This window comes from Papaver somniferum, chromosome 7 (assembly GCF_003573695.1).
Source record: "Papaver somniferum cultivar HN1 chromosome 7, ASM357369v1, whole genome shotgun sequence".
Lineage (NCBI taxonomy): Eukaryota > Viridiplantae > Streptophyta > Magnoliopsida > Ranunculales > Papaveraceae > Papaver > Papaver somniferum.
In genome coordinates, this window is record NC_039364.1 from 226,353,974 (window position 1) to 226,426,062 (window position 72,089).

General features: G+C 36.1%; 2 protein-coding genes and 1 pseudogene across 2 annotated transcripts; 2 read left to right on the top strand and 1 right to left on the bottom strand.

The window, feature by feature from the left end:
• Nucleotides 1-39,128: 39,128 nt before the first annotated feature.
• On the top strand, nucleotides 39,129-44,076 carry LOC113299705 (annotated as a pseudogene).
• Nucleotides 44,077-45,535: 1,459 nt separating this feature from the next.
• LOC113299704 (ubiquitin-like) lies at nucleotides 45,536-46,460 on the top strand. The gene is made up of 2 exons (XM_026548777.1): nucleotides 45,536-45,741; nucleotides 46,050-46,460. Exons 1-2 carry the CDS (start codon nucleotides 45,640-45,642, stop codon nucleotides 46,302-46,304), a joined length of 357 nt encoding a protein of 118 aa, XP_026404562.1. The 5' UTR covers nucleotides 45,536-45,639; the 3' UTR covers nucleotides 46,305-46,460.
• Nucleotides 46,461-46,761: 301 nt separating this feature from the next.
• On the bottom strand, nucleotides 46,762-48,210 carry LOC113299703 (probable 2-oxoglutarate-dependent dioxygenase AOP1). Its single transcript, XM_026548776.1, has 3 exons — nucleotides 47,785-48,210; nucleotides 47,362-47,683; nucleotides 46,762-47,186 (listed from the first exon to the last, which is right to left on the bottom strand). Exons 1-3 carry the CDS (start codon nucleotides 48,165-48,167, stop codon nucleotides 46,944-46,946), a joined length of 948 nt encoding a protein of 315 aa, XP_026404561.1. The 5' UTR covers nucleotides 48,168-48,210; the 3' UTR covers nucleotides 46,762-46,943.
• Nucleotides 48,211-72,089: the final 23,879 nt, after the last annotated feature.

Genomic DNA, 72,089 nt, shown 5'->3' on the forward strand with positions numbered 1-72,089 from the left:
ATTCATCAAGGAGTTCATAAAGATACAAGAAAACTCATACAATATTCCACAGCCGCACTCCCCACAAAGATTTGGCAATTAAGCACAAGTTCAAAAAGAACTCTCCCCCATAAAATGCCATTCCCGAAAGAACAACAAAAGCGACCTTATTTTTGCAAGAAAAGAAGGATTTCTTTGGACATTAGCAAATTACATGAATTTGTATCCAGAAAACTCAATTAAAATTAACCACAAGTGAACCTATGATTAATTTAATCGGAAATGCTCAACATAGGACAACTCACGGAGCCGCACAATACATTCACACAGAAGTGGATCAAGAAAGGATCAATACTGCGGAATATTCAAAGATTCATTCTATTTTTATCAATATTTGCATAATAATATCGTAGACTTAATCTTTGTAATCAAAAGTTCATCATATCTTCCATCAATATTTGCATAATGACTCAATAGGTTTAAGTTTTGACAAATATGGGACAATTATAGTTCACGGACGCAAACACCCATATCCCATAATAATTTTTGCAATATATGAAACCAATAAAGACTAATACTGCAAAATCATCTTCCAAATAAACTTTAGAATTTAAATAAATAAATCTAAAAACATTGCAAGATGAAAATCGTTGGTAATAGCTATGTGTACTTGTAGGATCAGAATCTCGCAACAATAATGCCTCAGAGAAATTATCAACAACACAACACAACAGTGTCGCAGAACAATTTCAAAAATGACATAATAAACGACGTCAGCTAAAATCATGAGAAAAATGTGATGGTCCTGCGAAAATAAGAGAGTTTGCGAGATTAGCATTTGTAAGGTTGCGAGAATGTCGCAAGCCACATCCGAAAATAAAGGACAGATTAGATGTCATCCACTATGTAATTCCCTATAAATAGTCGTTCAGTTGTAAAGGAAAGGGGAGAGATCTTTTCTGATTGAGAAGCAAGTAAATAGGAGAGAGAAAATCTAGAGCAGTGGTTATTCTTGATTCCTTTATCTTTTCTTATAAGATTGTTCAAAGATTCATCAATAAAATTAAGATTGTTAATCTAAAATGAGTTGAATATTAGTAAAATCTTGTGAGGGGTGTAGTGTAGGATTTCCTGCAACTACATAATGGCGCTAGAAACAGGGAAGATTGAAGATTATTCTAGAAAAAATTGAAGATTAATATTGAGATTTGTGAAGATTTGGAGTGATTGATTAAGAATTTTACATAATCTCTTGCAATTCGTTAACATTGAAGAAATGGCTAGAAGAAGAAATACATCAGAACAACCAACTACTGTTAGAAGAAGCAAGAGAATTGCTGGAAGGGAAAGAAGTGAAATGGGAGAATCTACTAGAATGAGAAATAATGGAGAAAATCAAATTCAACCACCAATTCAACAAACACTAGTACAAGGAAGGAATACAGATTATGATAGGGTGAGTATACACACTTGGCAATCAAATTCAGCAGAAGAAGTAGATGAAGAGCAGTAAACCAGAAACAATAGACAAGTAGAGAGAAATCAAGAAGCAGATGAAGGAATAATTCATGGAGATGAGGAAATTGGAGCGTTAGAAACATTGAGACGAAGAATACATGAAGAAAGAAGAGAACGTGCGAATCTAACAAGGCAAAATCATGAATTGAGGATGGAAAATATGAGACTACAGAGTAGAAGATTGAGAAGTACTACAAAATCATATTCAAGATCGACTAGAAGAGAGAGGAGGAGAAACTCACCCACAATTAATGCTGGAAATAATATTCAAGAAGAAATATCAAATCTTAATGAAGAACATCGCGAAAATAGAGAAAGGACTGATGATCATTACGTTCCACAAAATGAAACTTTTGATGATAAGCAAAATGATAGAAATCAAGAGAATGGACAACGTCAAGGACGAAATAATCAATATGGCGAAGGGAATCGAGAGGAAGGAAGGAGAATTTTACATGAGAGAGAAGTTCAAAGAAATCAACAAACGATTGAAGAAGAAATTGAAAGACATTATGCTGAACAAGCACGTTTAATTTGCGAACGCGAAAGATTGAGAGCGGAAATGGAAGAACAAGAGATTCAGGAGACAATTCGCCAGAACAATCACGACAATCGAGAAAGAAGGCGTACACAAAACCGGAATAACGGTAATATCAATGAAGAGTATGATAGATACAGGATGGCTGAAAGACAGCGAATGGAATTGATAAGAAATGAACAAAATCATGAGGGGAAAATGAGAGACATCATCATATGCGAATTCAAGATAGAGATGAGAAAGAATCGCAGAAGAAGACGAGATGAGGATGATGAAGAAGAAATGCAAAATTTCGCGAGAGAAGAAAGACATGAACGCAGAAGAAGGGAGGCGAAATTAAAAAGACCAATGGATCAAAATTCAGGTGTAAATAAACAAATCTTGAAAAATTAGAAGAAATGAGAGGAATGCTAAATAATAGAGGAGAAGTAGGCAGAAGACAATTGGATGAAGCTATAGAAGAAGCTGCGAAAACTCCATTTACAAGGGAAGTACAACTAGGAGGAATACCTCCGAAATGCAATTTGCCCGCATTAACCAGCATTTTTGATGGAACAACTTGTGCAATTCAACACATTAAAGCCTACGTGAGGTGCATGTTGCAATGGGAAATCATGATGCCGTATTATGCAAGTATTTTGCATCCAGCTTAACAGGGGAGGCGTTAAAATGGTTCGAAGGTCTACCGAATACAATAACATCCTTCAATCATTTGCAGACTACATTCCTGGGGCATATATAAGTAATAATTCTTCGCGACCTGGTATTGAAGACGTGTTTGGATTAAAACAAAGGATTGGCGAAAGTTTGAAGCACCTAACTAAAAGATGGAGGACTATGTGTAGCGAAATGGCTGGCCGTGTGGATGAGAGATATCTTATCTTATCATTTATCAATGCTATGTTTGCAACCAACCTATTGTATATCCAAATTTTCAGAGTCAAGAATACGATCACAATGACTGAATTGCGAGAACTTCAGGAAGAATATATTGCTCTAGAGGAAAGGCAAAATGAAATGGAATCATACCCAGTTGCGAACACCAGTTCACAAACAGCGAATGCAAGCTTATTACCCAAACTAATAAACACAGTGGCGAGCACTTCGCAAGTACAACAAGAGAAGGTGACGGGCAACAATCAACAGAAACTGGTGGCTATGGGAAGCCGAGATCAAGAGGAGTATGAAAGAGAAAGAAATTTCTACAATCGTGGTGGAAATAACAAGATTCAAAGATCAGCCAAGAAACTTATGGAGGTCAAAGACAAAACTATAATAGAGGACAAGGAGGTCACAAGGTAGTATGGGAAGAAATCAAGATGCCACCTCTAAATGCAAGTGTGGAGAAAATATGGGAAGCTATAATTTTGATGGAGAATATACCAACACCATGGAACATGGGAACGGAACCACCTCCAAACCACAGAAGTCATGAGTTTTGTTCTTATCATCATTTTCATGGACATACTACAAATGATTGCAGAAATGTAAAAAGAATTATTCTGAGAATGATAGATCAAGGAAAACTAAACCACTTTTTGGTAGGGCACCCACAATCTCAACCATTGCCACCACCACCAGAGCATCACAAAGTAAACACGATGAAAAAGAAGGAAACATTCTTCATAGAAGTTGGTGCAAAAGCAAAAATCTATTCTGTCACTCTATCGTACATTCATACAAGACAATTGAAGATTTTCATGACAATGTTTTGAGTAGAGTGTTCGCAAGAGATAATGATGGAAGAGAAATTATGAATATTGCGAAAATCTCGCCACTAGAGGAATGGCAGAAACAGATTTTTCTTTTACCGCAGAAGAAATCCCGAAGGTGAAGAGGTACATGATAATCCATTGGTAGTAAAATTAGAAATTAATCCAAAACCGAAAGAAGATGAGGATGATGAAGCTGAAGATTCATGGGCAATTAATAGGATTCTAATCGATACTGGAAGCTCTGTGAACATCTTATTTTATCATACTTATAAAACTATGGGAGGAAGAGATGATGATCTTATACCATCAACATATAAGATATATGGTTTTAATGGTACTGCCAACAAGCCTAAAGGGGAGGTTACTATGCGAATTCCATTGAAGGGAATATCTTCTGAAATCCTATTCTGTGTCGTTGATGTAGAATCACCCTACAATGCATTAATTGGTCGACCTTGGCTACATGGGATTCTAGGTGTAGCTTCAACTTTCCACCAGTGCATCAAATTCCCTCACCCCAGCGGTGTAGGAATCATAAAGGGAGATTGGGTTGAAGGAAAGAGGTGTTACGAAACTGAGGTAGAATCCTGCGAAGGAAGAGCAAACAAGAAGGAAAGTTGGCGACACAAAATCAAAGAGACACAAAGAAGTGAGAGATTGATGGTGGATGCAATCGAACGAAAAGAAGAAGAGATGTTGCGAAACTAATGCTAGCTCAGAATAAAAAATGGTGAACATACCACTACCAAGGAAGCAGTAGCAGAAAATAACAAAGAAGCAGAGATGGCAAAGGTAATAAAATAAAAATGTATGAATGATTATTTTTGCGACACTCTCGCAATAAATAAAATTCTCAAAAATACATTTTATTGAATGACAAAATTGAGATTGCGAAATGCAAATACGATATGATGATGTGCGAGAATCTCGCAGAGATAATGAATTCTACAGAAGACAATCAGAGAACAATGACAAAAGAGAAAGGGGCGAACCTTTATGGCGTACACCCTAGTTCGCGAATACAATTTCGCAAGAGGCAAATGTAAGACCTAAAGTACGTCATATAAGGGGGTACCTGTTGCATGGCTCAGGGAAAGGCTACACCGCCACCGGAACCTGAGTCATGGAGATTTGGGGTCAATAAAGCCCATCCGGGAGAGGCACCTTGGATTCTCAGCTTAAGCATATGACTTAGATTGGGCGACTAAGGTAATAAGGACTCTACCAAGGAGTGCAGAATCTAACCAAGGTGCCGAGGTACACGGTTGAGTCAAGATTGCCAGGGGCGTCTGGAGCGTACCTTGCCATTCTTGACAAGTCTTGGCTTATACTGCACTCGGCCCATAAACCCTATAGGGTGCAGTCTCGTAACCATAAACCCTATAGGTAAAAGGGATAAGAGGCTGCGAAAACAACTGGTTGTTGTTAAGACCGGATGGGAGGAACCAACCTTGTATGGTAGAGGTACGCCTCCTTGAAGGGGCAACCAGGGGGAAGATAAGGGTGGCACCCTCCATTAGGGAGCTGATAAGTGTCTTAAGACGCAAATGTCATGAGGCTTTTTACTCGCAAGGGTATTAAGGCTTGTCATATTTGTGTCCTGAAGAGGCAATAATACAAAAGAAAAAGATAAGACGAGATCAATGGGTTTTCGCATGAAAGTGCGAAGACGTACTGCGATTTCGTCGCAAGACGGCAATGTCATGGGGCTTTATTTTTGAAAGAATATTTAGGCCTGTCATATTGTCGCAACATTCCTGAAGAGGCCATAATACAAAACAAAAAGTTAAGGCAAGATCAAGGGGTTTTTGCATGAAAGTGCAAGAACGTCCTGCGATTTTGTCGCAATGATAAGAGGTGGCATAATAAGACCTTTAACTAGGAAGGAAAAATAAGACCACACAGGAATGAGATTTTGAAAAGAATCAAAATTCACTTCGCATATGATTGCGAAATTATACATAAACAACTGCGAAGTTGAGGCACAAAATAAGAAAAATCTGCAAAATCTCTCATTTGGATACAAATAACAGAGGCAAGTATGGGAATGAATGAAATTAGAAAATGTTATTTGTCTCCATATTATAGATTTACGCAAAAATTCAAAAATTAATGATTATGTTGATTAACCGTATTGCAAGGAAGAATTGTTTTAATGAATGCAGGTCAAAATGAAAGAAACTCACATATTAAGGAATATGGGGAACCAAAAGAATTCGCAAATATACAGAAAGAAGGAATAAATGAACAAGTATTACAGAAGATCAAAGAAAGAAACAAAGACTACTTCTTAGTTGATCCTTCATCATCTTCATCAGACTTGTTCCCTTCTTCGTCTGCATCAGAACTTTTATCTCCATCAGAACCTTCATCACCATCAGATTCTTCATCATCAGCTTCGCTATTAGAGATAGTCAGACTAGGAATGTTCTTTGGGATCTCCTCCAAGAGACAAGGATAATCAGAGTGAGGAATACTATGGTCATCACAAACCATTTGAATAGTTTGATTGCGAAAATGCATAGTGTCGTTCTTAAAGTTCGCAACAGTGATCTTGATTTGATTCTTTAATCTAGAATACTTGTCGTTGCGATAAGAAAGATTCTTTGCGAGTTCCTCTTTTTTAGCTTCAAGTTCCTCAATTCTTTAGCGATATCTACTTTCAGAATCTGCGAGCAAAAGGCAATCAATTAATAACTTGATGAAAATTCATAAGAAATAAAAGATTAGTGAAGAAGAACAGTTAATAACCTACTCTGTCAGAAATAATATCTCTAATCAAGGCTGTATGCTCAACTTGGAGACTAACATTTACAGCTAAATCTTTTCTGGCATCGTCTAAGATTTTCGCATCCCAAGCGAATTCATCCTCATTATTTATAAGGAGGCGAGAACGAATTTGGTTTTCTCTTTCACAGAGCTCGATGTTCTTGCGGTTAGTTTCATCTCGTTCAAGTTGAACTTCAAGAAGGGTCTCTTGGAATTTCGCCAAATCCTTAGCACCTTGATCAGAGATGCGATCCTTATCATCTATGAGACCGCTAATTTTGGTTCTTAGCTCATTGATTTTCTCTTTAGAATTAAGAAAGAAACACTTAAATCGGTTGGCTAAGCCTAAACTAGATCTATGGTCAATCTCTAAGAGGTGAAATTTGGATCTCAGTTCATTCAGAGAAAGAGATAAAATTTTATCATTTGAGAAACTATTTAAAGATTTATTAAGACGCTCAAGATGGGTATCATTATCCAAGGAATTAGGAAATGAACGAAGAATGGTAGCTTTATCAGAAAGACCATAAATGTCTTCAAAAAGGATCAATTAAATAAGATAAAACAACAGGATGAATGAATGAAGGGAAAGGACAAAAGTAACATACCATAGAGTTGATTATTAGCTTGCTGAATACTAGAGATTTTTTTCTTGTACGAAGACGAATCAATTTCTAGTTGTTTGTTCTTCTCGCGAAGACCTTTGATTTCAGTTTCTAGTTCCTCATTCTTTACACGAAATTGAAGATTCTTCTTTTCAAGAATTTCGCGTCCCCTCTTCAGATCTGAGGCAACAGCGAAAGAAGCTTTTCCAGCCTGCGAGAAAATGTAAAAAGTATTAAAATAGAAAGATATTTTGAGTTACAATAATGAATAAGTAAAAGGACGAAAGCATACCGGACTATTAAGAGAATGCAGGAAATTGGGAGTCACCGATCTAGAAACTCCACGAAGAGAATTATCACCATCCAATAAAGGAACATACCAAATCGTAGCGAGAGCTTTGCAGGTATTAGCGAATTGACTATCTCCCATTCCTTGCAAAGAATCAGAAAAGAGGTCAGAGAGCTTAGCCATAGAAGATTCAGATGGAGAATCTTCATTTGCAGCAAGGTCATCACTATCCTCATCATCCTCATCACTCTCAGAGTTTTCATGAGAAGGAATATTTGAAGGAGAGGAAGAACGTATTTTTCTCTTCTTTGAAGGAGGAGCAGTTGGTTTTTCCCTGCGAAGAGCACCTTTGCCTTTATCACCAGTCTTCGCAACATTGGCAGGCTCTTCTATTTCAGCAATAATCTTCAGACACAGATAGAAATAAGAAATAGAGGCAACATTATACTGTTTAAAATCATAAGAGAATATTTCTTACCTCATCTGTGTGTGAGCGAAGAGCTAACAAGGTACTAGCCTTCCCAGTCCTTTGATAGCTATCTTTCAGTTTCTGGATCTGTAAAATGTCGCAAGAATCAGCGAACAAAAGAATAAAGATATATAAAGAAATTTAAAGTGGGCGAAACTGGAAGAAACATACCTCTTTCTCCTTCTCGGGCCAAGAGAATACCCAAGGTTGATAAGTATCGAGATTCTCAGGAAGAACATTTGACCCAGCAATGTAAGGTCCTTTCAGCATCAAGGGAAAAACACACCATTTATCATCTTTGGATTGGCGAGGAGTTGTGTTCTTACCAGAATGCCAATCAATGTCTTGCATGAGTATTTTACCTTCATCAATATTATCTTTCCTTTTCAAGCGAATACCCCAGCGAGTATTTTATTTCTTCATGGAGATCAATTCATAATTCTCAAAGAAACTCGCTACTGTGTATTTTCAGCGATTATCCCTAAATCTGCGAATTTAGGATCCCTAAGTTCTTTAGAGTAAAGATATCCTTTACCAGCACCACGGTTAGCGAAATCCGGCATCAGACGGATGCAATCCCCACTCAATTGGAAGATAGCTCGCGAAAATCCCGAGTGAGCGAGAATTTCATAGAACAGAGGAATATCTGGGTCATAAAGAGGAATGGGAGGACCTGCGAGAATTTGACCCAGCGAAACTATGATTTATTGATCATCACAATGTTGATCAGAGAAAAGTTTGATAGAAAGAATTGATTTGGCACTTTCACCAGGAATGGTAGAAAGTGTGAAACCTTTCTCGGCAAGATCTTTTTGGGTTCTCTTAAAAGTTTTCTCATGTTTTTAACCGCTTGGAGGCATATATGAATATAAAGTATGGGAATGGATGAAAAATAAAAATCTTGAAGAATGAAGAATTATAGTAGCAGAACTTACGGAAGAACAATAGAGTTGCAGAGATGAGAGAGTAAAAAGAGAAGAGAAAGTAAAAAGAAAATAAAAACAAGAGTAAGAAGAATATATAAAGAAGATTTTTTTTACTCGAAGAAATAAACACCATTAATGCGAAAAGACGTGAGCGGTTGAAAAGCAGCGGTTACAGAAGACGTGTCAAGAAATGGATGGAAGAAAGGATACGTGTGATAAATGCAGAATATGAAGAGATGGACAGCTGCGGCATTTTTCACATTGTTCTCTACTTCGCAGAGAAGATATGAGAAGAGGCAAGATGTAGGATCAGAATCTCGCAGCAATAATGCCTCAGCGAAATTATCAACAACACAACACAACAGTGTCACAAAACAATTTCAGAAATGACATAATAAACGACGTCAGCTAAAATCATGAGAAAAATGTGATGGTCCTGCGAAAATAAGAGAGTTTGCAAGATTAACATTTGTAAGGTTGCGAGAATGTCGCAAGCCACATCCAAAAATAAAGGACGCATTAGCTGTCATCCACTATGTAATTCCCTATAAATAGTCGTTCAGTTGTAAAGGAAAGGGGAGAGATCTTTCCTGATTGAGAAGCAAGTAAATAGGAGAGAGAAAATCTAGAGCAGTGCTTATTCTTGATTCCTTTATCTTTTCTTGTAAGATTTTTCAAAGATTCACCAATAAAATTAAGATTGTTAATCTAAAATGAGTTGAATGTTAATGAAATCTTGTGAGGGGTGTAGTGTAGGATTTCCTGCAACTACAGTACTCACAATAATTTCTATTCCAAACCCTAGTTATCCTTCTTAAAATACAAGAATAAATTCTCATAGGAAGTTTCCTAGACAAAATAAAAATCAACAAGCAAAAAACAAAAACTTAAGCCCGCAAAACCAATCAAGAATTGAAATCAAAGAGCTTTTCCGGAACCCTCACGAGTCTTGAGTCCTTTGAGCTTGTGATTGACAGCATCCACTGCTTTTTCAGAGAAGATATCCTCATTAAGAAAATCTTTAACATGTGTTTTCATGAAAACAAGGTCAGAGTTAACCTTTTTCAACTGAGTTCTTAACACATCGAGACCCTTCATAGTATCAACGAGCTGCAGTTTTGCTTCTTCAAAGTATTTAGGAAAATCATGAACCACTTCGGCCGAAACCATCTCCTCATTATCAACATCTTGATGAGAATAGGCATAGTAGCTAGGCATCATGATTTTGACCATCAACATCTACTAGGGTTCTTTTGTTCCTCCTTTTGGACTCGAAACCAATACCTTTATGAAGAAAAACTCTTGCAAAATCACAGGAGCGAGAAGGTGAAGATATTCTTGACAAGAAGAAAGTAACCTAGAGTACGCGTACGTGACTCGATAGGTTGGGTATTTAAATGGTTTCTTAGGGATGGTAACATTCAGGGTTTCTAAAAACAGTTTGTGACAAGTAAGTCAAGGGTACTTGTACGAACACAAGCCGAACCCAAAATAAAAACAAAACTAAGCCCGTAACATACCTTTTACAAGGTAACATATAATTTTGCTACGTGAAGATTTCTTTCACAATTTTTTGGCTCAATAAATTTTATATTTCCACAGAGAGAAAAATTTAGAGCGCAAAGTAGCAGGCAACTTAGTTGCAACTAAAACTTTTTCAAAAACAAAAAAAAAAACAATCGAAGATATTTTTGAGATCCAACCAATACTTGGGCAAAGCTGTCTGTGGACTATAGTTTAGCTATGGACGATAAGAAAATAGCTCAACTAATCAAAAATCATTTTGCCAAAAGTATACCTGATTATTAGTAAATCTTACTCAACAGGTTTTTTATGAGTAAGCATTCAACCCTTGTGATTAATTAGCACAAGTATGAGCCCTAAGCTCATTAAATGAATGGTTTTCACGATTGAGTCTTTTCTTTCTTCCAATTCTAGGAGAGAATCCTTCTTGGTGTGAAAAATTATCGTAAAACTTGTTGCCATCAAAATATGAGACTAAGTTAGAGTCCTTACCAGAAGAAGTTTGTATGGAAGATTTTGAAAACATGTTGATAAGATCCTTGTATCCTTCAATTATTAGATTAAGGTTGCCCTTCATATCTCCAATGTTGCTTCCATCTACAGGAGCCTTTTTCTCATCTTGAACATCATTCTTCACATTAAGTTGATAGGAACCTTTCTGAAATATCCTTGAACGATTTGTATTGATGCTACAATTGTTTGAACATTCGATGAGAAAATTGAACTGACATTACTGGAAGAATTCACAGGGTGATTACTAACACCAACAGGTTTAGACATCCGAATCTCAGTTACACCTTTGAGTATTAAATCAAAGGTGTGCTGAAGTCGACAAAAGTAATTGTCATTTGGCTTCAGTTTGATCTTCTGTTGAACATGTCCTTTTGAATCATAAAAAATACATACTTTTTGATCACCAGAGTGATTAGAGTGTGTAGCATTAGAAAAATCGTTAGAAGATTTGTTCCTCCCGTAAGGCGTGGTAAATCCATGATTAGTGGAAGAACCAAATACTTCTTGATCAACAGGAAGTGTTTGTAGTTTATCTTATGAAGATGTATTCACAGCAGAGTCATAAGTATTTGGTGTGACAGACTCCCCAGAATGACTTTTATCTTGAATAGAGAGATTACTCAATAGTCGTCCAATTTTACATGCATCTTCTTTGAGTTTAGCCTCGAGTAAGGTTCGTGATGAACAACTTACAACATTTTCCTCTCGAAAACCCTTTAGTTGGGAATCAGGATCTTTTATCATACCAACCATTGTATTAACCTTGTGTTTCAGCCTATTGATTTCAACTGCCTAGATTCCAACAAGATTTAGAATCGCTGCACTCTCTCGGGTTGCTTCCCTTTTTACTTCAGAATCAGATTCGTCAGTAAGAATATCAGGGTAACACATATCAATACTTGTTTGTTTCGTAGGAACAAAATGTTCATCTATATATGAGATCGAAAAGTTTTTCTCTTTAATAGATTTCACTGAAACAAAACTTTTGTCTCTGATGATGCATTTATCAGAGATAACACTACTGTCCAGAAAGTCGGATTGCTACAAACACAGAATTATAAGGTCTTAAACGTGTTTGCCTGCTCTGATACCAATTGAAAAAACGGGGGTCTAACAACCTCACCCAATATTTCGTTTAGGCAAGTTGTATGGACTAACTCCAATATAATTATGAGAGCACCAACTAATAAAACGAGCTCAATCAGGAAATATATCTAAGAGTTATATCTTTGTTTCTTAATGTAATCAACAAATCAAACAGATAGAAATCCATGAGCTTGATTATTATAAGAAACAACTTGGACGGTATCAAAAACCAATATCCAAGTGTCAATCAATTCAATCAACAACCAAAGGTTGGATTCACAATTGATTGAACTTACGCATAACCTGTGATATTTCAATTATATAGAAAATATAATGTGAAAAATAAATAACACAGTTACCAGAAGTTTTGTTAACGAGAAAACCGCAAATGCATAAAAACCCCGGGACCTAGTCCAGATTTGAACACCACACTGTATTAAGCCGCTATAGACACTAGCTTACTCCAAGTTAACTTCGGACTGGAATGTAGTTGATCCCTAACCAATCTCACACTGATCAAGGTACAGTCATGTTCCTTACGCCTCTGAATCCCAGCAGGACTCTACACCTTGATTCCCTTAGCTGATCTCACCCACAACTAAGAGTTGTTACGACCCAAAGTCGAAGACTTGATAAACCAATCTGTCTCACACAAAAAAGTCTATAGAATAGATAAATCTGTCTCCCACAGAAATACCTAAGAGTTTTGTTCCGTCTTTAGATAGATCAAGGTGAATAGGAACCAATTGATACACTGGTCTTATATTCCCGAAGAACAGCCTAGTAATATCAATCACCTCACAATAGTCTTAATCGTATGGTAGCGAAACAAGATATTGTGGAATCACAAACGATGAGACGAAGATGTTTGTGACTACTTTTTATCTTGCCAATCAGAGATTAAATCTCGAGCAAATCTTAAAGAAGTTAGTCCTCAATACAATAGAAAACAACAAGATCAGAACACGGAACTACATAGAAAATAGTTGGGTCTGGCTTCACAATCCCAATGAATGCTTCAAGTCGTTAACCTACAGGGTTTTGAAAAAACCTAAGATTAAAGAAGAATCGACTCTAGTCGCAACTAGTATCACACAGGAGGTGTGGGGATTAGGTTTCCCAGTTTCTAGAGTTATCCTTTATATAGTCTTCAAATCAGGTTGAGCAATCAATGCTACCTTGGCAACAAAGCATTCAATATTCACCGTTAGATGAAAACATGATTAGACTCAAGTTAATATCTTTCAACCGTTATATCGAACTTAGCTTGTTACACATAAATGAAAAGTGACTTCATTTAGATATGAGTAACCGCACCTAAACATGTGCACCTTGTTGGTTCAACAATAGTTAACAGAAGTTAGCCATATGAACACTTTCATATCAACCTTATTCATCTTAACTATAACTAGTTCAAATGACTCAAATGAAACTAGTTATAGAGTTTTTCAATTGTTTATATTCTCATAGAAGTATACAAGACATAATTGAAGCAAAATCGATTTTGATTCACTTGAATCAATTCATGAACATTATAGCCACAGTTTGCAAAAGATTGCATTCCTTAATATATAAATGTATTAATTCATGAACAAACATATTTTATAACATAACCTACTCAAGTATGAAAACGGGTACGCATACCTAAGTGGCCGGACTAAGTTTGGCTACGCCTGTATGCGAACGGGTGCGCATACCTCCAAACTCAGTTGAATTTCCGGACATGAACTTTACGCCAGTACGCATACGGGTATGCATAGTAAGTTCCCAGACTTTCACTAACCAACCAATGCTTATACGGGTATGCATACTATGGTTCATGTACTTGGAATAACATGCAATGGTTTAGCATACAAGTACGCATACTGTGTTATATCCAATCTTGGTTAATTGTCCTAAACTCCCATTTCAATCATTGAAACATTCTTTGAAGACGACAATAGGTTTCTCACAGAAGCTATTAGCTTCAAAGAAATTTTCAAGTGATCTAATGATCAATAGAAACATTCTGAGTCTACATGACCGTCTCACACAAATCATGTAAGATGTTACCAGGAGATTTTCACATGATCATCTTTTGACTTTCCTCAAGAATAAAAGATGAACTTGGTTAAAACGAAATCTTACCAACACATATTTTGAGAAATATGTAAGTGAGTTAAACTCCGCTCGAAATATCAAATGTGTATAATCGAAGTCTATATATCTATACGACTTCTGTCTCAAATAGGAGATAGAGTAGATAGACTTTTGAGTGAGAGTTGAGTCCAAGTCTTCACATACCTTTTGTTGATGAAGTTCCACAAGCTCCCGTTAGTAGTTCTTCGTTTTCAATCGACGAACACCATGAAGTCTAATGCTCGGATCAGGATAGTAATAGTTGAGCATTAGATATCACGACGTTCATCAATTGAAGAAGAAAAACTACTAAGGAGAGCTTGTAGAACTTCATCAACAAAAAGGTATGTGGAGACTAAAACCCATCTATCACTTGGAAAGTCTATTTCTACTCTATCTCCTTTATTGAGACAAAAGTCGTATTACTATATAGTTGTCGATTATACACATTTGAGATTTCGAGCATAGTTTAACTCGCTTACATATTTCTCAGAATATGTGTTGGTAAGCTTTCGCTTCAATCAAGTTCATGTTGATCATGTGAAAATCGCCGAGTAACATATTACATGGTTTATGTGATATAATCATTTGGTGTAGACTTGGAATGTTTCGTTATGATTATTTCAATAACTTGAAAATTGTTTTGATGCTAATAGTGTGTGAAAACGGATATTGTCATCCTCTAAGAAAGTTTCAATGATTGAAATAAGATTTTAGAATACTTAACCATCATTGGATTATAAACATAGTGTGCATTCTTGCATGTATGTGATCCATGACCGGAACTATGCATACCCATATGCGCACTTGAAGTTGTGAAATTTCGTGTACTAAGTACACATACCGTACGCAAACTTGCGTAAGGTGTAGGTCCGGGAATTTCTGCTGGGATTTGGAAGTGTACTAAGTATGCGCACCCGTTTGCATACTGGTGAACCCAAACTCAGACCGGCTACTTAAGTATGCGTACCCGTTTGCATATTTGAGTGGTTAAAGTTCTAAAATGGGTTGGCTCATGAACTAATACATTTACATATTAAGGAATGCATTCTTTGCAAATCGTGGTTATAATGTTCATGAATTGATTCGAGTGAATCAAACCGATTTTTCTTCAATTGTGTTCTTGTATACTTCTATGAGAATATAACAATTGAATAACTCTTTAACTAGTTTCATTTGAGTCATTTGAACTAGTTATGGTTAAGATTAATAAGGTTTATATGAGAGTTTTCATATAGCTAACCTTGGTTAACTACTGTTGAGCCAACATGGTGTACAAGTTTAGGTACGGTTACTTAAACCTAGGTAACATTGATTGCAAGCCCTGATTTTAAAACTATATAAAGAAGAACTCTAGCAACTGGGAAACCTAATCCCCACATCTTTTGTGTGATACTAGTTGTATAATCTAGAGTCGATTCTCTTTTAACCTTAGGGTTTTAACGAATCCCTGTAGGTTAACGACTTAAAGACTTCATTGGGATTGTGAAGCCAGACCCAACTATTTTCTTTATAGTTGCATGATCTGATCTTGCTGTTTCTATCGTATTTGAGTTCTATCTTCTCTAAGATTTGCTCGAGATTTAATCTCCGATAGGCAAGATAAAAAGTAGTCACAAACATCTTCGTCTCATCGTTTATGATTCCACAATATTTTGTTTCGCTACCATACGATTAAGATTATTGTCTGGTGATTGATATTTCTAGGTTGTTCTTCGGGAATATAAGTACGGTATCTCAGTTGGTTCCTATTCACCTTGATTTATCAAAAGGCGGAACAAAACTCGTAGGTATTTATGTGGGAGACAAATTTATCTATTCATACAGACTTTTCTGTGTGAGACAGATTTGTTTATCTAGTCTTCGACTTTGGGTCGCAGCAACTCTTGGTTGTTGGTGAGATCAGCTAAGGGAATCAAGTGCGTAGTATCCTGCTGGGATCTGAGACATAAGGAGCGCAACTGTACCTTGAATCAATGTGAGATTGATTAAGGTTCAACTACAGTCCAGTCCGAAGTTCATTGGTAGTAGGCTAGTATCTGTAGCGGCTTAATATAGTGTGGTGTTCAAATCTGGACTAGGTCCCGGGGTTTTTCTTTATTTGCGGTTTTCCTCGTTAACAAAATTCTGGTGTCTATGTTATTTCTTTTCCTCATTATATTTTGTTATATAATTGAAATATCACAGGTTGTGCGCTGAATCATTCAATTGGTAAATCCAACCTTTGGTTGTTGATTGAAATTGATTGATCCTTGAACATTGGTTTTTTGTACCGTTCAAGTTATTTCTCTTATATTCAATCGGGGTCGCAAATTCCTATTTGTTGATTGCAGATTGAATTGAGAGATAGAGAAATAAAACTCTTTGGTATACTTTTATCTAGATTGAGTCTAACTGTCTAGTTGATTCTCTTGAAAGTATATTGGAGTTTGTATATTCAGATTGCCAAATGAAATATTGGGTGTGGTTGTTAGACCCCCGCTTTTTCAATTGGTATCAGAGCAGGCAAACACTATAAACCTAATAAGTTTGTGTTTGACCGATCCTTAAAGTTTGTCCTGATGGGAAATTTTTTTCGGAAACTTGCTCTTAGCATCTGTAACGCACGTCAGAATTCCTTAAAGATTGTTCAGAGATTATTATGGACCAGGCCTTTGGTTTCTCATGATAATCTCGTTCCATCTAAGACTTTGGAAAACGCAGATGATGAGAAACAATCTAGAGGAAAAATTAAAGTTCTTCTAAGAAAGGAAGATTGAGAAAATGTTGTCTATGCTCAAAGATATGGAATCTCACTAGATTAAATCTTAATCTTTTTGAGGAATACTATTGTGATGAATCAATTGACAAAGATCTATTTAGAGAATTTGAAAACGTTTTTAAATTCTTAGAAAAACTTAATTCGATTAAAAATAAGAATTGTTCTGATAAAAGTTCTGTGCCTGTCAAATCATGTATTCATGATGTACGAACTAGGTTTACTACCAACTCATGTAAGATCGATAAAAAGATATCTGATGAGTTCGTTGTAGGTTCTAATTGTCAGAAAAAATCTTTTCTTGGTCGTAAGAAAAGAAATTCAAAAATTTTTACTAACCCTGAGTATCATCATTACTGTGATTATACTACTGGTACAGTTCACAAATATCAACCGAAAAAATTGCATGAAAATCTCTCTGCACAGGTCGCCTCTTGGTAACAATCTTGGCTCTACCCCATTTGTATATAACTTGGGGCAAGTAACAGTTGAGTTATTTTTGTGTTTGGGTTAAATTATTTTTTTTTCTTTTCTTTCCAAGGGAAATTAAGGTGTTGAAGTTCTTCCTACTTTCCTTTACTGCACGGTACTGATCCTCTCAGTGTGCGAACCTTGGATTAAGAAACCATGCTTTTCTTTTGTAGGTCACGGTTCAGGAACGGATCCAGGCCCATCAGTTGGTATATAAAGGTAGTGGTACGCGTACCCTTCTTCTACCTCCCTTCTTGTCCGCATACGTGAACTTTTTAGGGTTCATGTTTTCTCCATTAATCATCTTTGGAGATCAAAAGGTGAAAATGGGTTTTTCAAGGGACATATCAAGTAAGTCTTCTCTTCCTCTAATCTCTCTCAATTTCTAAAACTCATGAGGAATTTCAAGGTTTCAAAAGAAGGTTCAGAAAACTTGGGTTTTGCATCTTCTTCTAGCATGAACTTACCTATAGAACAAATTTCTATTAGGATTAGATTTGTCAATGATTCATGTGGCAAGGTTTTTGAAAGGATTTCATCTAATGAGTTTATTCTATAAAAGAAATTGGATTTTGTTAGTGGACATAAAGAATATTTGGTATGTTTTGAAAAGTTTAATCTTGGAAACATCTTTGATGCTCTTGGTGAAGGTTTTGACACTCATACAAGGATCTTATATGCTAACATCTATGATGTTAATCATGATGACATGGAATTCAAGACCATGATAAATAGACAAAGGATTCTTATTAATAGAGAGTTGATTTCAAGGATTACTAAAATCCCCCTAGGGAGTTTTCGCCTTCCAAGACCTAGTTGTGAAAGACCATCTTATGAAACCATTTCTAATGGTCTTTGTGGTAAGAGTGTTGATTGGAATGAAGTGAAATTTACTACTACTCATCTTAGTCTTGCCTTGATGTCTTTTGGAAAACTTGGTATCTCTAATTTTTATCCCTCCACGATTGAGAATTCTCGTTGGATCGTGAGTTTGCGGAGTTGGTCTATTTCCTTGAGTTGGGAACTCAAACTCTCGACATTTGTGGGTTTATCATTTATCAAATGTTGTCGATGACTTCTTCCAAAAAGAAGTTAGGCTATCCTTGCTTGATTGAGCGAATTTGTCGCACCTTGTCCATTGCTCCCATTGGCAACTCCATTGGAACTCCCTAGCTTGTCCGCCCTTGTACTTTTAAACGTATGAAGGAAAATGCTTGCAAGAGACAAAGATGTGACACTCCTGTTGGCTCGTATGATTCTTCCTTCATGAAGCTTCTTCATCAAATTCACAAGGGTGTTTGTAAAATTGATGCCAAGGTAAGGAGTGTGCAAGAACAATTACATGTGATTGCTACTAAGTCCCCTGAAATCAAGGAAGACATGGATAAGATTCATGCCACATTTATGGTCTCCGATAATGAAGATGATGATTAGATTTTCATTCTTTATCGGTTTTGTTTGGTTTTTTAGAGTTTGTTTTGATTTATGTCTAGGAAACTTCTTATGAGAATTTATTATTATATTTTTAAGAAGGATAACTAGGGTTTAGAATAGACATTATTGTGAGTACACATAGCTATTGCCAACGTTTTCATCTTGCAATTTGTTTAGATTTATTTGTTTAAATTCTAAAGTTTATTTAGAAGATGATTTTTGCAGTATTAATCTTTATGGTTTTATATATTGAAAATTGTTATGGGATATGTTGTTTACGTCCGTGAACCTTGACTGTCCCATACTTGTTCAAAAGTTAACTCTATTATATGTCGGTATGAAAGTATTAATAAAAGATAGAATGAACTATTGACTACAAAAGTTAAGCCTTTTATGTCATTATGCAAATATTGATGGAAGAAAGGATGAAGTTTTGTTTACAAAGATTAAGTCTATTATATGTCATTGTGCAAATAGTGATGAAAAATAAAATGAATCTTTGATTATTCCACAGTATTTATCTTTCCCTGATCCACATCTTTGTGCATATACTGTGTTAATCCGTAAGTTCTCTTATGTTGAGCATGACCAATTGAATTGATCATTTCCTTTGTGGTTAATTAAATTGATATTTTTGGATACAAATTCATATTCTTATGTGATTTTTAATGTCCAAAGAAATCCTTGTTTTCGTGTAAAAGCAAGATCGCTCTTGTTGTTCTTTCGGGAATGACATTTTATGGGGGAGAGTTCTTAATTAAACTTGTGCTTAATTGCCAAATCTTTGTGGAGAGTGCGGCTGTGGAATATTGTAGGGGTTATCTTGTATCTTTATAAACTCCTTGATGAATACACTAAGTTTCGAATATGTGAAATCATTGAAACAAGTTGGTATGTTGTTCTCTTTTTGTCATGAAGTATCTCTATGAAAATTTCATGAGGATCCCACTAGTTTTCATACCTTTGCCAATTTATATTGACAAAAAGGGGGAAAATTAATGTGTAGTTCACACTACAAATACATATGGTTTATAGATCATTATGTAAGGGGGAGTGATTTTCATTGTGAGATGAAGTATTGACTAAGGGGGAGTGATACATATCAACATAGTATTGTTGTCAAAGTTGTGATACAATTGACCTTTGATACTATGTAATGATACTATGACATTGTATACCAATGATTGAGAGCAACTGTTTTCTCATTGTTATAGCGACAGATCATCAACAACTATGATGCTGAGTTGAACACATTTGGAATCATTGGAGTACTTGAAAGTAACGAAGATTTAGAGTAATGTTGAAATACCAAGGAGATCAACCATTTGGATGAGAAGTTACAAAGTTTATTTATTTTGTAATCCATATGTATTGATAGTTTTGTCACAAAAATTGACAAAGGGGGAGATTGTTAGAGCACTGCTCGGTCAATCCCGCAAGCGTTGCTATCTCAAGCTTGTTTTTCAATGTTAGTGATCTAAACTATAATTCTTGATTTCTAGTCTACTTATAGTAATGTCTCGGACTAGGATAGATTGTGTAGTTGAGCATTAGACTTCACGACGTTCATCAATTGAAGACGAAGAACTACTAAGGAGAGCTTGTGGAACTTCATCAACAAAAGGTAGGTGGAGACTAAAACTCATCTATCACTTGGAAAGTCCATTTCTACTATATCTCCTATATTCAGACAAAAGTCGTATTACTATATAGTTTCCGATTATACACATTTGAGATTTCGAACTGAGTTTAACTTTCTTACATATTTCTCGGAATATGTGTTGGTAAGCTTTCGCTTCAATTAAGTTCATCTTGATCATGTGAAAATCGCCGAGTAACATCATACATGGTTTGTGTGATACAATCATTTGGTGTAGACTTGGAATTTTTCGTTATGATTATTTCAATAACTTGAAAATTGCTTTGATGCTAATACTGTGTGAAAACGGCTATTGTCGTACTCTAAGAAAGTTTTAATGATTGAAATAAGAGTTTAGAATACTTAACCATCATTGGTAGTGTGCATTATTGCATGTATGTGATCCATGACCGGAACTAAATTATGTATAACCGTATACGTACTTGAAGTTGTGAAATTCCGTGTACCAAGTACACATAACGGTACACATACTTGCGTAAGGTATAGGTCCGGGAATTTCTGCTGGGATTTGGAAGTGTACTAAGTATGCGTACCCGTTTGCATACTCGCGAACCCAAACTCAGACCGGCCACTTAAGTATGCATACCCGTTTGCATACTTGAGTGGTTAAAGTTCTAAAATCGGTTGGCTCATGAACTAACACATTTATATATTAAGGAATGCATTCTTTGCAAACCGTGGTTATAATGTTCATGAATTGATTCGAGTGAATCAAACCGACTTTTCTTCAATTGTGTTCTTGTATACTTCTATGAGAATATAACAATTGAATAACTCTTTAACTAGTTTCATTTGAGTCATTTGAACTAGTTATGGTTAAGATGAATAAGGTTGATATGAGAGTGTTCATATAGCTAACCTTGGTTAACTACTGTTGAGCCAACATGGTGTACACGTTTATGTATGGTTACTTAAACCTAGGTAACATTGATTTCAAGCCCTGATTTGAAAACTATATAAATGAGAACTCTAGCAACTGGGAAATCTAATCCCCACACCTCCTGTGTGATACTAGTTGTATAAGCTAGAGTCGATTCTCCTTTAACCTTACGTTTTTGACGAAACCCTGTAGGTTAACAACTTCAAGACTTCATTGGGATTGTGAAGCCAGACCCGACTATTTTCTATGTAATTGCATGATCTGAACTTGTTGTTTCTATCGTATTTGAGTACTATCTTCTCTAAGATTGGCTCGAGATTTAATCTCCGATAGGCAAGATAAAAAGTAGTCACAAATATCTTCGTATCATGGTTTGTTATTCCACAATATCTTGTTTCGCTACCATACAATTAAGATTATTATGAGGTTTCTAGGATGTTCTTCGGGAATATAAGTCCGTTATATCAATTGGTTCCTGTTCACCTTGGTTTATCAAAAGACGCAACAAAACTCGTAGGTATTTCTATGGGAGAAAAATTTATCTATTCCTATAGACTTTTCTGTGTGAGACAGATTTGTTTATCAAGTCTTCCACTTTGGGTCGTAGTAACTCTTGGTTGTGGGTGAGATCAGCTAAGGGAATAAAGTACGTAGTATCCTGCTGGGATCAGAGATGTAAGGAATGCAACTGTACCTTGAATCAGTGTGAGATTGATTAGGGTTCAACTACAGTCCAGTCCGAAGTTCATTGGTAGTAGGATAGTTAGGAATAGTTGAGCTCCAGACTCCATGTCGATTATCTTGCAAAGACGAAGAACTACTCAAGGAACCGGTGGAACTTCATCCGACTTAAAGGTATGTGGAGACTTGAACTCATCTTGTCACTCAAAAGTCTATCTACTCTATTTCCTACTCTTGAGACAACAGTCGTATAAGTATGATAGTTTCCATACATACACACTTGCTATTTCGAACCGAGTTTACTCGCCTATCTTTTTCTCGAAATACGTGTTGGTAAGCTTTTGCATTAACCATCTTCATCTTTACCCGTGACGAAAGTCATGATGACGTTTCAATCTTGAAAATAGCTTTGATGACGATAGTCGATTCTTTATGTCTAACGACTGTTGTAACATTATAGAAGAATGTTTCAATGATTGAAATGTAGAGTTTAGAATATGTAACCATCTATGGATGTAAGCATTTAGTGTGTTCGCACATTTGTGTATAAATCCATGTGCCGGAAACCAAGTGCGTGCATATGTGTGCGTGCATATGTGTGCATGCGGTGTTGGTTAAGGACACGGGTCGGGTATGCGTACCCGTATGCATACTGGCGGAAGTTCACGTCCGTGAAATTCTACTGGGTTTGAATTTTACGAACTCAAAAAAACCAGTCACCTTAGGTGCGTGTAACCGTACGCGTATTGGCGGAACTTTTTCACCCGGAAAAGTCTACTGAGTTTGGAAATAAAAACCAACTCAAAATCTGGTAGCTAAGGTACTCATACCCGTACGCGTACCCAAGATGGTTATTTCTCAAATCGGTAGTTCATGGACTTAAAACAATAAATTATAAGGAATGCAATCTTTGGAAGCCGTGGGTATATTGTTCATGAATTGATTCAAATGCATCAAACCGATTTTGTTTCAATTGTGTCTATGTATAAAGACCTAAGCAATTGAAAAACTCTTGAACTAGTTCTTATGAGTCATTTGAACTAGTTATGATAAAGATGAATACGGTTAATATGAAAGCACTCATATGGCTAACCATTGGTCAACCATTTGTGAACCAACCAATGTACACGTTTAGGTATGGTTACTCAAACCTAAATGAATACATTTAATTTCTGTGTGTGACAAGCTAAGATTCGATCTAACGGTTGAAAAATATTAGCTTGGATAAATCAGGTTTTTCATCTAACGGTGAATATTGAATGCTTTGTTACCAAGGTAACTTGGATTGCAAACCCTGATTTGAAAACTATATAAGGAGACGTATAGCAACTGTGCAAAACTAGTCCCCACACCTCCTGTGTGATACTAGTTGGTTTGCTAGAGTCGATTCTCCTTTAATCGTAGGTTTCTTCTCGAGACCCTGTCGATTAACGACTGAAAGACTTCATTTGGATTGTGAAGCCAGACGAAACTACTTCTCTTGTAGTTAAGCGATCTGATCTTGCCATTTTCTATTGTACGAGTTCAGTTGGAATAATTGACTTGAGATTATATCTCCGATAGGTCAAGATAAAAAGAAATCACAAACATCTTCGTCTCATCGTTTGTGATTCCGCAATATCTAGTTTCGCTACCATACGATATAGATTATTGTGAGGTGATTGATAATACTAGGCTGTTCTTCGGGAATATAAGTCCGATTTATCAATTGGTTCTTTTTCACCTTGATTTTTATCAAAAGACAGAACCAAACTTTTAGGTTTATCTGTGGGAGACAGATTTATCTATCTTTGTAGACTTTTCTGTGTGATATAGATTTGTTTATTAAAGTCTTCGACTTTGGGTCGTAGCAACTCTTGGTTGTGGGTGAGATCAGCTAAGGGAATCAAGTGCGTAGTATCCTGCTGGGATCAGAGATGTAAGGAGCGCAACTGTACCTTGAATCAGTGTGAGATTGATTAGGGTTCAACTACAATCCAGACCGAAGTTAGTTTGTAGTAAGTTATTGTCTGTAGCGGCTTAATACAGTGTGATGTTCAAAGATGGAATAGGTCCCGGGGTTTTTCCACATTTGCGGTTTTCCTCATTAACAAAATTCTGGTGTATGTGTTAGTTCTTTTCCGTGTTATATTTTGTTATATAATTGAAGTATCACAGGTTGTGCGTTGAATCATTCATTTGGTAAATCCAACCTTTGGTTGTTGATTGAAATTGATTGATCCTTGAACATTGGTCTTTGGTACCGTTCAAGTTATTTCTCTTATATTCAATCGGGCTCGCAAATTCCCATTTGCTGATTGCAGATTGAATTGAGAGATAGAGCTATAAAACACTTTGATATACTTTTCTCTAGATTGAGTCTAACTGTCTAGTTGATTCTCTTGAAAGTATAGTGGATTTTTTCTATTCAGATTTCCAAATGAAATATTGGGTGTGGTTGTTAGACCTCCGCTTTTTAACATATGTATGAGAGTATCCATAAGGTTCCGGAGGGAATGGTTGGTAGTTGTTATATTAATGAGATTGAAAACCATATTGATTACCACTATTATGTGATCAATCTTGTGCTCCGTACATGTTATTTCCGTAAGGAAACATGACGACTCACATGAAAGCGAAAATCAAAATAAAAATCTAAAAAACAAAAATAAAACAAGCTAAACAAATAACAAATCAATTAGCAACTGCTCCCCGGCATCGACGCCAAAATTTGATGCGTGTCGTAACCATAAAAAATTTAGTCGAGATATTTCTCACTAATTATAGGTAATATAGTGATAGTAAGGATCGTACCCACAGAGATCTGTGTAATTGATAGGTTATTTGATCAGCAAAATAAAATAAATAACAAAGGGGGGTTGGTTTTAAAGTAAATAAAAAGAAATAAATAAGAAAATAAAGAGATGATCAAGGAATCCTTCGCCGTTACCAAGCGATAACTGGATTAGTATACTTATCTATCTTTCGTCAGAACCATTCATCACCAACCGTAGGAAAGCAACTAGAGCAGTGTTATCCCAAAGTTCCTATTGTAACCGAATACCGAAGCGCTCGCATATCAAATTTTATCCAACCGGACCACCAAGTAGTAGCGCACTCAAGGTGTAACCCAATCAGAAGCTTTAAGTTATGTGAACTTAGGTTGATCCCAGCAGTTAGACTCTTAGCGCAAGGTCCACTTACTAGTGTTGTCTTCACACACGATTGCTCCACAGAATCCCTCTGTGAGGTCTCACGTTCTCTACTTGTGTAAGGATTATTCAACAATTACGGATATCCTAACCCTTTACTAGCAATATAATGATCAATATATTAATCCAGCGTGCACTCCAAACAATCTAATTAATCAATCATAAACCCGATAAATGGTGAAAACAAACGATGATGTGATTAAAACTCCGAATAAATTTATATAATTAATAAAGCTTCACTCTAGCACATTGAATTCATCCTCAATCAAAAAAGGTTTAGCTTCTCATTATTACACAATTACCCGGATTCTCCCTAAAGGGGTTAACTCTAGAATATTTTATTAAAAACAAAAGTATAATATGAGATGATATCGTGTAAAAGATATGGAAGATCCTCTTCTTAAGGATCTGGATGTCTTCTTATATAGAACTCTCAAAATTAGGCTTTAGAACCATTCCGGGACCGTGCTTCCTTGAGATAGAAGTCAATTTCGCGTCCAAATATGTCCCAGAAAGTTTTCAGGTTCGGCTCATAACTTGCCGACCTTTCCCGGACGAACCTGACAAGTGAAATTTACTCCAGGCGAGTGTTAGGTTTGGCTCACTTGATTAGATTACTTTTGAGCCGAACATCCTCCTGTATGCTCTTCGAAAATCTTGATTTTTAAGCTCCAGGTTCGGCTGACTCGAGCAGATGAAGTTATCAACCGAACCTCTCTGTGTATCTTCAAGTCTTTCAATCTTGTTTCTCCTATAACTTTTTCGTCTGAATTCGGAATGACCTCATTATTTTTGCGTTCACTTAGTAATCTCGTTCTCTTCAATATTGTATTAAGAACTTTTAGATTTGAATGAGTTGAATTTTATCTTTGGCCTTCCTTCATTGATACACTCCACTTCTTTGCTCATTTAAGCACTTTGTAGCTCCTTTTCGGATGATTCACATGATATGACACATAAACTAGAAAATAATCATAATAACAAGTAATATGCAAGAATTATAGCTAAAAAAAGTATGGATTTGACATCCTAAACAAGTAAATTAAGCACTTATATATAGACTTTTACATTATCCACTATTCAAATCTCGAGCCGAGTTTCTCTCATTTATATACTTCTCGAAATGCGTGTTGGAAGCTTTTAGCTTTAGATAAACTTCATCATCTAGTTGACAAGTTTATTTATAGAAAAATTTATTTGTTGGAAACTAAATATCAATTTAAAATGTGAAAATTACCTTGAACATCTTACATGATTTGTGTGAGACAATCATTTGATGTTAACTTCGGAAGTTTCGTATTGATTAATCACTTGAAAATTACTTGAAGCTAGTGGTATGTGTAAGATTACCATTGTTGTCTTCTAAGGATGTTTCAATGATTAAATGAGAGTTTGGAACTACTACCAATGTCTGGATATAACACAGGTTGTATACTTTATATGCTAACTGTGCATCTCTAGTTCAGGTCCGGAACTTTTGTTTGCGAACTATGTTTGCTAACAGATTTACCCATGAAAAGGTCCGGAACTGTAGTTCGCGTAATATGTTTGCGAACGGATAGACAAGGCTAAGTCAGGAACTATAGCTCGCGTACTCTATTTGTGAACGTCACGACAAGGCCAAAGTCCGGAACTGTGGTTTGCGTAATCTGTTTGCGAACACAGTGGTTAGGTTCTAAAATCGGTAAGTATGGATTTTCATTCTCATGAACTCAGGTTCGTTTGCGAACTCAGTTTGCGAACTAAAGTCCCTCGAACTTTAATGAAGTAAGATATGCGAACTTGTTTTGCAAATCGTGACATTATGTTCATGGATTGGTTCTTGTATAAGTACTTTGTAAAATTACAAACCAAACCGATTATGTTTCAAATGGTTCATATGTATTTCTATGAGATGATGAACATTTGAACAACTCTCTTGAAACACATTTAGATTCATTTGATTATCCATCATGATTGATTGATCATCATATTTGATCTAGAAGTGTTAGATGAATATGGCTAGACTATAAGTGTTCATATGACTAACTTCGGTTAACTGTTATTGAGCCAACATGTTATACATGTTTAGGTACGTTTCATCCATATCCAAATATAGGTATATTTCATTTGTGTGTATCAAGCTAATACCATCTAACGGTGGAGATTGATTTCTTAATTTCTAAGCATACTTAGCTTGAATCTTAAATCGGGAGTTCATCTAACGGTGAATATCAATTGCTTTGTTACTAAGCTATCTTAGCTTTGATTGTAAGAAACCCTAATTTGAAATACTATATAAGGGAGAACTCTAACATCTGGGAAACCTAATCCCGACACTCCCCTAGTTATAAACTAGAGTCGATTATCCTTTAACCTAGGTTTTCCAAAACTATTATTAGGTTAACGACTTGAAGACTTCATTTGGGATTCGTGAATCCAGATCCAACTATTTTCTTTGTAGTTGCGTATTTTGATCTTACTTTTTCTATCTTATAGAGTTTTATCTTCTCTAAGATTTACTCGAGATTTATCTCCGATAGGTAAGATATAAAAAGTAATCACAACAATTCTTCGTCTCAGACAATTGTAATTCCGCAATAACTTCTTATGTTAATCAGTTAGGTTATTGTAAGGTGACTAATATTTCTAGGATGCTCTTCGGGAGTATAAGACCGGATTATTAGTGAGTTTCTTGTTCACCTTGATTTATCTAAATATGGAAAAAAAAAACCAGAATAGACATATCTTTGGGAGACATATTTGTTTATAAGTCTCCGACTTTGGGTCGTAGCAACTCTTAGTTGTGGGTGAGATCAACTAAGGGAATCAAGTTCGCAGAGTCTTGCTGGGATTCAAGAGGCGTAAGGAACGCGAGCGTACCTTAATCGGTATGAGACTTGGTTAGGGCTCAACTACATTCCAGTCCGAAGTTAACTTGTAGTAGGCTAGAGTCTGTAGCGGCTTAATACATTGTGGTGTTCAAATCTGGACTAGGTCCGAGGTTTTGCTGGATTTGTGGTTTCCTCGTTAACAAAATTTATGGTGTATGTGTTATTTATTTCCCACATTATATTTGTTTATATAAAATGAAATATCACAGGTTGTACGTAGTTCAATCACAGTTGATAAATCCGACCTTGTTTGTTGGATGGAACTTGATTTACACTTGGACACTGGTCTTTGGTACCATCCGAGTTATTCTCATATCAATCAGTCTCACGGATTTTTATATAGTTGGTTTACTGATGTATTGAGAAAGAGATAAAGCTCTTTGATATATTTCTTGATTGAGTCTCGCTTTTAAGTTGGTGCTCTCAGAATTATATTGGAGTTGAGTCCATACAGATTTCCGAACGAAATATTGGGTGTGGTTGTTATACCCCCACGTTTTCACAATATAAATCACATAGTTTATATCCTTACAATTTCGGTTCTCGGATTGTGTTCTTTTCCGCCATGAGCATACTGGATTGTGTTCTTTTCGCCATGAAAGCTCTAGAGTAACTTAACCTTATAGTTATCTAGAAGCGACCCTACTTCTCACTCATATACGTGATCTCTTATTTGAAAGTATCCTGCCATAGTTTTCTTAGTTAGAGTGAATCGTGAAGAGAAATTCTCAGTCAATTACTTGACAGGTAACACTGTTTCATCATAGAAACAGGAAAGAGAGTAATCTCTCACAGTATTTCCGGTAATTATAAATTTACAACTTGCGTGTCCCTTTTGAACCTAGATAACCATAGGATCTCCAATCTCTGGGTTGGGTCTCCGATGTAAATACTACTCTATATTAGGCAATAAAAACATTTCCTTCCATGATGCAATTATAAGCACTCTAGAATTCATATGCATTGTCCACTTGATACAATTTAAATACACTATTTCTTTTAGATGCGCGCATTTGAGAAAACTACTTTTTGGTGCCATGTCATCGATGTATTTAGCGACACACGTACCATATTATTTTCTAGGCACCCTCACATATTGGAGAACATATTTGAAATTACTCTTTCCCTTCAAATTCGCTAGGGTCCTCTCTAATCTGTTTTTGGGTTTAACAGACACTTCATATCTTTGTAGTACTCCCACCAGAACTATAACAACTACCCCTACAATTATGTGGAGCACTGTTTTCTGAGAAATTAATGATATATATATTTCTAAGCAATACTACTTTGCTTTCCTCTTAGAAAAATCAACGCCAACATAAAATTCCAATTTATCACATCCGGTTTATTTTAAACTTCTCAAAAAAAAATATTCGGAATTCATTTGAGTAGTTCAAATCAGATGTGTATTCCCGGTCATATACATTGAAGCCCACTAGTGTTAGTGGAGCCACGCTCAATAATAATAAGTTAATAAAAGAGGAATTTCCTGTTTAGTCCATAAAACCCGACCCGGGTTAGTCTGTAGTCCATCCAGAAAAAACATTTAATAGGAGGTCCAAAAAAGTTCTGGTCTTTGCAAAAAGACCCGAGTACCCTTTTTATTATACGTGTGAATACTAAAGAACCAACCTCTCTCTGCAATTCTTCCATTAAACAACTTTTCCCTGTTACTTCCTCTCATTTTTTTTCTACCTCATCGTATTCAAGTGATCTTATTAATCGGTCATCAACAAACAAAAGAAAAATCAACGGCAAAACCCTAGATTTGATGAAATCATTACAAAAATCCGTTGAAACCATCACAAAATCAACTGAAAAAAATCAGATCTAAACGAAAAATCGTATAAGATTGACATAGTTGTTCTGATGGAGATTCATTTTGGATCTGATTTTATGATTCGTTTTCCTGTTACTCATAACTGTTTAATACTGGATTATTGTGTTTTGGCTCATATATGTCTAATACTTGTTGTAGTTAATGAGGATTATTTGATGATGCAGTTGAAGTCTCTACCAGATTCAATTGGATGTTGCTTCTCTTTGGAAGAATTACAAGTAAATGGTTCAAAACAAATCCTTCTCCGCTTCTTCAGTTTTAAGTCATTCATTTTTCATTTATATTTTTCTATTTGAGGACATATCAATATGTACTGCATACAAATCCCTAGAAGAAAAACTGTTGATTACAGAAGTAATTACAGAAAAATAACAATTACAGGAGTAATTACATAAAAATATGTAGTGGTCAATAAGTAGCATATTAACATATTGAAACTACATATTGACATGTGAAAAACCTGTCAATATAGGTATGTAGTATGTGAAAACCTCCATCTCAATATGTAGTGTTACTTACTATTTTGTGGTATTTTGTGTGTAAAACTTATCAGTATGTAGTGATCCATAAGTAGTCTATTAACACATTGAAACTACATATTGGCATGTGAAAACCTATCAATATGGATATGTAGTATGTGAAAACCTTATTTACCCTGTCAATATGTAGTGTTACTTACTATCAATATGTAGTGGATACTTACATAGTAATTGTGTCAATATGTATAAAAACAAAAACCAAAGGAAAAACAACAACAACTACTTCACCAAAAGCAAAAGGAAGAAAACTGTAGTTTCTCAAACCTACAATATGTAGTTAGAAAATTTGAGGGCATCAAGCATGAAAGACAGGAGGATCATCTTATCAATTTGAAGCGTCTGATACCCAATACATATTGAATATGTACTGAAGTTTCGCTGAGCAAATATTGATATGTAATGGGTTATCACCGTCACATATCAATACGTACTAAATACTGCTAAATTATATTTTTGGCAGAGTTTTCTTTTGCGTGCCAGGATTTTACACTACAGAAAGATATGTACTGCCAGTAGATAAGGATTTATACTTTTTCATTATTTTTATATTAGGTTAATGCATATGATTAGTATGTAGCAGTATTATAAGTATTAAAGCAAATTGGTATTTTTTACATACCTTTTTGTAATAAAAAAGTTCTGAGTAAAAGTTGCGGTTTTCTATGAAGTTGATTTCTTCCATAATTCTGGTATTCGTTCTAATATATGTAATGTGTTTATTTTTATTATTGTTGATTCTTCATACAAATTTTCTTATATGATCTACCCTACATATCAGTACAAATCACTTCTGATTTCATTTTATAAAGAAAAAATACATATCAATATGTATATTTGGATAGTTTGATTAGTGTAGTGTGTATGATCTAACAGTACATATTAACATGTATTATGTGGAGAAAAAAACGATATGAATCGGTACATATTGATATGTAGTATTATGAAACAGTACATATTTTGGTTAAACCCCTTCTACTGCATCTTTGTGTGATCCTATAATACATATTGATATGTATTGAATGTATGATGTGTGTGATACTACAGTACATATGAAAATGTACTGCTAAAAACCTAGTTTTATGGTTGATATGTACTGTTAAGAGTACTTCTGAGGATATGTAGTATTTTTTAAATAGTACATATTGATATGTACTGATGGACATATCTTGCAGTTTATGTTGTATCTGATGGATACAGTTTACTTTGTTCCTAGAGTCATCAGTACATATTAATATGAATAAGCATACTTATCAAAAGCCTAGTTTATGGTTGATATGTACTGTTGAAAGTATTTTGTTCTTGACTAGTTCATGTTATATCTAATAGATACGGCTACTTTGTTCTTGGAGTTGAAATCTTTAATACATATTGATATGAATACATATCATTATGTAGAGTGTTGTCGAAGAGGTTACATATGTACTATTGAAAAGTACATATTCATCGGTATATATCGTCGTGCACCTGTTAAATGTGTTCTTGTTATTTTGTTTTCTTTGCATATTTTCCTGAATATGAAAAGAGATATGTACTGAGTTCCGAAAGGACATTGAGTATTCTGAATATGATGTAATGTGCACTACATATTTTTCAGTAGATATTTTTGTTTTTGAAACTAATCCCAAGTACATATCAATACGTACATCTTGATACCATTTTTGATGATGGTTGTTATGCTTGAATGCCAACAGTGTGGTTGAATGTTAATTTTGTGATACTTGAAAATGTATCAAAACAAGAGTGCATATTGATATGTACTAGGTTGAAACAAATAGTACATATTTATAAAAGCAACAATAGATATTGTTTCAAAACAACAGTGCATGTCAATATGTGTTGTGTGAAAACCTAGTTTATATCTTACATACTTTTCAATACATATTTTGTTGTTCGGATACAGTTCCTTGATATCTACTCTGAAAGGAAATAATGCAACATATCAATATGTACTACCTTGCAAAAGAAAAAAAATAAAAGTGTTCTTGTGCTTCGTTACTTAGGTTTCTAACGCTTGAATACCAACAATATATTACATTATGTAAAAAACTGATTTCTGATGATTGAATGCAAGCAAAATGTTTTTGACATTATATATCCAATAGTACATATCTATATGTACTGATGGAAAGGTCCTTTTTTGTGATGCTTGAATACCAACAATATGTTTTTAACAGTTGATATCTACTCTTATATTATAATATACATCCATTTATACTAAAATAAATGACTTGTTTGTGCAGGTAATGTGAAGAATACGAAAAAGAATAAGAAAGCACCTGCAAAAGACCCTAGGAGAACATACATATCTAGTTTTAAGGGGTTGTATATTCTTGTGAATACGATTAAGAATGAAGAAAAAAATTGACTAACGCGCAATTGCAAATGATAAGTGAGGCGTCTTATGAGAACTTATTCATAATTTTTTGGTATCAACACTACAAGACAAGAGTAGATATCTCCCTATACTGGAAAATTAGTTAACAATGGCCATTAGTATGTATAAATTTTGTTGTGAATACCTTATAGATATTGATATGTACTACCAGTATTTGGTTGTGTAATAAGAACAACTTGGTGCTTGAATTCTCATCATTTTGTTGTGTAATAAGAACAGCTTGGTGCTTGAATGCCCATCACAAATAAAGTGCAGTATGTCTTCATTCCATTTTTTTATTTGCAGTGTTATATCGTTGTCTAATATTGTTAGTTTATATTTATAGTTTTTCAACAAACTAATCAGTATGAATACTTGGAAAAATGAAAGTATGAAGCCTTAAGTACATGCAGTACATATATGCATGTACTGTAAAACTTAACAGGATAAGAAAACCAGGACTGAAACTCAGAATTATATTAGTACATGAAGAGTTCGAAAAACGAAAAATTGAATGTGTTTCAATACTTCTTATAGTACAACATACTAGTCGTATGAACTTAATATAAGAGACTAAGAAAAAAGCATGAAGCCTTAAATAATGGCAGTACATATCTTCCTGTAGTAACCTAGAGCCAAAAGAAATTTCTGCCAAAAACTATATAATTTAGCCAACTTTAGTAAATATCAACATGTAGTGAGTTAAAACCCAGTACATATCCACATGTACTAGGTTAAACCATATTATACATATCGATATATACCGAGTATCAGATCCTTTTAATTTGATGAGATAATTCCTCCAGTCTGTCTCTCAACCTTAATGCTTGCAAGTCTGCTAATCTCAACTGCTAGTCTGCCACCATAGACAAAGGTATGGTTTGGGAGGATGGGAGGTAGTCATCTAGCTATGATGGATGTATGGTTAATTTGTTATTCTTCCAACTACAACTAATTAGGCATTTCTGGGGATAAATGACGATTCTCATAGAAAAAGTTCTTGTGCTTCTCCGTCCATTCGAGGTGACTCCAAAATCTTGAGGGGAGGGGTTCCATTGCTCTATTTGATTCTCATCCACGTCAATAAATTCAGGGAAGTAAGACTACAAAAGAAGCCACAAATGGTTAGAAAATAAACGGTTCACCCAAATGTAACCTAAATCAAACTAAAACCATGTGACACATCTAATAATACCTTTCCAGAAAATTTTTGACTGTCCTCCCAAATATGATCATATGCTTATCTTTTTTTTATATTGCCTATGTAATATTAAAAAAAGACTCAGAAAGATGGCCTCTCACATGTACATGAGTATACATTGAGTTTTTCACTATCAATTGAGACAATGAAAATAAGGAGATTTGGTTTAAACTCAAGAGCCAACAATCCATATCGATACGTAGTGAGAAAAAAGCTAGCAAATATCACAGTACATATACACATGTACTGAAGAAAACTAGTTTACTTTTATTTTTGTTATACAACCAATACCAGTAAATGAGTAACCAGTAGGATCTTGAAAGATACTATTGAGTTAACTAAATTTCTTGCTTACGAGGGGGCGCTGCCCCCTCGACCCCCGTTAACAGGTCTTAATTATTTACTGGGTAAAAGCCTAGTTTATGCTTGTATATGCACAACAATACGACATAGTTATAGCTATGTCCATAGAATGGTGTGAGGCTTAATTGCCGAAAATGAATCCCGCATTTTCTTCAATGAAAGCACATTCATCTGTAACTGGTTTAGTAATAGCCTGCAAGTAATAATACATTAATCAGTTATAGAAAAAAGAAAACAACATCCTTTAAGAACTCAACCAATAATTTTGGACATAATTTGTATAAGATATTCTTTCATATGTATACTCAGAACGCTACTGAACTATCATGCTTCCTATGGATGCTTTCTCAGAAACAGTGATAACTAACTAGTTCTCAAAACCCCAAATTTCCAATTAAAAAAAAACACACATTTACTCAAACTGCACAAATCTCAATCACATACCATTAGTCTCAATTTTCTTACAAATTTCTCTCTAAATTTAATAATTTCAAAAAACAAACAAATTCCTAAATTTCCCATCCACCAAACACAAATCCCATATTTTTTCAAATTTCACAAAAAACCATACTAAAGAAAGTACATATCTATATGTACGGATCATAAAATCTAGAAAAATATTTGAAATTGTGATTTTCTGTAAATCTAGAAAGAACGAAAATCATACATATGATCAAAATGATATGTTAACAAAAGAATAACAGATCTAATCAACAGAGTAGCACGAGTTCAAAATCATATTCAAAAATCAACATAAAAATATTAAATACGAATAAAAATGGGATTAAATCATGCAATTGAACAGTGTACATCATAGAAAAATGATAACAATTACTAGATCTAGAAAGAAAACAATGAAAAAAAACAACCAAATCATGAAATCGAGCTGCTCATCATGATTTCATTTGAAAAAACAAACATATATTTTTTTTATAACAAATATTAAAGAATGGAGAAGAGGTTTATAGAAATTACCCGGGGATTTAAGATCGAAAATCTTAAATTGAAGAAAACCAACTGAAGCAGAGAGAAAACTGGATCCGATCTGTTGAAAAAAAAAGGAAAAGAAGAACGAAAATACTTTCTTATCCTCTATTCTTGTATGTTCATTGCAGAAAAGGTTATTTTCGGAATATAAAAACTAGGCATCATTTTACTCACACGTGGGATGGACTAGGAGATAAAATTTCTGGTCCAAAAACATGTTTTTGGACCAGCGATTAAAAACATTTTATGACTGGACTAGTCATTAGACGGGTCTCTCATTCTAGGACTAACCAGTAATTCCTAGTTAATAAAATGATCAATAATATGTCCATATTTTAGTACTTAAATCAACTTAACTATTCAGATTGGGTGTCATATTTGATCTTATTGTAGCCAAAAACAAGATGTGCAACAATAATAAATAAATAACGGTTCGAATAACATATGAAAACCGTGATAAATCATGTTTTATAACTGACTTCATTCGTTATTTATAGCCCTTTTTGGAGTAGTGACAATTTCTACTAGGAACGGATTGTTGACTTTGATTCAGAGGTTGATTATGAAAAACATGAGAACGTCTCTCTTTCCAAATCCACCAAGCAGTGGTCATGAGTCTTAAAGTATAAGCTTGTTTATGATCTTCATCTTCATATGTTCCTGCATTGTTAGAGTTAAGAAACCAAGAGCATATCCAATCCTTAATATTCACATTATCATTTTGAATTGCACTAATGTTTATATTCATTTATAACCAGACTCTTTTAGAGTAGATACAATCAATCAGCATGTGTTGGAGGGTTCCATTAATCACGAAGAGGTTATGTGGTGTCACTGTTCTTATATTGGCCTATTTTCATTCTTATAGAGATGATATCTCTAATACATTTCCAAAAAAATAATTTTACCCTATAAGGAGCATAAAAAACCATAAAGATTTCCACACATCTTGTATGTTACTAACATTTCTAGCAACAATAGCTTGATTGCTGATAACTGGAGCCCATGTTTAGGATCTTGATGACAGTATCATGATCAAACAATTGGTAAAAAAGGTTAGTGTTCCAATCAAGAGTATTAGGCAAGAATAATTAACTCAAGCGGGAAGAGTATTGTTGCTTGTCAGTATGTTCTTAGCAGTCTTAATAATTGCGTAGTGTAGTTTAGGAGAAGATCTTATAATCAAACAGCAGATAGACTAGAGAAAATTGCTTGTAAAAACTAGTGTTATATTTTAAATTTAGCGGGATAACCATCGATCCATATCTTCTGAAAGTCGGACCCTAGTTATAATTTGAATGTGTGTTTCTTCCTTTCACTATGTACTGTTTTATTTTAATGAGATCTTCCCTCTATTAAAAACAAAAAACATACAAACGGACTCAAACTATCAGGGGTTAGACCAGTTGGCCAGGAGCCTGGCTCTCAAGTAGGAGGTCAACGGATCGAGTCTCCGTTTAAGAGTTTGGAGATCTCATTACATACTCCTCTTATGTAAATTAAAGTTTTAGTATTTTGAGGTTGTCCGAAAGAGATGCCTGAGAAGTTTTCCATGTCTGCTCGTGATTGTGCCCTTTGGCAATGTAATACGTCCAATCATGCTTCGGATTTTCTCAAAGCTTTACCTATCTAGGGGCTCAACCAGAGGCTTGGTGCACGCCAATTCAGTGAAGTTCATTGTTATCGTCTGGGTATCCCTCTACTCACTGCAGATAGCCACGTGCCTTTAGTGATCGAGATATGGACTGTTTTGGGATCATGCTTTACATTGTGCTCATGAGGTGGGACTCAAATTTCGGCACGATCTTGTCAAAGACACCATTGCCGACATGTTATTTCGTGCGGGCGGCTTCCTGTCCAATGATGGTGGGGCCCTAAAGACCTGCTGATATTTTGGTTTACAACTGGATAACAGACGCGACGTCTTCTTAGATGTGACTGGTGTGTCACATTTTACTAGAGGAGGAGTTCGTGTTTTTCGGCCAGGCTTAGCCTTAAGCAATGCCATTTCGTGTAAACATAAAAGATACTTTGATAAGTATTTGGCTTAAGGTTTTAGGTTTGGCACTTTACCTTTCACGACATTTGGGGAACTTGGGGAGGATTTGGTGGATCTCTTGAAGATGCTGCACAATTACTTGTCTAGGTTTGATGTTAGCGCAAAGAAATGTAATTTGTTTTTCACTGATTAGGCATTGTCATTCAGAAAGGTGTTGCTGCCCAGCTGGTGACACGGATCCCAACCAGTTATTCGTAATATTTTAATATTGTAATATTATTTTAATAAAGAAATATTTTAAATGATTAAAAAAACACAACACAACAACAACAGAGTCAACAAGCAGCGGATGGCTTGGCCAACGAAGCGGCAGATAAATAGGAAACTTTTCAACCAAAATTGGAGACCAGACAATCCCGGTTTGTATCAGTGAAGTTATCTTCCATTACTCTGTGGGTATCACATACCCACGTCAAATTATAACCTAATATTCTATGGTCCTAAAAATAATATATTGGAGTGAGTTTGGTCTAGTTGACCTAGTCAACTGTCTGTTTGGTCCTTTTTAAAAAAATATATATTATTGTTTGGTCCTAGGGTGACGTTGTGGATGATGTAATAATCATCTTGTAGTGGCAGAAATACCCTTTTGGGACCGTTACATCATCCATGACGTCACTCTAGGCATATATACTCAATTATCAAGAGAGAAGAAATCATTTTCAGATTTACTTTCTCTCATCTTTATATTTTCAGATCTAGTTTGTCTCTCTATTTTTTTCCTTCTTCTGCTGCTACATAAAAGATGAAGATTTGTGTGAGTTCTAGGGTTATGATTTTGCAGAGATGATGAAGACGATTTGCAAAGATGATAAAGACGATGAGTATATAAAGATGATGAACAAGATTTTTTGCGACGAAGATTTTTTTGTTTTTCTTCTCTGTTTGATGTTGCTGCGGTTGAAGATGATGATGAACACGATGAAGATAATGAAGACGATGATAGATTTATGTGTTAAAGATGACGATGATTTTGATGTTGAAGATCTTGATTTTGATGTTGAAGATCTTGTTTTTGATGTTTGCTGCTCGTGTTAAAGATGAAGTTTTGCTGCTGTTGAAGACGGTGATGTTTTGCTGCTACTGTTGAAAACGACGAAGAAGATGAAGATGATGCTGCTGCAGTTCATTTTCATGAATGAACTCTATTTTTTACGAATTTTTGTTGTGTGTTCTTTTGAAAAATGAACTCTATTTTCTTCTATAGGTTCTTTTAGGTGTTCATTTGAAAGAATGAACTTGGTTTTCATATAGGGTTTTATTAGGAGTTCATTTGAAAGAATGAACTCGGTTTTCATATAGGTATTATTAGGAGTTCATTTGAAAGAATGAACTCGGTTTTCATATAAGTTTTATTAGGAGTTCATTTGAAAGAACGAACTCTGATTTTTTGTAACAACGAAATTTTTGTAGAATTTAATGAAATGTAATGAAATGTAATGAAGTTCATAGAATATAATGAAGTGTACAGTTTTCATGAAACATAATGAACTCAAATCTACAAAAAAACCCTGATAGTTCATTAAACAGAATGAACTGCTACAAAAAAATAAGTAGGAACTAGCGCAGAAGGGTATTTGTGTTCATTTAAATATTTTCAAATAATTATGGACCAAATAGGAAACATTTTTTTCCCGCTCGACCAAACCGTTATGATCCCAGTCTCCCAGATAAAAAAGGACCAAATGATATTTTTCCCTCTTCAAAAACAAAAAAGAACGGAAGCAACAAAGAAACTGGGCGCGAACATCAAAAAGGGTGCCGGCCTTGCGGCGCAAAACTTCAAGGGTTTCTTATCAGTTGACACCCCCCTCTACTACTGCAAATGTCTTATTTCATATCGGCATAATTATATGGGCACGGACTCTTTCTCCGAGTCCAAATGATTTCCAAGTATTCAGTACTCAGAAGGTGGAATCATCTAAGATGGAAAATCACCAAATTTTACTCAACCTTTCAGCAGAATCGTCTCTCGTCCCCAGACATAGTTTCAATCAATATTTCAATCACAAAGCATGCAAGAGAAGGAAATTTAGAGATTGCTCGCATGTTATTCGACGAAATGCCAGTGAGAACTGTGGTAACTTTCAATACTATGATATCTGGTTATTCGAAGTGGGGTAAGCTTAAAGATAGCCTTGATATTGTTATGATAATGCATAGAAGTAGTGTTAAGTTAAATGATTCTACTTTTTGTTCAGCTTTTAGCGTTTGTTCCCGTTTACGATCTTTACATGACGGGAAGCAGATACATTATTTAGTTTTAAAATCTGGGTTTGAACACTTTGATTTTGTTGGTAGTTCTTTGTTGAACTTTTACGCGACTAGTTATGAAATTGATGAAGCCAAAAAGGTTTTTGATGTGTTGCATGATAGAAATGAGTTGTTATGGACTTCCATGATTGTGGGTTTTGTTCACTGTGATTTAATCAAGGATGCCGTGGAGCTATTTAAGGAAATGCCTATTCGTGATGTTGTTTCGTGGACGATGATGATTTCTTGTTGTTAAATAGTACCACATCGTCTAGGGCAATCTAGGATCCATGCTCAATAAGTCACGGGCAACCCTAACCTTGCAAGCCGGTTTTCGAGGTTAGTTAGGCCCGGGGATTTCTAACATGGTATCAGAGGCAGGTCCCTCTCAACCCACCCATGTCCATCCGTGTGTCCGTGGTTTCCGTATCACCCATCAGTGTAGCCCAGTCAGCGGCTGTGATACCCATCAGTTCAGTGTAGCCCTAGTCATTGAGGGGGGTGTTAAATAGTACCACATCGTCTAGGGCAACCTAGGATCCATGCTCAATAGGCCATGGGCAACCCTAACCTTGCAAGCCGGTTTTCGAGGTTACTTAGGCCCGGGGATTTCTAACACTTGTTACTCAAGGAGTGAAGATGAGTATAAAGAAGCATTGAAGTTGTTTAAGTTGATGATAGTTGATGGGGAAGTAAGGCCTAATGAATTTACGTTCGATAGTGTTGTAAGGGCTTGTACTAGATTGGGAGGTCTTGATGAAGGGAGAATGGTTCATGGGTTTTTGATTAAGTGTGGGTTTGAAGTTGATCAGTCTGTTTGTGGTGCATTGATTGAGTTCTATTGTGGTTGCAACATCATTGATGACGCAGAACGGGTTTATTGGCAATTTTCTCATCCAATTTTGAATACTTCAAATTCACTAATTGGAGGACTTGTTTCAATGGGTAGGATTGATGAGGCAGAAATAATCTTCCACCTAATCGAACCAAATCCTGTTTCCTGTAATTTAATGATTAAAGGGTACTCACTGAGTGGTAGAATTGATGATTCGAAAAGATTGTTTGAGGAGATGCCTGAAAAAACTATAGTTACTTCAAATACTATGATCTCTGTGTATTCTAGAAATGGAGAGCTCAGCAAAGCTGTTGGGCTTTTTGAACAAACAAAAGAGGAGAGAAATACTGCTACATGGAACTCAATGATTTCAGCATATATTGAAAATGATCAACCGAAAGAGTCATTGAAGTTATATGTTGCTATGCATAGGTTACCAGTGCAGAAAAACAGATCAACATTCTCTACCCTTTTTTATGCCTGTTCGTGTTTGGGATCACTTGAACAAGGAAAGCTACTTCATGCCCATTTGAGCAAAACCCCATTTGAATGGAATGTATATGTTGGTACATCGCTTGCAGATATGTATGCAAAATGCGGAAATATAACTGATGCTCGAGCTTCATTTACTCATATATCTTCGCCTAACGTTGCTGCATGGACTTCTTTAATACATGGCTATGCTTACCATGGACTAGGAAGAGAAGCAATAATGTTATTCCATCAAATGTTAGATCGAGGGGTGTATCCTAATGGGGTAACATTTGTTGGACTTCTATTAGCCTGTGTTCATTCAGGATTGGTAGATGAGGGAATGAGACTATTTAGTTTGATGACGAGAGATTATAATATAGAACCCATGTTAGAGCACTATTGTTGTGTGGTGGATCTTCTTGGTCGAGCAGGACGTCTAAAAGAAGCAGAGAATTTCATTGATGGGATGATGTTGGAACCAGATTGGATTATCTGGGGATCTTTGCTTAGATCTTGCTGGTCCTGGATGGACATGGAAATCGGTGAAAGGGTGGCTGAAAAGTTGCTTAGTCTGGACCCTGATCAAATAACGCCTTATGTGATTATGTCAAATATCTATGCAGCAGTTCGAAAATGGGGGAAGGTGGAGGAAGTGAGAAAGAAATTGAGATCCATGAAAGTGAATAAGGATCCTGGGTGTAGTTGGATTGAAGTGAAGAACACTCCTCGGTTTTCAGCATCGAATGTTGAACTCGTCCATAATGCATTGAGATCTACACAACTCTAGAGGATTTAAAAAGTAATGTCCTATAATACAAATTTGAATATAATTGTTCTAAAGCAGGTTTACTTTCTTCAACAAGAATAACACCAAATATATTATTTGTTCCTGTTATACAGTGATGTATGTTTCAAAGGAAGGTGGAGCTTTCAACTTAACGTAGCAGTTCAGTAGATGAATGGTAAGCATTACCTTTCCATTCTTAATTTTTTTATAACATCTGATAGGAGGAATAACAGTACGCAATTCCTTGATTTACATAAGATGCATTTTATTGTGACATGAAAAGTGCCCCGTAATGAAAATCTTTCAATGCGAGCTTCTAAATAATGAGCTTGATGTTTGATTTGTTATTTGATATGCTGTCGTCTAGTGATTCTGAATAGACTTTTTCTTAGTAAATTTGCAGATCCGTCGTCATAGAAATGAAGAGTTGGCTGTGAATTCTTACATAGAGAACTAGGGCACATAACTATTATGTCAAATCGAACTAAACACCTACACATTAAGAAAGCAAATAATCTAGTGGGGTTATGATTGTAAACCAGGTAGCAGTATGTTCATAGGATGACAATCAAAGTTAGGATGTTGGTTTTAATGTGGAAATAACTAAGATAAGTAATGAAATTACAAGAAAAATGATGAATAACCCAGATAAATGAATTCCATAGTCCAGTGAAGATGAAGTTTGAGACCAGATCTGTTTTTTTCTTTTCTTTTCTAGTGGTTGGGATGAAGGCCATTGTTCTTCAATCTGTGGTGTGGTCAAAAGTCAGCTGTTTTAGCTTTTCATTGTATATTAAAAAGTTGATTGAGGTTGAGCTGTGATAGCTTGGGTATCAAATTTTCAATTGTGACAGTTTCTTAGATGAGATTTTCATAATTCTGCTGTTCTTATGTTGTGTGATTCCAGTTACTGAATTTTGATGAGTACAAATAATATTTTTCTTTCACTGAATTATGTGCATCTTTTTGCTCTCATAACCGTTTCCCTAAGTTTGAGGGCTCTGTGCCTTTGGCCCTTTGTCATGTCATCGAGGTCTTCCGGATATTGTAAATGATAACTTGCTTTCTTTTATCTCAGAAGAATGTAGTATTCGAATGATAAGACCACAAGCTGCAGCCATCCATGCATTCCGGGTCATGCTTTTCCCTAGAGCACTAGAGAACACCCACAATACAGGAAATGAAGAAACTAACCCGTGGTAATTGTAGAAGATCTGCTTTAGATGAGAACTATCAGACCCGAGTCTTCAACACAAAATTAGGGAAGTGTTCAAGGATGTTACTAACGTCATGCTTGGCACTTATTAGAGGAACGGCACAAATGCATCAAAAATTCAGGTTGGCTTACTGCGATTTCATTGGTCATGATATGAAAGAATTGGATATAGTGTAGCATTAGGTAGAGACCAAAACTCATAAAATGAAGTTGGTATGAAAAATTACGGATTCTTACATGAAGAAAGTCCTTTCAATGTAACAATGCTTTTATTATCAATATTTATCTGAACCTTTTAAATAGCTATTTGTATTCTTGTTGTTTTCTCACAAATCAGATATCTGTTTTACAATTCCTACAGTGTGTCAGGCTAATAGCAAATATCAGTCAAGAGGAAGTCCTGTGGCAAAGGCTACCAAAGTGACTCCTGCTCTAGCTGCCTCTTTAAAAACTTGCAAGACCAAGAGGATGCAATAGTATCTATGTTTCTAGAACAGAGAAATCCGACTTTGACGCACAAGGAAATCTGTTTTCACTGAAATCTGAAGAAAATGAAGAATGTGGTGAAGGACAGGGAATGTCATAAGAGGGTGCAGCTTAGCTTATCTCCGGTTTACAAATTCCCAGAAAGCCCTCATAAGAACATCCTACTGTTTTACGAATGTTTGATTACACTAACTGTTATTTAGCAGTAAAAGATCGTATGCAATAGTGAAGGGGAGATATACTGTAATGTTATTTGCTTTAAACATCTTACGTGCTCGGTAACTTGTGAAACAAACTTATGTGCATGTTTATGATGTGGATATTTTAGTGTCTTATTGGATAAGTTAAATGCAGACAAAGCTCAGGTGGCGGAGAATTCTTGACATGGTCCAGTACAGAATTGGTTCTAATGCAAGGATCCTCTGATGGGCAGCCTTTGCACCCTCACCCCCCCTAATATTCATAGCAACTATGTGCCACAGAGGTTTGTATACAGTCTTCTATTTCGGTTTTATGTGTTTCTGCGCTTATACTTTCGTATATTGGTTTCTTTGGATAAAGAAAAAACTGATACACGTTTATATTTTTGTTCCTCTACAAATCATCAGATACAGACTCGAGCTCAAAACTGATTCATCAAGGTGTTACAAGTCATTACTACGGAGGTAAGTTGCTGGATGCTTTAGTGCCAATACATTCCCAATTCTTCATTTGTGTATCTGACCCACTTGCTTGATTTTGCTAGAGTTTGTTTAAAAATGCGTTGTTTGTGTGAGTCGTAGCTTCAATTTCAGTCCAATTCATGCAAGGGTTCAATAATTTAAAACCTTGGCTATTAATGCAATTCATTGTTTCCAGATCCATAGGCATAATCTTTCTTCACCACACCCTCTTGAAATGGTCGTGGATACTATTTGTTCCATTTCCATTCCTGAATAAGTACCCAATTTCACTACACCAAGGTATCGAAACAACCATGTTCTTTCAGTGCTTTGCACACTTTAGTTCGAACTATGAAACAATAATCGGTTTTATGGTTCAACTTGTCATCCCTAGTCAAGTCTATGATTGAGTTTTTAAAAGAGAAAAAGCACCTGATTACGTGGCCAGTAATTATTATAGAAGCCAGCTTAAGCCATATACTTTTGGAAGTTATTTAGAAATGCCCACCAAGAGTCATACCTCTTAGAACACTCCAAGTGATGGCATGCCCATAGCCCATAGGTCAGCCCTCGATTACCTCTTTCCAGTTTTCTATTTTATGTATTACTTCAATTTGAATTTATTAAAACCAGTAGTCTAAATAACTAATACCCTCTTAATCAACTAGGATACTGTGTCAGCACTGATGTCTAATGAACTTATGAGGTATGCGACTGTGACAGAGATTTTGGAAAGTCAGTTATACTTGTTTAAAATTCAATTTGGCTAAATACATTCACCCATAAGACTGTCCTGGTCACCTTTTTTTCTTTTTTTCTTTTTTTATCAATTTCTAGATTTGATATTTAGATGGTACCATCTAGTGATAGCTTGACTTGGTAGTAAGATTTAGAAGTCATGTGTAACACGGTTGATACTTGACCGTGCTACATATTTAGGTCACACGTTCTGAGTCCTCCTTCTCTCTAATGATTTCCACCCTTGCATAGGTGCTTTAAGTTCCTTTTGCATGGGCGTTGTAGATTACATCTGCATAGGTGCTATTAAATGCTTCTTAGTTATATATTTCAGCATGTCTTCTTCACTATATAACTAATACCAAATGTGATAAAAATAGGGAACAGAAAAAGCAAGGTATGTAGTAATAGTACCAAGATATCTTCAGCTTCATAGCTTATTTTCATACTGATTTAACTCAGCGAGCTTTGAAGAAGGCGAGCTCAGATAAATCAGTCATATGATGGTATGCATAGAACTCCTAAGTCAATGAAAAATTTTCCTACTAGGATTTTAATAAGGATCAGCTCAGAGACTGGATTTTTCGAATTTGTATTTTGAGAATACTCAGAAGGAACAAAACAAGAAGCTCAAGTAATAGAAAAAGTCAAGAAAACATGACACAGAGAATATGATGATGGAATCGTATTCAGGTGGTTCTTCTGCATTTGCTTATCTAAGTTGACCTGTCCACTGTCATGGAAGTCTTCTTTCCATGGGATTAATAGAACAGAACCTATCCGTTTTACCGCGCATAAGATTTGAGTACGCGCTCTAGCTACGTGTTAATGACATACACTAGTATTTTCTATAAATCCTCTCTTGTAACTACTGTTCCTTTACCAAACATAAACTCTATCATTTTACTTTTGATATCCATAACAAGCAAGGTATGAGCATCTGCATTTTATATTCTTCTGAAATTTAAATTTTCTAGTTTTGTTTTTTAGCTTACGATAACTTAATACCCATGATTTCATATAGTTGATGGAACTAAACTGAGCCGAATATGAATTGGTACCCTGTTTACAGTAAATTCAAGATCTGATGATTATTTTTATTATTTTTCTTATTTATTTATTTATTTTTCGTATTACTGTTTAAATTGTGATTTGTATTCCCATTATTTTTTTATATTGAATTCCTATCTTCATCTATAAGCATGGCGGCATTTAATGGAACGTTGATACAAATACAGATGCAGATTTTCGTGAAGACCCTTGTTGGTAAGACGATAACGATAGATGTTGCAATTACTGAAACAGTTGAGAGTTTGAAGCTCAAGATTCTGGATAAAGAAGGCGTTCCGGTTAAAGAGCAAAGATTGATCTACTGTGGAAAACAACTTGAAGATGAGAAAACCATCGGAGACTATAATATCCAAAAAGAATCTACTCTCCAACTTGTTCTGCGATTGAGAGGTGGAGATGGACCACTTGAGCTTCGTCAGTGATCACCTTAGCAGCCGATTGCAAGTTAAAATAAGAATAAAGTACTTTGAACCAAGAATGGCGTATATACACTAATTACAATACTTTATTTTGTTTGATTGAATAGGAAGTGTTAACGGTTTGAACTTTGAAGGGTTTCAGAATATATTTGATACTTGTACTTATTTGCTGATAATTAATAAATCGTGATTATTCAGTTGACATTGCAATGCTTAAAATGACACATTCTGTTGCTTTCAAATGGTGAAATCTAATGATCGATTTCCGGAGAGGATGATCTACCTCGAGTAAATATTTTCATTAAAATTTAGTTAATTCTACAATTTATAAGTTTGTAGTCATTTTTTTTATTCTTTTTTGAAGCATATTAAGGATTCATTCTTGAATCCTAACTTTGCCAGGGTAGGACCGTTCTCTAGGATTTATTTATGTTTGATCAAAGGGAACAGAATCTCCAGGATTGTCATTTTGCTCTTTTACATTTGTACTTTGTAAAGTTTAATTTACTAAACAACAGGGTTTCTGCAAACTCCATTGAAATAGAGATCTGAGCATGGAATTACAAGCAGTGACTAGGCTATCAGTTTGACAGCCCGGAGTCCCGACTGGTAAAATACTAAAATTTCATCTTCATCTAGCTATCATATACCACAGTACGCTTTTACAGTAGACTCAGCCTTTTGACCTTCTTCTGTCATCATAAAGTTAGTTAATCCGATTTGAGAAAATGGCTTAAACTTTAGTGGGTGTTCTTCATCAACCAGCTCCTTTGGAACCTCTACTAATGCATGGCTAAATGCAAATAATCCGACCGAGTACCTTGTACAGTCTCCTTCCATGACAACTCGATGAATAGGGCACTGCAACCTGCCATTGCTCCACGCCTTCATTTTTAAAAATAAAAACAAAAATCAGGATTTGTTAGCATGGGTATTATTAGTCCAAAAATAAAATAAAAGGATCAGTTATGAGTTTGGATATCAGTCAAATAGTTGACTGGAGTTGACTAAGTTAAACCGTGGCTAAGATGATTTATCTTGTTTTGAGTTTGAAACTTACCAGGAATGCATCTCCTGTCATGACTATAAAGGAACCGGCCGTCGGTGTAACCTTTATCCAGTCACCACTCTTTGTCTGTACCTCTAATCCATGGACTTGGTTTTGATGAAGTACAGTAATATAGCTTTTATCTGTATGAGGAGTAGCACCCAAGTTACTCTCACTCGCTTCGCATTTACGATATTTCATAACTCGAAGGAGATAATTCATCGATTCAATATGTGAGTCGTAGTACTTCTCCACTCCATAATTCTCAAAAACCATTCTAGTCACGGTTTGTTCCAACTCCGTCACTCTCGTTGTGAAGGAATGCACAGTTTCACTACACGAAAATAGTAAATGAAAGTTAGCACCACATACAAACCCTACTACTGCAACTACTACTACTCCTCTAATAATAACGTAATGAAAGTTTGGATATACCAGAAGCTGGGATTTCCCTCTGGCCACATGAGATTAGTGAAGCTAGAAACTTGTTCCAGAATGGGCGCGTCGTCAATACCCATACCTTCAAGAAGAGGTCTAACTGAAGCTTCAGCAGCATAACCGTAGTAGGGTTTTGGTGAAGTATTTAGAATCTTGGTTTCTAATGGTAGGTCGAATAACTCCTTGATTGCCTCAAACATCTCATTATGAAGCTCTAGTGACACCTTATTGCCGTACACAGCTTCGAAACAACCATATTCTTCGAGTGCCTGACAGACTTTAGCTCGAACTGACAACCAATAATCTGTTCCTGGGTTGAAATTATCGTCCCCAGCAAAGTCTATAACCGGAAGCTTATTGTTGAGTGTTTTAGATACCATTCTTGATATTCCTCGAAATCGATGAATGAGCAAGAGAATGATTAGAGAAACTGAGAAAGGACAGATACTAGTACCTCTAGAGACAATTGGCTTATATTAGTTGTATAATATTGTATAATGATGTCTGACATAAGTTGATTCGATTGATATTTATAGACCTCTCGGTCGACTTGAGGCTGCATAAAACTAACGCATAAAATGAGCAAGAATGTGATTAGTTAACAATGTAGATATATTGAAAATATCGATCGATAAAAATGTCACTGTTGTTGAAAATGATGTTATACGTAACTATTGGATGACTAGACCGAGAAAATGATGTAAATCTCAAGGATATGAATGGTCTTGATCCTAACAGTGTGTTTCTAGGACAAGTTCTCTGATAACTCAAATGATATAAAATAGATAAAATAATTGCTCAAACATTACAGTGCTCCATTTTGGACTTGGTATTTTTCATACTTAACCAGGACGGATTGAGGACTTTTCTATGTAGTCTACTATGGCAGCCTGCGGGCACCCGAAATTGTAGGCCTTTCGTATTGTTTTGGTGTCACCTTTTGTCTTTGAAGTAGATCATCATGCATTACTCAAATTTATTAGTAGAATCATTTAAGAAAAAATGAGGACATACACATAAAACAACCAATACCATCCAAGTTAATTACGTACAATAATTTTCTAAAATCAAATGGGACAAGTATCCCCATTTGTTTTTATGTAAATCTTTGTGTAGATGCTAAATTCTTGCGTATTGCCGTCCATTATAACTCCTACAAAGGGAATCAAAAAGGTGATACTGTGGACGGACAAGGAGACCAGATGCGATTGCCAAGAAGGCCGGGATGAGCGTGAGAAGACGGACAGGAAGTACAGATCAATCAAGCTAATTAAGATCATAAAACAACATATATCTAAGATATAGAACGTACAAGTTTCATAAATCTGTAACCGACCAAAAAATAGAATAAAATCTATTGTCCAATCTTATCTTATGAATGTCAACCTTAAATCTTGACCGCATTGTTTGCCAAACAAGGTCAAAATAGTTATCAGAAAAGGTCTGCCAAAGAAAGTCCATTTACATTTGCTAAGGAAGCAATCTGAAACATAGATGTAGAACACCACCTGAATATGTAGCCTTTGCATGACCTAATAATAATATAGTCAGGTCAGCCTTAGGGAAGGGCATATAGTATTGAAATTCTAGGAATTACTGGTTAATCCTGTTTACTAGAACCCGCTTAATGTGTAGTCCATCATTAGATATCTTTTAAGCGGTAGTCTGATTTATGTTTTTGGACCAAAAGAATTAACTTCCAGTCCAAAAACGTGTGAGAGTTATGAAGCGTTTTTTCCTAAATGCCTAAAATGCCCTCGTACGATGATAACATTCTGGATCTAGTTCCTTCTTTCAGTTTCTTCTCCGACGAAGAGCTTTGCCATGGCGATTGATGGAGAAAAGCCAAGGAAATCTAATTCTCTGCGAACCAAAATCAGTGACGATGATAATTGTTAATGTTTGTTTTTCTCATCTTTAATTTTATATTTTTAGGGTTTAATTGGCGGCTCCTCGTCGATTTCTTATTGATTGATTTTCCTGATTTTTCTTTTCATGACGCGAGAACTAGGTTTTTCATCATTTTTATAATCTGATAGTAACAAACATATGAAATGTGAAGAATATGAGTCCGTAGACAACTAATTATCCATGGATTAGTAAGGGATTTAGAATTGGGTAAAAATGTTCAGGTACTATTATTAATTGTTGATTTGATTGAATATTCGGAATTTAGTTCGTTATAAATTGGGTTGAACTGATTTTGGTTTAAGATCTTTAAGTTTTATAGATGTTTATGTTGTTTTTGTATTCTTAGATGTAAGTAACATTTTTAGTGTCAATACGTGTGAAATCAAGTTGTTACACCATGCATGTGTAAAATGCAGAAGTTTCTCAAGGTATATACTATATGATGTTATTGAATTATTTTTTTTCTTTTTTTGTATGTTGAACCTACTGTGTGTGTGAAGTGATTTTTTTCTAATTATGCGAGTTGAGACCAATGGTTAAGTAAGATATATCGTTATGTACTAGGCTTTGATTCAGTACATATTAATATGTCCTAGGTTTTCACTAGCTCTAACATGTAGATTTGTATTGCAATTTTTTGTATTTCATTTATCATTCAATGGTTGTTGTGGTTATAAGATTTAACTGTTTGTCGAGCAAGTAACATGGATACATACATTGTCCTAACTTTGCAACCTCGGGAAAGGAAAAGCATTGTTGCTGCAGGTACCTTCGAAGCGATCTATTATTATGTGGTGTTTTTTTTTATTTGACGTAATTCTGGATTCTGTGTGAGAAAGTAAAACATCTAAATGAAGTTGCACTATGTACTTAGAGGCATTAATATGACGCGTATATAAATATGAATAGGAATTCAACACATTTTTCTTTCATGATTTATCTTATATAAAACACTCCATAGTAAATTTATAATTCACCAGTCTGATGAAAAATGGTATTGAGGTTGGATTCACTTTTCCTATTTGGAGGCCATGGGTAACATTTACATTTGACGATGCAGGGAAATGATCTAACTCGGTACATATTAATATGTCCTAGGTTTTCACTCAGCTCTAACATGTAGACTTGTGCTAGAGTTTGCAATTCTTTTTACTTCATTTATCATTCAATGGTTGTTGTGATTATACATATGTTGAGCAGGTAACAGGGATATGTGATTGTTGTTTCCATGAATTTGCAAACTCGGGAAAATAAAAACAGTGTTGCTGCTGGTACCTTCTCAGCATTCAATTATTTGTGCTCTTTTTTTCATTTGACATAATTCTGGATTCTGTGTGAGAATGTAAAACATCTAAACGAAGATGAACTATGTACTTTGATGCAGTAATATCAAGGGAATATAGTATAAATATGGATAGGAAATTTATATGCCCCTTGCAGTGTTCCCCTGGAACCGGTGTTTGACTGAGAAATTGTGCCAGAAGTTGTTTACAATGTGGTGAAGGACCAGGAACATTGTGGGGAGATTACATATTAACATGTACTAATTCATTTGTGTCTGTCTATGTGAATTCTTAATGCATTTTTTTCGAATCCTGATGTTTATTTGCTAGATTAATAATCAAACATTTGTTTACATGATGAGATGTATATCACTTTGGATTTTAATTTGCAATTTTTTGAGTCGGCTTGGATTTTAATTTGTTACTTTTTATGTCTGTTTTAATAATTGGCAGCTATGTTGGATGAATTGCAAGAGCATGTTGAATTCATTGACATGGAAAATGGTAAGTTGATACCTTATTAATTTGGGATTTTTTTTATTATATAATGTAATTAGTTTGTATGTGCGTCACAGATTTGCATACAATTGGTGGTTTAGTCCCCCTTTTTGAACACCTGAAGAATTCGAGTGCAGGCATCCGAGAAAAGGCTTCCAAGGTTGTAAGTATTATAGTTAAAAATAATCCTAAGAGTCAGCAACTTCCAATTGACGCAAACAGTCTAAAACATCTCAATATGTACTAGGTTTTCACTTAATACATATCAATATGTACTAGGTTTTTACTCAGTACATATCAAAATGTACTAATTCATTTATGCCTATTTCTTAATGTATTTTTATTCTAATCTTGATGTTGTTTGCAGGAGTGTGCTAGATTCTTTGGGTGTTCTGTATTTTTAGCGTTCTCTAGTCCTTAATGGTTAAGTCATTGACTCTTGATAGTTTTTATTACGTCTTTGACAGATGACAGTTTTGCGGAAGGGGATGTATGAAATATAACAAGCTATGGTGATGTTTGAGAAGAAGCTTAAATTCAAAAAACAAACAACAACAACAGTTATGGCCGCTGGAGATGCAGCTACAAGTCATTGAGGTTGTAGACATCAAGGATGAGAGAGAGATTGGAGGAAATATCTCATCAACTTGATGAGTTGTTGAGCTATGTTTTTTTGGCAGAATTTTCTTTGCCGCCAGGTTTTACATTACAACAAGATATGTAATGCCACTATTTAAGGCTTCATACTTTTTAACGCCACTTTACTTTTCAATGCCACTATACATTACAAAAAAAAATTGAGTTTGTGCATCAGGTTTTACAGTAGATGATGTACTGCCTGTATTCAAGGTTTCCAATATTTTTTTGTTAACCTTTTCCTAGCCCTGCCTTTGTAGTAGGATTTATGAGTCATATACTTTGGAAGATTATTGTATATACTTTGTTTATCAAAATAAAAAGATTTTATTGGGAAATATGAGTTGAACTCACAGTATAAAAACGATATGCTATGGAAAAACTACAGTATATAAATGATGTTTCCGGAGAAACCACAGTATATAAAACAATGTACTCAGGAGGGGAACTTGCATTAAGTAAACTTTGTACACTGAAACAAAAGGAGAAGTTGAAACAAGCGGAGTTATGCCTTGCTGTAATACAATAAGTGACGATCAACGCCTTCAATTCCGAACTTTACAGTCTTTTTAGCACCCGTTTTCTATGCAACACATTCATAATCTCAAGCTTCTGCTGACTTGATAAATTCTAGATATTTATACACCGCAACATGTGCACATTGCTGCAACTAATAAGTTTTTCCATAAAAGCTTAATGTTAAAACCAATTTTTGCAACAAATATTTATTGAAAGGGAAATAAAATCACCTAGTTTTTCACGATATAAGAAAATATGTACTGGCAGTTGACACTGTCAAAAACCACCAAGTTTATCACAGTACAACCAGATATGTACTGCAGTTTTTACCAGTATAATCGAATATGTACTGGCGACAGTTGACATTGTCAAAAACTACCCCGTTTTTCAAACATTACACATCAATATTTCTTATCAGAAACATGCTGGTTTTGCATGTTATTTTCCTCTTGCAAGGTAGCACATGTTGATATGACCTAATACAAGTGCAAGTTTTCTACAGTACTAGTCAAGATAAGGAGAAAAGAAATAAGGCTATTTCTGCAGTACAAAAGAAATAAGGTTCACTGGTTTCACATGATACATATCAGTAACTAATGCTTTTACACAGTACATATCCGTATCTATTACAGTACATATTAATATGGTATATCAATTAATAACCTAGTACATGTCAATATGTACTGTAGTATCATATTCAAGCATAAACTATGGTTAAGGGTCTATACGATGTATAATTATATGTACTGCATCAACGAATCACTTTTGGATAAAGTACATATTGATATATAATGATGCTTGTGGGGAGCATAAAACAGATTTTAGTACAACAAAGCATATTGATATGCATTGATGCTTACGGAGAACTAAAAAAGAGTTTTACATAGTACAATAGAACGTATTGATATGTACAGATGCATACACACAACAACAAGGAAAACAATACATATTCATATGTACAAAGTAACACAATACAACATTACATATTTATATGTATTAATGCTTATAGAGAGCATAAAGAGGGTTTCACATAATACAACAACACATATTCATATGTACAAAGTAACACAGTACAACAATACATATTGATATGTATTGATGCTTATAGAGAGCGTAAAGAGGGTTTACATAATACAAAAATATATATTCATATGTACTGCATCGTACACGCAACAATAATCCAATTATTCAACATTACATATTAATAAGTAGTACAAATATGTAATATGTACTATTAGATCATACACATAACACTAATCTAACTATCGAACATTACATCTTGATATGTATTGTTCCTTTTAGAAGCGAAATTAGAAGTGAATTTTAGATTTGTACCTTCTTTTGGTAAAAATGCTTTCTTCCATTTTGTTGATGAAGGAGTAACAATGTTTTCTCTGTATTTGTTGTTGATGGTGGAGGAGTAACAATGTTTCTCTTCCTTTTTGTTGTTGGTGAAGGAGTAACAAGAAAACGAATAACAAAATCAGATCCCAAACCCATCAATAATATAGGAAAATCTTGTTTGATTTCACCGAATCTAGGGTTTTCCCATTGATTTTCTTCTGCTTTGATGATGAATTATTTGGGTTTTGTGACCTAGATTTTCAGATAAAACTCAAAATCGTGCCCTAGATTTTAAGTTTTTACTAAAATAAAGAAGATGAAATTGAAATCAGGAAAAATAAAGAAACTGGAACTCAAAATCGTACTATAGATCTTCAGATTTGAGTGAATACAAAAGAAGATAAAACTGATTTCTGCCGCTGGACTGTAGAAGATGATTAAAGTTTTACACGGACTCTTCTCATGGGTAACTTTGTAATTTTTCGTTTTTTGAAACTTTGTTGGACCAGGCAACAAATGTTTTATCCCGCTAGACTACAGATTAACCCGGGTCGGGATTTCTGGACTAAACAGGAAATTCCTCATTGAAATTTAGGATGGGTTTGCCTAGAAATGACCTTCAAAAGTCGTACCACTTACAACACGCCAAGTGATGCCATTCCCATAAGTCAGCACTTGATTGAGTACATTTTTCTCTTTCCCTCCCCATCTCATTCAAATTTCAATAGTTTTTTTTTTGTGTTTGAATTTGTCAGAATCATAAATCATTAGTGTAATTAACTAATCAATTCCTTCTTAATCAAAACCAGGCTATCTGTGTCAGGAGACTCAGCACTATTGTCCTGTTGAATATTATAACCTCGTGAGGTGTGTGTGATAGCGAATTCTGCATCAGCGGGTATATTTTTCATCCACGGCCAAACTGCCGATAGTGGTTATTTTTTAGATACTGTTAGATGTTGATGGATGCTGAAATATAATTTGACATTTTAAAATATAATGATACTACTCATACACAAATCAAAAAAAAAAAAAAAGAACTTGTCTAAATGTGGCATCTGTAGAACCAACTCTTCCAATGCTTAAATAAATTGTCAGTAAAATGTACTATTGTGACTCAGTCGATTACAAGATAGATAGTTTTAAGAAACTAGCTGAAGGTGCACAATACCTAACAGCAATAGTGATACAAAATGTGTGGAAACCATAAATTAAGCCCAGTCAAAGGACATACATGTAAGTTTCTACTAGAATACTAGAAGTTGTTTAGCAATGGAATAAATAAACTGTATGATCCATCAAAAAATTAACTAACAACAAGGATCATACACCCTGATCCAAATAGAAGCCTCACTCATAACTAAACATAGATCTCACTGTAGTTATCTTCTTCTTTACAGATACGTACTGTATCATAAAATGAAAGCACTGCCGGATAACTTTCTGGTGTTTGGCTAAAAAGGTCATGTATATTGTCAAAGGACGACAAATCATATCCATCAGGTACTATGTTTCCTGTGGCCGTCGCTAAGTTTTTCAAAGAAAGCGAATTCTCAGCGTGACTTGATATGTAATAATCATAGCTGTTTCTATCACCTTCACTTGGATGCTTTACTTCCTTCAGTTCTTTCGAGTGAACATTGTATAACTGGATAACATGACTATTTTTGCCAGTCAACCTCCAGTACAGAAATATCTGGTTAGATAAACACATAATACGAGTACTGGTAGTACCTTCGTCCGTTTGAGAAAATGTAGTATACTTGTAGTTGCACGTAGGAGCAGGATTTCGTACCGTTGTTGGAAGATAGAATTCAATAGTTTCCTTAACCCAAACTTGTTCCGTGTTGTCTTTCAGTATATGAAGTTCAACCTTGCCATTACGACCATCAAATTTCTCCATACTTGCAAAGCAAAAGCACCCTTCATACTCCAATTGATAGAAGTTACGGCTGTTATAGTTCAAAACAAATATATCATCGTCTGGAAGTTTTATCACTTGAAACTGCTCATCATGGAAATCAAAAGATACCAAAAGACGATTGTATATCTGCTCTTGTTCTTCGTCATCATTTAGCAACTCGTAAAACAGAGTTCCAGTGCAAGAGATGGGTGGTTCGCTACCAAGATGATACTCAGAGTAAAGTACTGGATGAAGTTTTGGCTTTGGATGTTTGATCTTTCTCCATGGAACCCACCGTAAAGATAAAATATTTATAGTAGCGTCCATACCCGTTATAATCATCGTCACGAGCATCAGCTTCATCGCATTGCATGATACACATCACCTTGTATTCGTTGTTGAGTATGTCATATCCAAATTGAAACCCGAAAATTGTTCCAAAATCACAACAGATACGAGAGATGATGCTTAATTTCTCCAGCCTACTAGGGTTGTAAATCTCAACTAAAAAATAAAGCCATGGATGTGAACCAAACTGACTACTGCTATTGAAACATACCAAGCCATTACAATACCCAACCATATACTTAAAACTTCTCCTTCTCATAGCTGCTATATTTCGAAGAAGAAGGAGACCATTAATATCAACATTACCATGATTGGAATTTTTCAAATAGAACAAGTTTCCCCAGTATTTTCCACTTTTTGGTGGTTGAGCACATTCGATGTAGTATTCTTCAGATTGTGGAGGTCGGAAAGTAAATATGAGAATAGGGTTCTTTTGGGATTCAGCATAGTGGGATTTATTGAATCGTAGATGATCAACTACAATTGTATCAAACCATAACTTGCAAACACAGCTGAATCTGAGCAAAGATTGAACTGGTAATTTGTGTAATATTTGTACAACTACATCATGAGGAATACCTGGAGCTCTAAATTTAACTTCATCGCATTTTTTCTGGATGTTTCTCAGACCCAAGCAATGGCAAGATGATTCCTGATTCCCTTTTCACTTGTGAATCATTAACTACTTTAGACTTTAAGTTTCCCGAACAAAATGAGCTCGATCTTCCAGAATCATTTTTCTTCCAAGACTCAAGATCCTCCGGCTTACAAATATTGTATATGATGATGAGAAATTGGCTGGAACACTTTTTTCTAATTGCCCAGAACTTGAAGAGCTGTATTTGACTGATAGTAGTTGGAGGAATGTTTTTTCCATACATGTTTCAGCTCCTAAATTGAAGTCCTTCACTTTAACTGGAGGTTATAGAAGTCATATGGAATTTGTCAAGGTCAAGATCGATGCACCAAATCTAAGGTCCTTCACTTTCTCTGATTGGCTACCAGAAGATTTTGTTGTCAATAGTTTTCCATTGCTACATGATGCAGATTTGTACTACAACTATGGCGACATAAAGAGCAGAGTTGGTCCTTTATCTGAGTTTGTATTGAAGCTCAGCAATGTAAAGCTCTTGAAAATGTCGGGTGCTTACTTTAAGGTATGCTTGCTTACCTTTAGTGTTTCTTTCTCAGAATCTTGGCTGACTAGGTTATTCTATATAGTACCTTGGGTCCTCTCATCTAACTTGGCCAGACAGATATCTCTTGTTCTAGATAAATAACCTTCTTCTTGGATGAGTTAGCTACTGAGGATCTTATCTGGAAAGTAGGTGCTAAGATTAGATACTCTGACAGACCAGCATTATTGCGTAGGGTTTAATGTCCAGAATTTTATTATCATTGGTTTAGTTAGATTATTAGAGTCTATGAATTTGTAGTCTGTATATTTTGTAGGGCATAGTTTTTTGCTGCAGTACAAATTCCTGTTATTGTTTGTTTTTGTTTTTGCTTCATATTAGTCTGCTGTTACAGAGATAGTTTTTGTAGAATTCTATAAGTTCTAGCAAGATGGTTTGATTGATCGACCAAAGAGAAGAGATTTAAGGTCTCTTTGACAAAATTTTCAACCTCCCTATATAAATACCTCCCTATATAAATTACAGATCCCTTAATTGACTCTTGGTGATGCTGCTAAGATCATAAAACAAGCATAAGAATGCAAATCTGTGTGTTATTTTCTGTACCACTGAGTTTAGTGTGTCTAGAAAAGCTATTCCAAGATGCGTACATAAGTTCTTGGTATAACGAGGTACAAATAGTATATTGATAATTCCGAATTCTGCTATTTTTTCCACCATGACGTCAGTTGGAAACCAAACACATTTAATTTCTTTGAGAATTTAGAAATGCCCACAAAAATCTTCCCTGGTTAGAGTTCCTGCCCATGCCAAAGAAGAAGAAAACAGAACCTAGTTAGACTGGAGATTATATGTTTCATTCTCCTCTCCATTGACATTGAGGTGTGAAGTTCTCTTGGATTTGTTTGTTCACACCGCCAATCTGTCGTGCCTCTAACCAATGGTCAATTCTTTTTCCTTCCGTGTTCTATATCTCTTGTTTTCACTTGAGTATCTTTTTTCTGCGTGCCTTGTTATTAGATTCTCAAGCTCGCGAATGTTATGTCTACAAGTTTCCCTACCTTTCACAATTTGATCAGCTTGGAAGTGTATGATATTCGTTACCGGCAAATGGACACATTACTCAACTTTCTAAAGTTCTCACCAAATTTGGAATCACTAGCCATTAATAAGTTATGTTACACTTCTCAAATCTTCTGTTTGTTATTGCAATCACTATTCATTAAAACAAGAAAAGAAATTCATCATTACCTACTTTATGCCCTTTCTGATTTGTCTTAACTTGAAACATCGGTTGTAGGTTCAACTTGTTTCATCTTCTTTAGGGTGGATGAGTGCAGCAGCAGAATTTATGAGAGCTGAGCACTGGGGTTTATGAACTAATATATATTGATTTATATATATATATATATAGAGAGAGAGAGAGTTTCTCTTTTCAATGCTGGATTACATTTTTAGGAGTGTTTCTGACAGTTTCTAGAATGAGATTGAGATTGAAATGTGATGCATCATTCATGGTATCGTCAGCATTGTGTAACCAAGCATCACCTGTTTGTTATGTGCCATTCTAATATGCGCGTTTCGTAGCTAATGTGTTTTTGTTTAGGAAGCAGTTTGTGTGTTGTAAGCCATTGGATTCACTTGTATTGTAATCACTATCTTCGGCAGTAGTTTTTAGGTTTTAAATCTCGGTTTTTTAGTTTCTCTTTAGACATATAAGCTTTCTTCAACCGTTTCTTATAGCTTTTTTGTTAGTTTCAGATTTTGAATCTCTTTTGTTAACTTAGATTATATTATTCTCTCTGGTTTCATTTGAACGATTTCTTACGAGGACTTTTTGTATCAAACTATTGCTTTTTAGGCTTAGGCTAACCCCTATGGGTTAGATTGGCCAAAAAGTGTTGCAAATCAAGAAAAAAGTGTGGGAAAAAAGTTAACACTATTTCTGTCTACTTTTCTCTCCTATTATTTGCTCGCAGTTCAACTAGCAGCGAGATTGAAACGCTGAACTGTTTTGCGCTCACAAGATAACTTTAACGTTGAACCATTCAGCGCTCTATATTTTTTATTAAATGTTTAGAGAGAATGTAACGGAGAGAGAGGAGAAAAGGGAGAGAGAGGAAAAAGAGGGAGAACATGATGGGGAGAGAGAGGAGAAAAGGGAGAGAGAGGAAAAAGAGGGAGAACATGATGGAGAGAGAGGAAAAGGAGGGAGAGAGAGAAATGAAAAAAAGGGAAAGAGAGAAAGGAAAAAGAAGGAGAGAGAAATGGTAATGATTAATTGTTTGGAAAATAAAATCATGTGACGCTGTTTGATTCAGCGTTTCGCTGTTAGATTATAAATACCATAGGACTTAGGAGGTTGCCCTAGCTGACGTGGATGGCCAATATAGCTGCTAGATTAGAAGACCATAGGGGTTAGCCTTAGTGTTGTGGCTATAGAACATTCAAGATTCAACTTGTGCCACGTAAGCTTGAACACAACCAACCGCTATGGTAATTCAAGATCCAGTCTATTGGGCCCAGAATCTTATAAGCCATCAGATTGAAAAAATCTATTATTTTATTTTTTTATAACTAAAACCTTCAAAAAGGTTAATGGTCCTCCTCAACTGTTGGTAGAAGCCAAACAAGAAGGGTAGACCAGTGTATGGTAGAATTGTTTTGTTTAGCCCACAGAGCTATTTGTTTACATCCATTAGTTTGTAAGGGGCGAGCTCATGAGTTACATAGTTACAATAACGAGGTCGGAAATTGAAAATACAAGCAACTAACTTAGACGAGAAGAACTAAATGTCCTTAAAGATAGCATCCGTAGGCGAATCCCCTTTAAAATACCCAGCAGAAAATTGGTCGATCAGGGATTTCACATCACTTTCTATGATGATGTGAGTTAACTGTTGCTCCAAAGCTTTGTTCAGTACTGCCCAGATGGCTCTTGCTTCAGCTTCTTCAGCAGAATGTACATCAAAGACTAAGAACGCACAAAAGGTTGCTTTTCTTGAGAAATCTCGCATCACATACCATGCACCATTTGTTCCAGAAATATCGTCAAAGGCACCATCAGTATTGCATTTAATCCAGCCAAAAGAGGGGGCATCCATTTATCACAAATACTGACAGAAATAGTAGTAGAGACAGGCAAACTAGTTTTCCTAATGAGGAGCATAGCTCTTACTCTATCTAGGACAGTAGTATGGTTTTCAGAAATATTTTGGAAGATGAAATTGTTTCTACTGGTCCAAAGAGACCATATGATAGCCACGAAAAGACTTTGGTCATCATCAGGGAGTTTAGATTGAAGATTAGTTAACCAGAAAAGAAGCCACAATGAAATACTTGTTTTGAAAAAATTGGGTGTTTATGTTGAAATCAGAGATGAACCAGACTCTGCTAGCAAAGGGACAAAGGATCAGAGCATGCATAACAGTTTCCTGAGGATCAGTACACCTAACACAATCCACACTATGCATAGGCATTCTAGTGTGAAGGATAGTTGGTGTGCTTGGGAACGACACACAAAAGACTTGCAAGTATACAAGGCCAAGTTTTAGTATAGAGAGTAAGCAAGGGATCAGTCCACAGGGAGTGGGAGCATACAAGAAATTATCCTAAGCTATCAATGGGTGCAAAGCACTATGGCAGTGAGCAAGGCAAGGTAATATGGCAGATGCAAAGAACCAAAACAGTTAACAAACCAAAGCAGTTAACACAAGATGGCAAAACAGCAAAGATTAAATGGCAGAGGATATAAAATAAAAATAGCAGGGAACCAAGGCTGTAAGCCAAGGGCAGGGGGAGTTTGTGCACTGATTTCAGTGCACAACAGCTACAAATACAAGAAATAAACAGCAAAGGTAAGAATAAACTGAACAGGAAGCAAAACAAGACTGAATTTAAGTGACTGTAAAAGGGATTGTGGCTAAGCTAAGGCTTAGAATCCACCTTTGTGTCCTAGCCAACAATGTGATCCTAGGTTGAGTTGAAAATCCTATGCATACATCTAGAATGGGAGGAAAACTAATTTGCTCACTAGTTTGCCCCTAGCATTGACTGTCTTTTGACAGAACAATCAATCACAGGCACTATGAGCATCAATCTCTTCCCATTGCTCAATCAAACACATCAGGATAACTATCCTAGCAATTCACCATTTGACAATGCACTAGGCTTCATCTGAGCCTCAGCCTAATGCAGTTTAGCTCATGCTAAACATGTAACTAGCAATAACATTCATTGAGTATGATAATTCAAGCAACATTCAACATTCGAGATAATTGAAAAAACATGCACACATTCACTGTTAACTGCATAAGAAGAACTGAAATTGGAATTGCATCAAAATAAATTTGTTTCAATTCTCTACTGGCTAGTCCAGAGATGCCCAATTTTACAACCCCTAACACCCTTTTATAGTTACAGCCCAAAAAAAACTAAAATCCCCAAATCAGTAAAATTAGGGTTTACTAAAAAATCTAAAATTGACCTTTACCTAATCTCTGAAATCAATCAATGGTCTCGACCCATTCTTCTATTGCTTCTCTCTTCCGTAATTGGTGGTTTGATTTCACTAACTCTGTTTCTCTCAAACCTAGTTTCTAGGTTCACTGTTTTTGAACAGATAAAAGGGTTGAGAGAGAAGGAGCTAGAGAGTATCATGGTGGTGTCCTTTAGTGATGGAGGGGGTGGCTGATTGATGGGGTACAGTGATGGAGGTGGTTGAGCGGACATGGTGGAGGTGATGGTCGCTGTAGAGGAATGGAGAAGATGGAGTCGATGGTTTTGGGAAGAAGGGTGTGTTTGTTTTGCGGGTATAGGTATTTGGTTGTTTGGGTGTTGAGCGGGCTCATCAAATCTTGATGTTTCGCGAAGGGAATCCGTGGGATGATAACTTCTGAAACGGATCTAACGGCGAGATGGAGACAGATTATGAGCGACCGTTGGATGCAAAAATACAACGAAACTAACGGCTCAAGATGGAGTTAGGTGCTGTAGTGTTGGTAAGGTGCATCGAAATCTGATGCATGATGACGCAGCGACCGTTGGATGATGGAATGGATCCAATCTTACGGTTAAGAAGGAAAACGGGTTTGGGTATTGAATTTTGGGTTTAGGATATGGATTTGGGCTTAGGAATTGGATTTGGGCTTAGGTAATCTTGAGCCCACTTCTTCTTTAAGAACAATTTCTTCCTTTTTAAGCCCATTTTTATCCTTGAGTCTTCCATAACACATTCTTCACTTCTTTTCCGCTAGAGATTCCACCGGCTTTCTCCCGTGTCTTTGCTCTTTTGGCTCCGCAACTCATCTAGTCTTTATTTGGTACCTAAAAATACAAAATTAATTAATAAAAATATTTATTCTTGAAAACAATGAAAATACAGAATATGGGATAAAATGTAGAATTAATGCACAAAAGATGAGTTAAATGCCAAGAAAAATATATAGAAATATGCACTTTTTAGCACTCATCAAATACCCCCAAACCTGAATTTTACTTGTCCTCAAGTAAAACAAAACTAAGGAAATCCTACCTATACCACTGTCGCTGGTCTCTCGAATGCATTTAGCATATGCACTAAGCCTTTTAAACCACTAAGTGTCCCTAGTGGACGAGTTAAGTCTCGTGAAGGTTTGCTTAGAACGTACCTACAAAGTTCTAGGTCAAAATATAAGCTCATATTCCATCAAATGTGACATGTGCAAGTCAGTTTAAGCTCACAGCAAAATGGAGATGTCAATCTAGCTATCAAAGGCACAATCCTAGCACTGATAACAAATAAAGACATGTGATAAGAGTGTAAAGTGTATCTACACATGTGTAAAGAAAGATCGGATGTTATGACTACTAATCACCAAGAGATAGTTTCTCAGGCTAAGAACCAAGGTCGAAATCTAGCTAGCTGTCCGGACTTTACGAGAATTGTGAATGAGTTGGAGGTATTTCACAATTACTCGCGTTGTACATCAATGGCATACACCCTCCTTGCTTATTACAATGAAACAACAAAATGACTATTTACATGACTCTTATTTACATTGACTACTCTCTTTTATTTTTGGAACAAGAGATGATGGAATTGATAAATACTTGATTTTTTGTATTTTTCTGATATTTTTTTCTGAATATATACATCGTTTTTTTTTTTTTTTTTTTTTTTTTTTTTGATAAAGAACACTTTTGATACTATACAAAAGGAAACAAAATTACATGACACTTTGCAAGAGGTAGCCCTTTTTGATGCACCCAGTTAAATTCGATGGTTGTTTTCTTAATGTAACCTCCACCTTCTATCCCAACCAACCAAAGAACAAGCTAGTCAAGTTTCGTTCAGTATTCTAAAGTGATTGGCAACTAAAACTTCCGATAGAACACCTTGAAGATCGAGGCTATACATGTATTGGTAGATCGTGCGCGTGCAAGTTTCTTATCACTATGTGAATTGTGCTAGAATCAGGGTGCCTAAATATCTAGACTAAGACTCCTAATAATTACATATTTGCACAAGAGTCAACATTTCAAGGTAAATGAGCTCGATTTTTATGTTTTGTTTTTTCAATTTTTAATTTTTTTATTTTGATTTTTCAATTTTTTTGGAATTTTTCAATTTTTTCAAAAAGATGGAGTTTTGTTTTCAATTATGGCATATTATCGTGGTATCTACTCTATACCCCCAAACCTGAACTAAACATTGTCCTCAATGTTTAAAAATATGGAAAGAATTAAAATACATATGGAAAGGGACATGCTGAGTAGAGTAAAAGGAGAGAGAATACCCGATTTCGGCGAAAGCAGAATTAAAACTCCGTTATCCAAGGCAAAACTCCAACATATTCGGAGTCACAATGGATGAGCACAAAATATATACAAAAGGAAATTTAACTAACACATTATCTACAAGAAAATTTGGTTTTTAATGGGATTGGACTTTTTGGGAAAAATTTGGTTTTGTCGGGAGTGAAAACTTTTTGGTTTTTTAGGGAAAAAGGCTTTTTGGTTTTCAATGGGGAAGAAAACGCAGCTACTTATGTACAAGGGTGGACCAGCTTAGTCCACATAGACTGGGTCCTCCAGGTTGGTTGTTTCAGTGTCGGGTGGGAATGGTTCAAGGAATGGTTTTAATCTCTGCCCGTTGACTTTGAAAATGTTCTTGTGGAGACATCTTCAAGCTCTACAGCTCCATGAGGGAAAACTGTGCGTACTAGGTACGGTCCCTTCCATCTGGAACGCAGTTTTCCTGGAAAAAGATGTAACCGGGAGTCATACAGCAAGACTTTCTGACCAGGAGTGAAGGATTTGCGTAGAATACGCTTGTCATGAAATATCTTCATCTTCTGCTTATATAACCTGGCACTGTCATAAGCCTCATTTCTCAATTCTTCCAACTCGTTGAGTTGAAGTTTCCGTTGAATTCCAGCTTCGTCCAGAGAAAAGTTCAGTTGCTTGATTGCCCAATAAGCTCGATGTTCTAACTCCACAGGAAGATGGCACGGCTTTCCATACACTAGACGATAGGGGGACATGCCAATTGGTGTCTTATACGCTGTTCTATAGGCCCACAAAGCATCATTCAATCTTATTGACCAATCTTTCCTAGACGGGTTAACCGTCTTTTCTAGAATGTGCTTGATTTCCCTATTAGACACTTCCACTTGTCCACTGGTCTGAGGGTGGTACGGAGTAGCAACCTTGTGAGTTATTCCATACTTGCGTACTAAAACTCGAAGTATTGCAGAAATGTGAACCACCGTCACTGATGATAGCTCTAGGGGTACCAAAACGTGAAAATATGTTTTCCTTTAAAAGAAAGTACCACCTTGTGGTCATTTGTTCTGGTTGCGATGGCTTCTACCCACTTAGACGTAGTCAACGCGACTAGATGTACAACTCTGTCAGACATGGGAAATGGACCCATGAAGTCGATCCCCCAAACATCAAAAATCTCAACAATCAGAATAGGATTCAATGGCATCATGTTTCTCCTTGAAATGCTTCCCAGCTTCTGACAACGTTCACAGGCAACACAATAATCATGGCAGTCCTTGAACAACGATGGCCAATAGAACCCACACTGCAAGATCTTTGCAGCGGTTTTCTTGGCACTGAAATGGCCTCCACAGGCTTGGTCATGACAGAAAGATATCACATCTTTCTGTTCGTGTTGGGGACACATTCCTAATGATTTGGTCTGGGCAGTACTTAAACAAATATGGGTCATCCCAAAGGAAATGTTTAACTTCAGCCAGGAATTTAGCGGTCTTGTCTCGACCAACGTGAGGGCATCCTACCTGTAGCGAGGTAGTTAACAATATCAGCAAACCAAGGAAGGTCTGAGATAGACATCAGCTCATCTGGGAATGATTCTCTAATCAGCAAATTCATCAATAGACTCTAAAGTTAATCTAGACAAATGATCAGCAACCACATTCTCACAACCTTTCTTATCACGGATTTCGAGATCGAATTCCTGTAATAATATCCATCGAATAAGGCGAGCTTTAGCATCCTTCTTGGAAAGAAGATACTTCAAAGCCGCATGGTCTGTGTATATGATGATCTTAGACCCTATCAGATAAGATCTAAACTTGTCTAATGCGAAAACGACGGCAAGCAATTCCTTCTCGGTAGTTGAATAATTGAGTTGGGCATCATTAAGGGTTTTGCTAGCATAGTATATACATATGGTAGTCTATCAACTCGCTGTCCTAAAACAGCACCAACAGCATAATCAGAGGCATCACACATAAGTTCGAACGGAAGCTTCCAATCGGGTGGTCGGACTATAGGAGCGGTGGTGAGAAGGGTTTTTAATTCCTCCCATGCCTTCACACAAGCCATCGAAATTGAAGGCAACATCTTTGGAGAGAACTGCACAGAGGTCTGGAGATTTTGCTGAAATCTTTGATGAATCGCCGGTAAAAACCAGCATGACCTAGAAATGATCTGATCTCCTTCACAGAGCGAGGTTGTGGTAGATGTTGAATGAGGTCAACTTTAGCTTTATCCACTTCAATTCCTTTTTCTGAGATGATGTGTCCTAGAACTATTCCTGAATTCACCATAAAATGGCATTTTTCCCAATTTAGAACAAGGTTCTTTTCTTTACATCTGGATACAGGGCAAGATGCTTCAAACATTCGTCAAACGAGGAACCAACAGAGAAATCATCCATAAAGATCTCGAGAAAACTATCTATCATGTCAGAAAAAATGCTCATCATGCAACGCTGAAAAGTAGCAGGTGCATTACACAACCCGAAGGGCATACGTCTATAAGCAAACGTCCCAAATGGACACGTGAATGTAGTTTTTTCCTGATCTTCCGGAGCAATGTGAATTTGGTTATAACCGGAAAAGCCATCTAGAAAACAGTAGTGACTGTGTCCAGACACACGTTCTAGCATTTGGTCAATGAAAGGGAGCGGGAAGTGATCCTTCCTTGTTACTGTGTTCAACTTCCTGTAGTCGATGCATACTCGCCATCCTGTGGTTGTACGAGTAGGGACTAATTCATTCTTGTCGTTCTGAACTACAGTAATGCCTGACTTCTTAGGCACAACTTGAATGGGACTAACCCATTTGCTATCAGGTATTGGGTATATGATACCCGCATCAAGTAGTTTCAGGATCTCTCCTTTGACTACATCTCTCATGTTAGGATTAAGTCTCCTTTGCATTTCCCTATGGTTTGGCATTCTCTTCAATTAATGTGGTGCATGCAAATGGTGGGACTAATTCCTTTGAGATCTGAGATGGTCCATCCTAAGGCCTTTGTGTTCCTTAAGTACTTCTAAAAGCTTACTTTCCTGTTCCGTGTCTAAACATGATGAAATAATGACAGGTAAAGTATCAGAAGAACCTAGGAATGCGTACTTCAACGTACTAGGCAATGTTTTCAATTCAAGCTTGGGTGGCTCAACAATGGATGGAATGAGCTTGGAATCAGAGAGTAAGGGTGGTTCCACTTCATATTTCCTTTCAGTGACGTCCATTTGAGGTACAGATTCGAGCAGAGATAGGACGTCACTACAGTATGCATCATCATAGGAATCTGAGTTAAAGTTCTCCATACATGCTTGAAAGGGGTCGACGGATAGAATGTTAGTCAACGAATCTTGTATTAATCCTTCAATCATATTAACTTCATGCACATCATCATCATCAAGATTCACAGGTTGTTGACTAATATCGAACACATTCAATTCTACCGTCATGTTGCCAAAAGACAGTTTCAACACTCCATTACGACAATTAATGATTGCGTTGGACGTAGCCAAGAAAGGACGTCCTAAGATGACAGGAATGTGACAGTCTGGGTTTTGTACAGGTTGAGTGTCTAAGACAATGAAGTCTACGGGAAAATAGAATTTGTCAACCTTGATCAAAACGTCTTCGACCACTCCACGAGGAATCTTGACAGATCGGTCTGCCAGTTGTAGAGTGATAGATGTTGGCTTCAACTCCCCAAGACCTAACTGCTCATAAACAGAATATGGCAGTAGGTTAACACTTGCACCTAGGTCTAATAACGCTTTATTGACCGTGTGTTCTCCTATAGTGCAAGAAATTGTTGGACATCCTGGATCCCTAAACTTGGGTGGAGTTTTGTTCAGAATGATGGAACTCACCTGCTCAGCTAAGAAAGCACGTTTGTGCACATTGAGCTTGCGCTTTTGAGTACACAAGTCTTTGAGGAATTTGGCATAAGCAGGGATTTGCTTGATTGCTTCAAGAAAAGGAATGTTGATGTTGACTCTCTTGAACAGATCTAACATCTCATTGTAATGGGTACTTTTCTGTTGATAGATCAATCTTTGAGGAAATGGGGCAACAGGAGAATGAGTTGGCAAAGGGACATTCACAGCAGTAGAATTGTCAGGCTTTCCAACTTGCTCAGATTCTTTGGTTTTCTGGGGTTGTGGAGACAGCGTGGAATTTGTATCAGATTCATTAGGTTCGCCCACTTGTTCTCGATGACTTTACCACTTCGGAGGGTGGTAATGGCATGGACTTGATCTGGAGAGGTTTCCTTGCAGGATGATGCCTGTTTGAAATACACTCCTTGGATTTTGTTGGGGTTGGCTCGGAAGTTTACCCTTTTCTCTCTCACCTATGGAATCACAGATTTGACCCATCTTTTGATCAATACTTTTCTGACTTTGCACCAGACTCTGGAACATTTCCTCTAGGGCGGATAATCTCTTGTCGGTATTGTGTTGAGGATATGATTGTTGTTGAGGGTTTCTCGGGTGTTGATAACCTTGATTGTTCTGATATCCCTGATTGTTTTGATAGCTCTGATTGGGTTGAGATGGTCCTCCCTGAGTGGGTCCTTTTGACCATGAAAAGTTAGGGTGGTTTCTCCATCCTGGATTGTAGGTCTGTGAATAGGGGTTATGTTCTTGTTTTTGAAACATGGCATGTGCCTGTTCAAGCCTAGATTCCTGGACTGCAAGCAAATCGGGACAATTTTGGAATTGATGGTTGGGATCGTTACAAGCGGCACATACAGACGAAGCGACATGTTCTCGGAGAGTAGTGGTGGAAGGTTTTGAATTTTTATGTAGTTCTAACTCTTCTAATCTCCTAACTATTGATGCCATGTTTGCTCTTCCCTCGAAATCTGCTTCAATCCTAAAAGCCTTCGCTTCGGATGTAGTCTTTCTGGGTTCACGGATGGATTCCCACTGTTGCGTCTTTTCAGCTACTTCAATCAAGAAGTCCCAAGACGCATCAGCAGTTTTGTCTACGAATAGACCATTACACATCGACTCAACCGTTGTTCGGGTGGACACATCTAGACCTTCATACAAAATTTGCACAAGTCTCCATTTTTCAAAACCATGATGGGGACATTGGAGCAATAATTCATTGAATCTCTCCAAGTATCTAGCTAAGGTCTCACCCTCTAATTGCACAAAGCTATTCAGACTTTGACGAATTGTCGCAGTCTTGTGATTCGGGAAAAACTTTTTGAAAAACTCCTTTATGAGGTCATCCCATGTCATGATGGATTGAGGCTGTAAAGCATAAAGCCAGGCCTTTGCCTTATCTTTCAGGGAGAAAGGAAAGAGCCTTAACTTTAGGGTTTCGTCGGACATTTGAGTGAAACGCAGAGTTCCACAAATTTCCTCGAATTCTCTCACGTGGTGGTACGGGTTTTCATTCTCAACACCTCTAAAAATAGGAAGCATCTGTATTGTGCTCGATTTCAGCTCATAATGGCCATTACCTCGGGTAGCACAATACAAGAAGGTTGACTGGCTCTAGTTGGGTACATATAATCCTTGAGGGTACGGGGTTCTCCCATTGTTTCGGTTGATCTGGACTGTCTCCTCAGAACTCAGAATTTCGATAGGTTCGTCTGATTAATTCTAACAAGTCTGTTTGTTTGGTCTCTGTAGGTCACAATCATGTCCTTGTAGGTACCTTAACTAACATTTTAGTCAGAGCAATCGGAAACAATTTGGCCACAAAGGCCCAATATTTGGTTTAAAATGGGTTTTGATGATTTGGTTTTGAGTGGGTTTTGGTTTTAATAAGGGATTTTGTTTTTGGTTTAAAATTGGGCTTTGGAAAATTTTGAACTAAACCTAGCATAAATTAGCACAACCCATAAAAGAAAATAAAAACAATAATAATAATTAAGACAAGCCCATAAAGAAAAAGAAAAAGAAAAAAAAAGAAAAAAAAATAAAGACAAAAATAATTACAGTCCCAAAAAAAAAAAAAGAAAAAGAAAATAAAGGAAAATAAAAATTATTACAATCTCAAATAAATAATTAAATTAATTATTACAAGCCCGAATTTGAATTTAAATGAGGCCCAAGTGGGTTAACTCATGGGTTAGGCTTACTTGATTTTTGGAGGGAAGCCCAAAAATAGGCTTTTGGTCCCCTTTTAGTTGCACAGCCCAGTTGGGCTTTAGGATCGTCCTAAGCAGCTCACGCTCAAGCCCAGCAACAACAGGTGGAACAGAGCCCAGCAGCAGCAACAACAACGAAACCCAGCTCAGTTGAAGTGGTGAAGCCCAGCAGTAATGGTGGCACAAGCCCACCTCAGTCGGACGAGCCCAACAACTTGTTGAGATGCAGCAGCCCAGAAGCCCAGTTCGCAGATGAAGCAGCATGCTTGGTTCACCAGCTCCAGCTCCAGCAACAGCAGCAGCCAAGGTTCCAGCAGCAGCAGCAGCTCAGGTGGCCAGCAACACAGCTCTGCAGCAACTCAGTGGCACCTGCAATGATAGTGATGAAGCTCAGACAACTCAGTGCAATGATTGCAGGTCAGGACAGCAAAGAAATCAGCAGCAGCAAGCACCACTCCCCGGCAGCGGCGCCAAAAACTTGGTGTGCTTGGGAACGACACACAAAAGACTTGCAAGTATACAAGGCCAAGTTTTAGTATAGAGAGTAAGCAAGGGATCAGTCCACAGGGAGTGGGAGCATACAAGAAATTATCCTAAGCTATCAATGGGTGCAAAGCACTATGGCAGTGAGCAAGGCAAGGTAATATGGCAGATGCAAAGAACCAAAACAGTTAACAAACCAAAGCAGTTAACACAAGATGGCAAAACAGCAAAGATTAAATGGCAGAGGATATAAAATAAAAATAGCAGGGAACCAAGGCTGTAAGCCAAGGGCAGGGGGAGTTTGTGCACTGATTTCAATGCACAACAGGCTTCAAAATACAAGAAATAAACAGCAAGATAGCTAAGAAATTTAGCTGAGCAGGGAGCAAAATAAGACTGAAATTGTAAGTGACTGAAATAAGGTATTGTGGTCTAAGCTAAGGCTTAGAGTCCACCTTTGTGTCCTAGCCAAACAATGTGATCCTAGGTTGAGTTGAAAATCCTATGCATACATCTAGAATGGGAGGAAAACTAATTTGCTCACTAGTTTGCCCCTAGCATTGACTGTCTTTTGACAGAACAATCAATCACGGCACTATGAGCATCAATCTCTTCCCATTGCTCAATCAACACAGACATCAAGATAACTATCCTAGCAATTCACCATTTGACAATGCACTAGGCTTCATCTGAGCCTCAGCCTAATGCAGTTTAGCTCATGCTAAACATGTAACTAGCAATAACATTCATTGAGTATGATAATTCAAGCAACATTCAACATTCGAGATAATTGAAAACAACATGCACACATTCACTGTTAACTGCATAAGAAGAACTGAAATTGGAATTGCATCAAAATAAATTTGTTTCAATTCTCTACTGGCTAGTCCAGAGATGCCCAATTTTACAACCCCTAACACCCTTTTATAGTTACAGCCCAAAAAAAAACTAAAATCCCCAAATCAGTAAAATTAGGGTTTACTAAAAAATCTAAAATTGACCTTTACATAATCTCTGAAATCAATCAATGGTCTCGACCCATTCTTCTATTGCTTCTCCTCTTCCGTAATTGGTGGTTTGATTTCACTAACTCTGTTTCTCTCAAACCTAGTTTCTAGGTTCACTGTTTTTGAACAGATAAAAGGGTTGAGAGAGAAGGAGCTAGAGAGTATCATGGTGGTGTCCTTTAGTGATGGAGGGGGTGGCTGATTGATGGGGTACAGTGATGGAGGTGGTTGAGCGGACATGGTGGAGGTGATGGTCGCTGTAGAGGAATGGAGAAGATGGAGTCGATGGTTTTGGGAAGAAGGGTGTGTTTGTTTTGCGGGTATAGGTATTTGGTTGTTTGGGTGTTGAGCGGGCTCATCAAATCTTGAT

What these genes read in the sequence shown, in the direction of transcription:
- LOC113299704 (XM_026548777.1), top strand. Translation starts at nt 45,640, where the DNA reads ATGACATACACTAGTATTTTCTATAAATCCTCTCTTGTAACTACTGTT. An exon ending in TGATATCCATAACAAGCAAG is followed by an intron (nt 45,742 to 46,049) that starts GTATGAGCATCT and finishes ATACAAATACAG; the next exon opens with ATGCAGATTTTCGTGAAGAC.
- LOC113299703 (XM_026548776.1), bottom strand. Translation starts at nt 48,167, where the DNA reads ATGGTATCTAAAACACTCAACAATAAGCTTCCGGTTATAGACTTTGCT. An exon ending in GAGGGAAATCCCAGCTTCTG is followed by an intron (nt 47,684 to 47,784) that starts GTATATCCAAAC and finishes ATTTTCGTGTAG; the next exon opens with TGAAACTGTGCATTCCTTCA. An exon ending in TGACAGGAGATGCATTCCTG is followed by an intron (nt 47,187 to 47,361) that starts GTAAGTTTCAAA and finishes TTAAAAATGAAG; the next exon opens with GCGTGGAGCAATGGCAGGTT.